The sequence below is a fragment of the Pelophylax lessonae genome (assembly GCF_965119305.1).
Source record: "Pelophylax lessonae genome assembly, chromosome: 12".
NCBI lineage: Eukaryota > Metazoa > Chordata > Amphibia > Anura > Ranidae > Pelophylax > Pelophylax lessonae.
Window position 1 is genome coordinate 197,629,364 of NC_138779.1, and position 72,089 is coordinate 197,701,452.

The 72,089-nt window shown below is 41.9% G+C and overlaps 1 protein-coding gene across 1 annotated transcript; it reads left to right on the plus strand.

Moving 5' to 3' along the window:
• The first annotated feature begins 331 nt into the window (after positions 1–331).
• LOC309568421 (urokinase plasminogen activator surface receptor-like) lies at positions 332–20,600 on the plus strand. The gene is made up of 7 exons (XM_082274089.1): positions 332–453; positions 6,949–7,062; positions 10,187–10,336; positions 15,522–15,659; positions 15,752–15,895; positions 18,015–18,140; positions 20,269–20,600. The coding sequence occupies exons 1-7, from the start codon at positions 399–401 to the stop codon at positions 20,505–20,507; spliced, it is 966 nt and encodes a 321-aa protein (XP_082130215.1). The 5' UTR covers positions 332–398; the 3' UTR covers positions 20,508–20,600.
• The last annotated feature ends 51,489 nt before the right edge of the window (positions 20,601–72,089 follow it).

A 72,089-nucleotide genomic window follows, 5' to 3' on the forward strand; every position in this document is an offset into this window, starting at 1 on the left:
TCGATCCTTTTACTAATATAAAGCTAAAGTGAATTCTGGGATTTAAAAAAAATGACCCTTCCATGTGAAATAAAAGCTCAGAATTTGGCTCATCTCCTATTTAGAATTTTAAAAGCCAGAATCTCTACTTTGCCTTTTATTTTTTCTCCAAGTTTGAAAGCTTTACTAGCTGTTCTTTCTCTGTTGAACACAGCATAACTCATACTTCTTCTCGCTGTCTCTGTATTGCAACAAAAGACAAAGTAAAATATGCAGACGGGTCAGAAAATCTGAAAATGTTAGCAGGGAGGGGAAGGTAAGAGGGAGGGAGGCAGAAGGGAGGGACAGGTAAAGCCGGGCAGACCAGGTCTATCAGGGACAGACAAGTGAATCAAAGAAACGAAAAATAAGGAGAATTCATGAAAATGAGCAAGTTACTGATACTTCATCTCCTCTTCGCTCTTCTACCGGCCGGTGAGTACAATATAGATTTATTTATGTATACATTTGGAAGTAAGATCAATCTTCATTTCTTCCGAGGTGGAGGAATAGGAAGTCCTAGAAGACGGTATAAGTTTACACTTGGTTAGAGTCTGTCTTTACCAGTGGTCCTCGACCTTTTCGAGACCAGGGTCTGTTAACCACTTAAGCCCCGGAAGATTTTACCCCCTTCCTGACCAGGGTTTTTTTTGCGATTTTTTACTGTGTGACTTTAACAGACAATTGCGCGGTCGTGCGACGCTGTACCTAAATGAATTTGATGTCCTTTTTTTTCCCACAAACAGAGCTTTCTTTTGGTGGTATTTGATCACCTGTGCGATTTTTTGATCATGCGCTATAAACAAAAAAAGAGCATACATTTTGCAAAAATAACAATATTTTCACATTTTTTTATATGAAATTCCCCCCAAAAAAAATGTAAAAATCAAAATTTTTTAACATTTTCGGCCAATTTGTTTTATGCTACATATGTTTGGTAAAAAAGAAATCGCAAAAAGTGTATTTTGATTGGTTTGCGCAAAATTTATCGCGTTTACTAACAAAGGGAAAGATTTTTGTCATTTTTGTTGTTTTTTTTTTTAACGCGTAATGGCAGCGATCTGCGATTTTTTTGCGGGACTGCGACATTGCGGCGGACAGATCGGACCCCTGACTGACATTTTTGACACTTTTGGGGTTACCAGTGACATTACTTCAGTAATCAGTGCTATACATATGCACTGTTACTGTAAAAATGACACTGGCAGGGAAGGGGTTAACTGTATTGGAAAGGGAGGGGTTAAGTGTGTCCTAGGGGCTGGCTTCTAACTGTGATTGGCTGTGGCTACTACTGTAAAAACAGAGATCAACGGTCCTACATAGTAGAACCGTCTGATCTCCATTTTTACACAGGGGAGAATGACAGGCGGCTTGTTTACATTAGCCACCCTCCTTTCTCCCTCTCTACTGACGATCGTAGTGTGACTGGCGGACATCGGGTCCGCCGGTCCCACGCACGGACTCCTTAGTGAACGAGCCGGGGCCCGCTATTGGCTCACAAGCCGTTGACAGGCTAGTGACGTATACATACGTCACTTTGCCTGGCCGGGGCTGACCGCTGCAGTATATGTACTTGTGGCAGTCAGCAAGCGGTTAAATTCTTCCAAACCTTCCATGTCCCAACAGTATAAAAAGTTATATACTCATACTATAAAAGTATGGGAATACAAAACATGTACTGAATGGCTGAAAAGCTCTGGATGGGGTTAGGTGTCACTCATGGGGGGAATTGGGTTCTGGAGGGGGATAGGGGACTCTACAGCAGACTTGGTAGATTCTAGAAACCGGGGGGCTCTGCAGGGGTACTGTGGGAGACTGGAGGGCACAGTAGGGGCTAGGTGGGTCTGTGGAAGGTTGGTAGTCACTATGGGAAACTGTTGGAAGTTGGGGGACACAATGGGGGGCTGGGGCTGTGAAGCAGGTTGGGGGCACTGTAGGGGGTTGCAGGGCACTGCAGTCAATTATGGGAGGCTGGGGGCATTATTGGAGCTGGGAGGCACAGTGGTAGGTTAGTGGTAGGTTAGTGGTTCTGGAGGGGGATAGAGGCAAACTTGGTAGCCCTGTAGGAGATTAGGTTTCTAGAAGGATATGAGGGTCTTTTCAGAAACCTGAGGGCTCTGCAGGAGTACTGTGGGAGTCTGGAGGGCACTGTAGGGGCTAGGTGGGTCTGTGGGAGGTAGGGAGTCACTGTGGGAAACTGTTGGAAGTTGGGGGCACAATGTGGGGCTGTGCAGCAGGTTGGGGGCACTGTAGGGGGTTGCAGGGCACTGCAGGCAATTATGGGAGGCTGGGGGCACTATTGGAGCTGGGAGGCACAGTGGTAGGTTAGTGTATCTTCGGCTGGAGGCGGTAGGCAATGGCCCAGTGCTTCAGAACCACTTTTCTACACCATCTGAGCACAAAACCTACCTAGAAATAACAGTATTGAAATGCTGGAAAACTCTGGATGGGGCTAGGTGTCACTGTTGGGGGGGGGGGGGGGAAGGGGGTTCTGGATGGGGTTGGGGGAGTCTGCAGCAGACTCAGTAGCACTGTAAGAGATTTGGTTTCTGGAAGGGGATGGGGGTCTTTTCATAAAGCAGGGGGCTTTGCAGGGGTAATGTGGGGGACTGGAGGGCACTGCAGAGGCTAGGAGGCTCTGTGGGAGGTTGGGGGGCAATGTGGAGGGCAATGCAGGGGCTAGAAAAATCTGTGGATGGTTTGGAGGCTCTGTGGGGCACTGTTGAAGATTGGGGGCACAATGGGGTGTTAGGGCTCTGCAGCAGGCTGGGGGCATCATAGGGGTTTGCAGGGAACTGTAGGCAATTATGGGAGGTTGGGGGCACTATTGCAGCTGGGAGGCACTGTGGTAGGTTAGGGGATCGGTGGCTGGAGGCCCAGGAGGAGGGAGGCCACAGCCTGGCTACTGGGCAACGGCCCAGTGGTTGAGAACCACTGATCTATGCCATCTGAGTGCTAAACATGCCTAGAAGTAACATTTGCAGTACAGCATATCTAAAGCCATAACTTTTTTTTAATCTTGGATAGAGGGGCGATGGGTTAGAACCCCTAGTTAGCTTTTATTGCTGTTGTCTGTATCCCCGTTGGGGAGGTTTACGCTCTCTGTTCACCCTTGTGGCCAATATCACTGACACTAAAAAAAAGAGAAATCCAAAAGTTGTCATTAGAACAGGAAGTGAGGAGAAGCTTTCCAAAGGGGACACTTACACATGTACTCAGAATTCCACAGTAGAGCAATTCAAAGGAAACCGTATTTATACCCCCAATTCCTTATCTGATTCATCAGTAAAGTAAATCAGTGCTCCCAAAGGTGTATGTCAAAAATTCCCACTGGCACCATCATCATGACAGCCCTATTGGGGCAGAGGGATATCCTATTACCCTGCAAGATCCTGAGCATGTGCATTGAAACCTGTGGATGGTCTGGTCATGGAAAGTTTACTCCTGCTTTTTTTGGCAACTCAAATTTTTGGAATAACAATAATCATCAAGACAAATAGAAGGGGTTGAATCTGCAGCAGTAAAAATCTGATTGTGGTTCTAACCACATGGTCTTGCATTATACACGAGGATGCAGAGGGCCCATCCACATCCCAGAAGAAGAGCTGGTTGGCAAACGAGGAATGGGGTATTAGAGGAAAACGGGAAGCATTACTGCTTTTTCCCCTACCCCTGGGCAAAATAAGCATTTACAAAGAGCAAATGACTCCTGCGCTTGAGGGGTGGCCTTGCGGCTGGTATCCTGAAAATGCGATTCAGGTCAAATTGTAGTGAATTCAGGCTGTGCTGCCACTCTCAACGGGTCGTGGTAACCCAAAGCAGATACTGGAAAAGAGAAATGGACAGAGGGCGCACCAGCCTAGCGCATTATCTTTAAAACAATTTATTGTAATAGACATGTATACACATTATACTCAAAAAACGATTATGAAACACGAGCAATGAGCAATGAGGGACCACCAGGGGTCTCCACTGGGCATCCTCCGCTGCCGCAGGCCGTGGAAGGATGTAGACCTCCAAAAAAACGCTTACGTGTTTTGTGGGTGTTCCCCCTTCATCAGAGCTCTATGCTAAGCTGGTGCGCCCTCTGTCCATTCTCTTTTCCAAAATAAGCATGTACCTCTTGCAATGGACCTACAAGGATACATTTACACTTACCCAGAAATCAGCTTTAAATTGCACCCCATAACCTCTGATGTAAGTTAAAGCCACCTCCAACAAATACTTGTTTTTAGGTTTTAGACAGGGTGGGGGAGAAGTTCCCTTCAGGACAGAAAGCGACGGGTGATTTCTGAAGTGGGGGTACACAACAAAATACTTTAAGGGAAATGAGGAAGGGTTAGAAAACCTTGTCTGGTTGTTATTACTTTTTTTAGAGTCCTTTTGACCAAAGCCTCTGGGAGTCTAAAATCTTAAATATTGGTCTTCATTCATAGGAAGACATGAAACATTAAATGTGTTTTAGGGTTTCAAAGACCTCACCCTCTTCTTTAGGCTAGATTTACAATAAAGAAATTAACAAGCAGGTATAATATTCCACAAAGAAATGATCATCATATGTACAGTAAACCCCCGCTCCATCTCATTTCAGTTTTTTGCGGTCCCGGTTTATTGCGTTTTTTTCTGTGTTATTTTACTATATAAATCATTGAAAATTTTAAAATGTTGTGTTTTCCATAGTTCTTGCTCTGTCTCTCAGTATCTTTTATGTGTTTAAATCAGTTTCTATTGTTTTAAAAGTGTGTTTAACCGCTTGCCGACCGCCGCACGACTATTTACTGCGGCGGTCAGCCCCTCACAGGCAAAGCAACGTAGTACTACGTCGCTAGCCTGTGAGGGTCTAGGGAGCGAGCGCGCGCCGCCGGAGGCGCGCTCCCGCCCGGTCACGGACCCCCCCGCACGTGTGACCGGCAGACCCGATGTCCGCCGGTCACTAACGATCGTCCGTTAGAGCGGGAGAAAGGCAGGCGGCTGATGTAAACAAGCCGCCTATCATTCTCCCCTGTGTAAGAATAGTGATCATTCGGTTCTACTATGTAGGACCGTTGATCACTGTTCCTACACCTCAAGCCACAGCCAATCACAGTTAGAATCACGCCCCTAGGGACACACATAACCCCGCCCTCTCAAAAAAGTTAACCCCTTCACTGCCAGTGTCATTCTACAGTAACAGTGCATATGTATAGCACTGATTACTGTAGTAATGTCAATGGTAACCCCAAAAGTGTCAAAAATGTCAGTCAAGGGTCCGATCTGTCCGCCGCAATGTCGCAGTAGCGCAAAAAAAATCGCAGATTGCAGCCATTACACGTTAAAAAAAAAATTACAAAAATCTTTCCCTTTGTTAGTAAACGCTTTTTGCGATTTTTTTTACCAAACATTTGTAGCATAAAACAAATTGGCCAGAAAATGTTAAAAAATGTTGATTTTTATATTTTTTTTGGGGGAATTTCATAAAAAAATGTGAAAAATATTGTTATTTTTGCAAAATTGACGGTCTTTTTTTGTTTATAGCGCATGATCAAAAAATCGCACAGGTGATCAAATACCACCAAAAGAAAGCTCTGTTTGTGGGAAAAATAGGACGTTAAAATTGTTTAGGTACGGCGTCACACGACCGCGCAATCGTCCGTTAAAGTCACGCAGTACCGAATCGCAAAATAGGCCCTGGTCAGGAAGGGGGTAAAATCTTCTGGGGCTTAAGTGGTTAAAGACCTTAAAATGCTTTTAAAAGTACAGTGACAGTAAAAAAAACATGCCTACAATGCATTTTAATAGGGTTTTTCTATTTCGCGGATTTTCACTTTTAGCGGGTTGGTCCGGAACGTAACCCCCGCGATGGAGGGGAATTTACTGTATATAAATATGCCTAATATATGTTGATCCTCTCTTTGTGGAATATTATATCTGCTTGTTAATTATATTTTGATATCTGTAGTGGTATTAATTCTTCATATTTGGATCCTGAGGAAGCCCTACTGGGCGAAAAGCGTTGATCCTGAATTACCCACATCGCATGTACCTGATTCTGCTCAGTCGAATACACTATTTGTATAGGGAATCACATTATTGTCATTTCTTTGATTTTAATATTTGAAAGTATCAATAAATTATTCTGATTTTTATATTTGTGTTTTTGTGTAAGGCTCCAGAAAATCCCCTTTTTTCTCCTGCCTTTTTCTCCTACTGGGGGAAGGGTGGGGGGTTTTCTCCTCTCTAGTTCTAAATTGGGGGAAAGTGCCGTGGATTTAATAGGATATCTACTTTGTCCATACAGAATCCCCCCCCCCCCACCTCCCTGTATTACAGTGATCTTGCAATCAAAAGAACCGCAGAGCTCAGAGTGGAGGGGCAGGATTGAGAGCCAATCAGATTTGCTGCATACAAATGTGTCAAGGAAGGAACAAGCTGATAGGAGGAGAGAACAGAGTGAGCAGAAAGTTGGCATCTTCAGTCTCCTGCTGCTCTTTCTTTGTGCAACCAGCAAGCTGGAGGGGTGGAGGGAGGACACCACTATAACCCCCATAAATATTATTACTGTATTTTGTCACATGGACTGGATGAACATAAAATTAAAAATTATTTTGGCAAAAAAAAAACATTTCTTTAAATGTTCCCCTGCAGTTCAGCTTTAATAGCCTAGGGCAGTGATGGCGAACCTCGACACCCCAGATGTTTTGGAACTACATTTCCCATGATGCTCCACTACACTGCAGAGTGCAGGAGCATCATGGGAAATGTAGTTCCAAAACATCTGGGGTGCCAAGGTTCGCCATCACTGCCCTAGGGTGACTCCTTTTTTTTTTCTATTGGTAAAATGCCAGAAACAAGCAATTCTTTGAAAAGCAGATGCCAGTCATCATATTATTAAAGACAGTACATACAATTATATTATATTTTGTGCTAATCTCATACTTGATTCTCTCCCAGGTCTTTCCTTGAGATGCACCCAGTGTACAGGATTACCATATTACTGTCCCGAGTCTACACAGCAATGTATCCTCAACCAGACCAGCTGCATGTCACAGTCCTTCACTGTTGTAGGTATGGTATAAAGGGTTAAATTTACATTTAGGACGAATTATGAATTTGGAATAATATCTAACAAGGACACAGTTTATTGCATACCTCCCAACTGTCCCTGATTTGGAGGGACTGTTCTCATTTGGAACCAAATCCCTCTCTCCCTCTTCCTGGTACCTACCTCTCCAATAAATACCTCCAATAAATACCTACCTCTCCAAAAAAAAAAACTATTTATTAAAAAAAAAAAAAAAAAAAAAAAAATTGTACAGAGCTTATTCATCCTGTGAAGCTGCATGTACATTCATTCTGTGCGAATGGGGAAAAATCAAATGTTATTGGGCTGTTTTCTCTCCAGGTCGAATATTAATCATTCACAGGGAATAGAGCATAGGTGTGCGCAGCCCATTACATTAGGGTGTGCTCCCCAAATCTCAAGCACACATGCATGTGTGTGTCTACATGTATGGCCCGGGTGCATTCATCTCCCTGCTGGCACAATGAAAGAGAAGTGCTTAAGCACTTCTCTTATGGCTGAGCTGGTAAGAGTGAGATCTTTCCCATCTCCCCGCTGGCACACAGAGCAATAATGCTAATGTGCACTAGGTGATTAGGGTGTGCCCAGGCACACCCGGCACACCCTGTGCACACGCCTATGGAATAGAGTGAAGCCAGGAAATAATAATAACGTTTGACCTGGAGATCAAAAATAGCCGACCAACACTAACTACTTGCTTGCTGGGCACTTTTACCCCCCTTCCTGGCCAGGCCAGTTTTCAGCTTTTAGCGTCGTCACTCTTTGAATGACAATTGCACAATCATGCAACACTGTACCCATATGAAGTTTTTATAATTTTTTTTTTTTTCACACAAACAGAGCTTTCTTTTGGTGGTATTTAATCACTGCTGGGGTTTTTATGTTTTGCCAAATAAACAAAAAAAGACTAAAAATTAAAAAAAAAAAAAAAAAAAAGTTTTCAGTTTTCTTAGTTTGTTATAAAATTTTGCAATCAGGTCATTTTTCTCCTTCCTCTCCTGAGATTATTCTCCCACTATACAAGACTCTGGTCCGGCCACAGCTGGAGTATTCCGTCCAGTTCTGGGCACCAGTCCTCAGGAAGGATGTGCTGGAACTGGAGAAAGTCCAGAGAAGGGCAACAAAAATAATTAGGAGAATGGAGGATCTCAGCTATGAGGAAAGACTACAAGCACTGAACTTATTCTCTCTGGAGAAGAGACGATTGAGGGGGGATATGATATCAATGTACAAATATTGTACTGGTGACCCTAGCATAAGGAACAAACTATTCAGAGAAAGGAGGTACAATAAGACACGTGGCCACTCACTAAAACTAGAGGAAAGGCGGTTTAACCTTAAAATACGCAGGGGGTTCTTCACTGTAAGAGCAGTAAGGATGTGGAATTCTCTTCCACAAGCAGTGGTATCAGCAGGGAGCATCGATAGTTTCAAAAAACTATTAGATGGGCACCTTAAAGACCACAACATACAGGGATATACAATGTACGGTTAACAGCAAACACACACACACATCATAGGTTGAACTGGATGGACTGATGTCTTTTTTCAACCTCACTAACTATGTAACTATGATGAGGCTGCACTGATGGGCAGTGATAGGCTGCACTGATGGGCACTATTAGGTGGCACTGATGTACACTGATGAGGCTGCACTGATGGGCACTCATAATGTGGCTCTGATGGGCACTGATGAGGCGGCACTAATGAGGTGGAACTGGTGGGCACTGACCAGGAGGCACTGATGAGGCTGCACTGATGGGTGGCACTGATGGGCACTGATATGTGGCACTGGTAGGCGGCACTGATAGGTGGCACTGATAGGCAGCACTGATAGTTGGCACAGATGATAAGGCACTCATTGGCAACACTGGTGGGCACTGGTGGGCACTAATGAGGCGGCAGTGACTCTTCATGTGCGGGACCGCAAGCAGCGGGAGTATGGAAGGACGTACATGGGTGCCGTCTTTTGGCTATAGCGAGGGTGCGAAGAGGTTAAATCATCCCTTAATTCACACGAATTCAAAACGAATGTTTTGCCTGAACAAATAGTTCTGTAAATTTTCTATAAATACACCATAATGTATCTACCCAAAGCACTATTTATTTTATTTATTTATTTATTTCAGGTCCTCATATAACGTTGTCAATTTACGCAGCGCTTTACATATACATTGTACATTCACATCAGTCCCTGCCCTCAAGGAGCTTACAATCTAAGGTCTCTAACTCACATACATACAAAGTAGGGACAATTTTTAATTTTTTTTTTTTTGAGCCTAATGGAATCTTCACATCCCAGCTGAGGATTGTACATTTCAAATGCCATTCATTTTATTGGCACCTAAAAAACGCAGTGCAGTTCTGCCGCATTTATCGCCCGATATATCGTGCTGCAATAATCGCAGCACACTGCGTCGCTCGAAGCTTTTCGCCCCCAAAAAGTTCAGTAGCTACTTCTGAGTGCCAAGCTTCATGCGATGCGGTTTGTCACAATTGCAGCGCGATTTATCATGTGACAATTGCGGCAGAACCGCGCAGCATTTTTAGGTGCCATTAAAATTAATGGCATCTGAAACGCACGTTTTGGAATTTTTTTTGTTTACAGCGCAAAAAAATAAAAATTGCACAGGGGATCAAATACCACAAAAAGAAAGCTCTATTTGTGAGGAAAAAAGGACATTCATTTTATTTGTATACAGCGTCGTAGGACCGCGCAATTGTCGGTTAAAATAATGCGGAATTGCAAAAAATGGCCTGGTCATTAAGGGGGAAAAACCTTCCAGTCCAGAAGTGGTTAACATTGCACTGACACCCGCTGAAAAACGCAAGGGCAGTGCAGTTTGAATGAGGCGCGGGTTGCCCGTAACGTATTCTAGTTTGAACGGGCCCTGAATATCCAATATTCTTTAAGGGGATGGGGGGTAAAGGACTTTGTGAAAGTTTCATTTTTTGTTAATTGCTACAAAAAAGAAGCAATGTATAAATTAAGCACAGCATGTTCTATAGTATTTTTGTTATTTGTTGTTTTGTGTAAAAATGTAACAAATGACATGAAATGGAAGCTGTTGATCCTAAAACTGAACTAACGGGATTGTATTCTTGCAGCGGACGGCAACATCACCGAGTGGACATACAAGGGCTGTTCTCAGGGACTGAGGTGTAACCAGTCGGTGTATATGGACTTGGGGGTTAAGAAGACATATATAAGTTCTTCTTGCTGCGAAACAGATATGTGTAACAACGCTACGTACTATGGTAAGGAACAAAGTGTATAGTTCCAGAAGCTTGATAATCCCCACATCTAATACAAAGTCTCATATATGGTGGAGGCATTGTGATATGGCGCCATTTCCCAGTCATGGCAGTTCCAAGTCATTGACTTGAGAAGGCTATTGGGTCATCAGGGATTATTCACCCCAACACAGATTGGGATGGTGTGGGGATATAAGGAATATCAAATGAAGATGTCCCACTGTCCAACATTCCCAGGCAAATACGACTCTGGAAGCAACATTGTGAATCACTTGACAGCTGTAATGGACACCTAGAAATATATCCAAAAGTCCAAGAAGAGTGCCAGACCAATGAACTGAAAGTCCAGATACGTTAAATATTGATGTTCATACAACAAGACAGTATAAAAAGCCAACTCTTTCTGGGGTCCACAGGCCTACCCCTTTTTCAGGGTTCAGGTATTGTATCTACCCCTAATTGTCAAAAGTATTGGGACGCAATGCACTTTAATGGCATCCCAGTCTTAAGCCCCGTACACACGCACCGATTATCGGCCAACCGATCGTCCGTCTTTTGTCCAGAGTGGTGTTTTGTTGGTTGGAATGTGCTCTAGACTGCACACGAATTTTCTCGCTCAACAAAATCCTACTTCAGAAGTGATGCCATGTGTTGGATTGCTTTCTTTGTGTTCTTTCTTCTCTGAGCATGCCCAGACTTGCTCATAAGGTTTTTCCCTGTCGAAATCTGTACTGACTGCACGAAAATCGGCCGTGTTTTGACGGCAGACAAACATTTTATAGCCTGCACACCAGATTTTTTTCAGCCGAAAAGTCGGAGTTGGTTGTCGGAAACATCATACTAACAAGCCGAAAATCGGCAGATCGGTCGTCGGACGAAAATTTCCGGCCGAATTTCGATGCGTGTGTACGGGGCTTTAGTCGTACACACACATGAACTTTAATGGCATCCCAGTCTTAGTCCATAGGGTTCACTATTGAGTTGGTCCACACTTTGCAGCTATAACAGCTTCAACTCTTCTGGGAAGGCTGTCCACAAGGTTTAGGAGTGTGACTATGGGAATGTTTGACCATTCTTCCAGAAGTGCATTTGTGAGGTAAGGTACTGATATTGGACGAGAAGGCCTGGCTCACATTTTCCTCTCAAATTCATCCCAAAGGTGTTCTTTTTTTTTTTTACTTTGCTTTTTTTTTTTTTTTTTTATACACTGTTCCTTTTAAAAAAATGTTTTTGATCACTTTTTTCCTATTACAAGGAATGTAAACATCCCTTGTAATAGAAATAAGCATGACAGTGAGATCTGGGGTCAAAAAGACCTCACATCTCACATCTACACTAAAAAGCAATAAAAAAAAAATGTAATTTTTTTTAAATCCAAAAAATAAATAAAAATAGGCCGTTGGCAGGAAGTGAGGTATGACATCGCTCCGGTCCTCCAAGGCCATAGAGTCGAGTGGGGGCCATCTTGCCCTCACTTGACTTCGTTCCTAGGACCTAAAAGGACCGGATCGTTTTCCCCACTACCGACGGCTCCGGTAAGCTGGGAAAACGACTGGGAAGAGGCGGGAGGGGGAGGGGCACCACTCATAAAAGTGATCCTGCAGGGAACTTGCCGCTGGGATCACTTTTATGTGAAAGAGGACCGCCAGCCGTGTAAAAAAATAATGGGTTTATGGCAGCAATCTGCTGCCATAACTCCAGTATTTAATATCAAAATAGCGATGTAAATACGCGGTGGGTGGTCCGGAAGTGGTTAAACAAGCTGAAGTTAGAAGCTGATTAGCTACCATGCACAGCTGCACCAGATTCTGAGTGCTCCAGTTTTAGTAAATCCCTATAGTGTCCATAAAGGGGTTTATTTACTAAATGCGAATGGACTGTGCACTTTGCAGTTGCTCCAGAGCTTAGTAAATGGGCAGAAGATCTGCTGACTCCCATCATCCAATCATGTGCAAGCAAAAAAGCTGTTTTTTTTAATTTTCCTTGCATGTGATTGGGTATTCTTTGCAAAGTGAAACTTTACCTCATTTACGAAGCTCTGGAGCAACTGCACTTGCAGAGTGCACAGTATATTTGTATGTAATATAAATTGGGTGGAGAGTGAGTATCTGTCTATAAAATACTGGCACGATCCCCTGAGATAGAATAATCTAGAAGTGGACCAAGTCTGACAGGGAAGGGGAGATGGTAGGGGTAAGGAAAACCCCCCAAAAAGGGGTGGGGGAGGGGGAAGGAAGGGGGATAGGGACAATTCCCAGCAGACCAGGAAAACGGGGATTTTAATGTGCCCAAATATGAAGGAAAAACAAGTCATAAAAAATATACAAATTTATTGAAAACAGTATAGTAAAATCAGACATAGAAGTACAACATATCAGTGGTGTGTCCACATAGCCCAGGGGTGTCCAAACTATGGCCCTCCAGCTGTTCAGGAACTACAATTCCCATCATGCCTAGTTATGTCTGTGAATGTCAGAGATTTACAATGCCTCACGGGATGTGTAGATAGCCTAACACATCCTACGATGCAGTGGATCGACGCGTTTCACCCACAACATGGGCTTCCTCAGGATCCGGGTGTGTTTATTGGATTTTCAAAATATACACCCTGAATAAAAACAAATAAATATCTCAAACTCTATGCAAAGAGATCTTGAATAATGAGCTGGAAATTAGCTGTTTGGTCTAGGCAGGGAAACCATGGAAGAATAGTGCCATTAAACCTTGAGCAAAAGTAAACTCAGAAGCCAAAGACATATATTTTTTAAACACCACATGGACCAAAGGTCCATATCCAATGTAAGAAAATCCCGTATCAGAAGATAATCAATCCTCCCTCTGCCCATGCTGCAACAGACCGTCCTGCTGCGGCATGGGCAGATGGAGAATTAATTAGTTTCTGGGCGCATTAAAATCCCCATTTTCCGCTGGGAATTACCCCTATCCCCCCCTTTTTTTGGGGGGGTTTTTCCTTCCCCTACCGTCCCCCCTTCCCTGTCAGACTTGATCCACTTCTAGATTGCAAAGTATATTTGCCTTAAGTCCCAGTTCACACTGTTGCGATGCGGGAAACCCTGCGAATCAGTGCCGGTTTCCGCATCGCACCAGAATCACACAGCGGTTCACACTGAGATCTGTGAATCGCTGGGGTTGTCAATGTAAAGTGAATGACACCCCCAGATTGGTTCGCAGATCGCAAACAGTGAAATGGTGCAGGAATCAGATCGCATAGGTGTGAACACCCGTGCAATCCGATTCCAGTGCGAACCAAAAAAGGGTCCTGCACCATTCTGGTGCAAATGCAATGCGATTTCAGCCATACATTTTGTAGTTTGTATGGCTGAAATCGTATCGCACAGACATCGCATGCGATCTGCACAGCAATGCGGTGTGAATCACATGCGATGTCTGCCATCACACTAGTGTGAACCAGCAGTAAATCAACCCCATACTCTATGCAATAGCAAAATAAAGGGCCGGCCCTACCATGGGTCCCACTGGGTCCATTGGACCAAGGCAGCACTTTGAGAGGGGCAGCAAATTGACTCCCAAGATTTTTTCTTCCAGCAGTTTTGTGTGTCAACAGTCTGCGGTGCATTACGGGTGGCATTTCCCCATCTCATGCTGACGCCCGTAGTGCAAACTGATGAGTATGAGGAGGCGGAGCGTCTCCTCCGGGGAACATCCCTCATGTGATCGTGCTGAGCGCAATGACGTCAGACATCAGCGCACTCCATCTCACGCAGGGCAGGCTGGATCTTCTAGGGTGGTGGCAAGACACAGGAGTGACAGGAGGACTGAGGACAGACAGTGGGTGTTTGGTGGACCGATCTGGTGGTGAGTTATGGAAGAAGATAACAGTATAGATAATATTTTCTACATTTCATACTTACCGTATATACTTGAGTATAAACCGACTTTTTCGGCATGTTTTTTTATGCTGAAAAAGCCCCCCTCTGCTTATACCCGAGTCACGGTCTCACATACCTTTTCCTCGGTTAGTGCGCATGCGCCGCTGCCGCTCGGTAAAGCCAGTACACGTTCGGCTATTCCCTGCGCAGTGACGTGTTTGGCCCGGGCGCCGCCTTTTTTAAATGTAAAGTACCTCTTTGAAAGGTAAGTGAGACTCCTCCGCAGCCCCTGCATCTCCTCAGCCGGTACCATGCCCGCAGCACTGCATCTCCTGTACCATGCATGTAACATCTGTGCCATGCCTGTACCATCTCCTGTGCTATGCCTGAACCATCTCCTGTACCATGCCTGAACCATCTCCTGTACCATGCCTGTATCATCTCCTGTGCCATGCCTGTACCATTTCCTGTGCCATGCCTGAACCACCTTCTGTGCCATGCCTGAACCACCTTCTGTGCCATGCCTGTACCATCTCCTGTACCATGCCTGTACCATCTCCTGTACCATGCCTGTACCATCTCCTGTGCCATGCCTGAACCATCTCCTGTACCATGCCTGAACCATTTCCTGTGCCATGCCTGAACCATCTCCTGTGTCATGCCTGAACCATCTCCTGTGCCATGCCTGTACCATCTCCTGTGCCATGCCTGTACCATCTCCTGTGCCATGCCTGTACCATCTCCTGTACCATGCCTGAACCATCTCCTGTGCCATGCCTGAACCATCTCCTGTGTCATGCCTGAACCATCTCCTGTACCATCTCCTGTGCCATGCCTGAACCATCTCCTGTACCATGCCTGTACCATCTCCTGTGCCATGCCTGTACCATCTCCTGTACCATGCCTTAACCATCTCCTGTACCATGCCTGTACCATCTCCTGTACCGTGTCCGCAGCCCATGCACCATGCCCGCAGCCCCTGTTTTGGGTCTCTTGGTGGTCCATTTGGGTCCAGTAGCTGCTGCATTTCCCACCCTAGGCTAATACTCAAGTCAATACGTTTTCCCAGTTTTTTGTGGTAAAATTAGCTGCCTCGGCTTATATTCAGGTCGGCTTATACTTGAGTATATACGGTAGATCAAATAATGGATGTGGGGGCCTTATAGGGGGGCAGCGTTATATTCTTGGACCCAGGCAGCACAATGTCTTGGGCCAGCCCTGGCAAAATAACCCTAAAATATGTTGTTGTTGTTGTCAGCCTTCCTGTAGTTACACCGTAGTCAGTAAACCCACCATAAAATCTGCCACCGTATAATCCTGATTGATCTCGTTTTCAGCTCGTGTGCCCGTGGCTGCGCTCTACTGCCGAAGCTGTCAGGGGAACAGCAACACCTGTGCAAGCTCCAACCTGACCTCCATCCAGTGTGCCGGAGTGCAGGATCGATGTATGACCGTCACCACCGTCTATGTCAATGGTGAGAGACATGGCAGAACATACATGGAGTCCGTGTGTGTATATTTCCCATAGAGACACATGCATTGATGACACTGTTTTCTGCCTCTGCAGTTTCCAGCTCAAATGTGGTGATCAAAGGCTGCGGGACTGGGAATCTCTGCGGACGGAAACTGTATTATAACAGCGGTGGAGTAAAAATGTATTCTGAGATATCATGCTGTGGGTACAGCAACTGCAACCAGGGTGTGAATGCAGGTAAGTTCTTCTCATCTCTGATGCATACACTGGGGTTGATTTAATAATGAAGTAGAGACTATTCACTTACCAAGTGTGTTACCTTACATTCCTGGTGCCCAATATGCGGTATAGTCCCAGCCCCATTGGGGGGATAGAGCAGGGTGGGAGTGTGTAATCATCTGACCAATAATGCTGGGGGGGGGGGGTAAATTGTCATTGCTGCTGGACTGATCGCCTGCACTGACCACCAATGACGGGAAGGGGATTAAAAAAAAAAAACATTGCCATTAACCACCAGTAGGGGGTTTAATTAGCACTGCCACTGGCACCAATGCTGGGGATTATTATTATGGTCACTGACACCAATGCTAGGGGTTGTTATTAGGTCACTGAGACTAATGCTCAGGGTTATTCTTACAGTCACTGATATATATGCTGCGAGCAGGGGCAGACTGGCAACTTTAACCCCAGGGGGCAAGTACAAACCAGAGGCCCAGTGTGCAGCAACTAGGCCCCCCTCCCACTCTCCCTCTTTCCATCCTCCTCCTTACCCACATTCCAGGCTGAAGCCCTGCTCCAGGTACTCTCTAATCACCGGCTGAATCCGGGTTCCCTAACTGGCCATCAGCTGGGGGCAGCTGGGACAGCTCAGTTGGGACTGGCCAGGGGAGGAGAGTCTCAAGTGGGGCATGGAACTGGCCTCTGCTCAGACCTCAGACACAGTTTACACCGTCCATGCGCTCTGTCCTTGTCTTCATCCTACACTCAGTATGTCAGTGGCAGAGACTTTTTATTTCTCTTTACCAGGAATCCTTTAGGCATGTCTGAGGCAGAAGTGGGGCAGCCTTTTCACAGGATATCAGAGCGGCCCAGGGGGCAATTGCCCCCCTTCCCCCTGGCCCAGTCCTCCCCTGGCTGCGAGTTATTATTGAGGTCACTGACACCTATGCTGGGAGTTATTATTGTGGTCACTGACACCTATGCTGGTATTTATTATTGTGGTCACTGACACCTATGCTGGGAGTTATTATTGTGGTCACTGACACCTATGCTGGGATTGATTATTGTGGTCACTGACACCTATGCTGGGGGTTAATATTGTGGTCACTGACACCTATGCTGGTATTTAGTATTGTGGTCACTGACACCTATGCTGGGATTTATTATTGTGGTCACTGACACCTATGCTGGGATTGATTATTGTGGTCACTGACATCTATGCTGGGAGTTATTATTGTGGTCACCGATACCTATGCTGGGGGTTATTATTGTGGTCACCGATACCTATGCTGGGGGTTATTATTGTGGTCACTGACACCTATGCTGGTAGTTATTATTGTGGTCACTGACACCTATGCTGGTGGTTATTATTGTGGTCTCTGACACCTATGCTGGGGGTTATTATTGTGGTCACTGACACCTATGCTGGGAGTTATTATTGTGGTCACTGACACCTATGCTGGGAGTTATTATTGTGGTCACTGACACCAATGCTGGGAGTTATTATTGTGGTCACTGACACCTATGCTGGGGGTTATTATTGTGGTCACTGACACCTATGCTGGGATTGATTATTGTTGTCACTGACACCTGAGCTGGGAGTTATTATTGTGGTCACTGACACCAGTGCTGGGGGTTATTATTGTAGTCACTGACACCAGTACAGGGGCTTATTATTGTGGTTACTGACACCAACGCTCTGGGTTATTATTGCAGTCACTGACACCAGTACAGGGACTTATTATTGTGGTTACTGACACCAGTGCTGGGGGTTATTATTATGGTCACTGATACCAATGCTGGGGGTTATTTTTTTGTTCCAAGCTGGACCAATGTAACTGAAAAAAGTGACATACTTAAACTTCAGCTTTAAGTGTCAAGGCGAGGTTAAGCGTTAGGTGTTGACTGTTAGGCAGAGTATTAATTTGGAGGATGTTAAGCTATAGGAGAAGGGTTGTGATTATAAAGTAGACTAAAGATCCAGTTAAGGTTAGGTGTCAGGGGGTGTGGGAGACACATTTTCACATTTGATTTTAGTGAATGAGAACCTGTAAGTATAAATTGTTCTGTCTCCTGTAGGGAGATGTTCCCCATTACTGGATGCATTAAATGGAATGATTATGTTTGTCTCCTCCAGTGACGGTGAACGAGACTCTGAATGGTCTACAGTGCTACGCGTGCAATGAGACAGGCCAGGGGGAATGCACTACACCTTCTGTTACATCATGTACCGGAAACATGACCTCATGTGTGGATGCAGTAGGTAATGTACCTTCTCAGTTATTGTCCTTCTATGAAGTTGCAGGGGAGATGCATACTGTATTTCTATCAGTAACTTTGGAGGTTCTTCCTCAGCAGGTTCTGACCAGGTTCTCTGGAGTGAAATGATCCACAACCACCAATCAGATTTCAGTTTCTATTGCAGATTCTAACTGGAATCGGTAGATTAATATTCTCAGACATTATGCCTCATACTGAGAGAACCTTGATCTACCTTCTATTGTAGAACGAGGAGCATGCATCTCCATATGTACCTAGACAATGGCAGCGCTTGCCCCCCACCAAAGATCCAATCAGCATGGTTTTCGATCATGTGATTTCTGTGACAACCAGTCTTGGTATTTTCATAAGGTTTGTTTATACACAAACCTGCTTATTCCAGCAGTTATTGTGCTATGAATGGGGAATTATATCATTTTGGCAATGGTATCAAGGCATGGATCAGAATGGCATCATTTCAGCACAAGGATCAGAATGATGTCATTCAGGAACTGTTATCAATGAAAGAATTAAAATTATGTCATTCAGACAGTGGAACAAAGACATGGATCAGAATAGTGTTATTAAAGTTCTGGTACTAAGGTATGGATCAAAATTGTGGCATTTAGATACTGCCATCAAGACATGGATCAGAATAGTGTAATTTAGGTATTGGTACCATACCAAGACTTGGATCGGAATGGTTTCTATCAGAAACTGCTAGCAAGCATAAATCAGAATAGTATCATTCAGGTATAAGTACCATGACCTGGATCAGAATGGTATAATTCAGGTAATAATGATAATTAAAGACAAAGATCAAAATGGAATCAATAATGGAATGGTACCAAGGCATTGGTCAGAATTATGTAATTTTGGTATTGGTACCAAGGGACACAATGGTATAACTAAGGTACTGGTATTTGGACATGGATCAAATTGGTGTCATTCAGGTGCTTGGGTGAAGACATGGATTAGAATGGTGTCATTCAGGTACTGGTACCAAGGCACGCATGGATCTGAATGACATCCTTAAAGGACTGATACCAAGGATCAGAATGATGTAATTCAGGCACTGGTACCAAGACATGGATCAGAAGGTGTCCGTCAGGTACTAGTACCAAAACATTGATTATAATAGTGTCATTAAGGTACCAAGACCTAAATAGGAATGTGTCCATAAGAAACTGGTACCATTAGATTAGAATGGTATATTTCAGGTACTAGTACCAAGGCATGGATCAGAAGGGCATCAAAAAGCTACGGGTTTCAAGTCATAGGTCAGAATGATGTAATTATAGCTACTGGTACCAACAATCACAATTGTATCATTAAGATACTGTTACCAAGACATGGATCGGAATGGTGTCATTCAGGTATTGGTACGAAGACATGAATCAGAATGATATCATTCTAGCAGAGGTACCAAGGATCAGAATGGTTCCATTCAGGCACTGGTATCAAGGCATTGATCAGAATGGCATCATTCAGATACTGGTACCAAAACATGGATCAAAATATTGTCATTCAGGAACTGGTAAAAAGGCATGGATCAGAATGGCGTTATTGAAGCACTGGTACCAAGTTCAGAATGGTGATATTCAGGCACAGGTACCGAAACATGGGTTAGAATGGTGTCAGTCAGCTACTGGCAGAGGTGGGGGACTTGAGTCACATGACTTGACTTAAGTCAGACTTAAGTCACCAGTTTGAGGACTTGAGACTTGCTTGACTAAAATTAATAAAAGACTCGACTTGACTTTGACTTGGTATTCATGACTTGAGACTTGACTTTGACTTGAGACATATGACTCGAAATTACTTTGACTTGCTTGACCTCTAGCAGGGACTCGACTTGACTTGCTTGCTTTTCGCCACAGTAATTTGGGACTTGCTTGAGACTTGAAGGTTAAGACTTGAGACTTGCTTGTGACTTGCACATGTGTGACTTACTCCCATGTCTGGCTACCTATACCAAGGCTCAGAATGCTGTTATTGACAAGAGGTGCCTATCATATACCACCTTCTAGAATGCACTTTTAAAAATGATGACAAAGAATGGACTCTTATTTACAATAAGTATTTTGATGGTTTCATAATCTTCTCATCCTGACCTGCTTGTGTTTGCCCAGGCTTTCCCCGGGGGAACACTCTGCTGCGGGGGTGCTGCTCTGCGGACGTGTGTTACGGTTTATCAGCTTCCATGTCCCTCCAGGCCAGTCAGAAGTTGTACTGCTGTACCGGCAACCTGTGTAACAATGGAAACCTTGCATCCTATTTCACGTCTGCATCAACCATGGCACGCAGCAGTTTCTACATTGTAGTGGTCACTTTGATGGCACTTTTGGAACTTCTTTGGACATTACTATGAACAATCAAGATGATAAAGGCCAATATGGTGATAAAATGTGTAAAGATGGTCTAACTTTGTAACAGAACACAAAACAGTGGAAGCAAATAGGAAGACAGCTTTTGATTGGGCTGGTACTAAAAGCTGATTTCTGATGTCCACATTTATCTTATGAATTCTGACCATCAGTGGTGGAAAGTATCTGAAGGAAAATATTTTATTATGGTATGCCGGGGATGTCAAACTCTTATTTTTAGGTTCAGACATTTTAAAAAAAAATCATCAATTATTTTCTGGTTAAAATATACTGTAAATGTAATTATAATTCAGAGAAATCTTTGACAAAACTCAGACTTGGATCAATTGGCTTATGAAGGCCTTATGTGGACCCTTTTCTTATCAAGAGGCCTATTGTGTTAATTCAACAAACCAGGGATTCACAAATCATTCACCAAACTGCTTTTTCAATTTCGTAAATAAATGAAATATTTAATCTGAAAATTGTTTCTGTTAATTAATTTTATAAAAAAAAAAAAAAAAAAAACACATTTTTGAAAATGTACAACTAATATTTGTAGATAAGGGGGCTTTGAGGACCTTTTGGAATAATTGTACTGTATAGGCTTATTTAAATCTAGTAGTTGGCCTGCACTCACTTTATTATGGTATGCCAGGGATGTCAGACTCTTATTTTTAGGTTCAGACATTTTTTTAAAAAATCATCAATTATTTTCTGGTTAAAATATACTGTAAATGCAATTATAATTCAGACCAATCTTTGACAAAACTCAGACTTGGATCAATTAGCTTATCCCAGCCTATAATGGCCTTAAGTGGACCCTTTTCTTATCAAGAGGCCTATTGTGTTAATTCAACAAACCAGGGATTCACAAATCATTCACCAAACTGCTTTTTCAATTTTGTAAATAAATGAAAAATTTAATCTGAAAATTGTTTCTGTTAATTAATTTTATAAAAAAAAAATCAAATTTTTGAAAATTTACAACTAATATTTGTAGATAAGGGGGCTTTGAGGACCTTTTGGAATAATTGTACTGTATAGGCTTATTTAAATCTAGTAGTTGGCCTGCACTCACTTTATTATGGTATGCTGGGGATGTCAAACTCTTATTTTTAGGTTCAGACATTTTTTTAAAAAATCATCAATTATTTTCTGGTTAAAATATTCTGTAAATGCAATTATAATTCAGACCAATCTTTGACAAAACTCAGACTTGGATCAATTAGCTTATCCCAGCCTATAAAGGCCTTATGTGGACCCTTTTCTTATCAAGAGGCCTATTGTGTTAATTCAACAAACCAGGGATTCACAAATCATTCACCAAACTGCTTTTTCAATTTTGTAAATAAATGAAAAATGTAATCTGAAAATTGTTTCTATTAATTAATTTTATAAAAAAAAAATCAAATTTTTGAAAATTTACAACTAATATTTGTAGATAAGGGGGCTTTGAGGACCTTTTGGAATAATTGTACTGTATAGGCTTATTTAAATCTAACAGTTGGCCTGCACTCACTTTATTATGGTATGCTGGGGATGTCAAACTCTTATTTTTAGGTTCAGACATTTTTTAAAAAAATCATCAATTAGTTTCTGGTTAAAATATACTGTAAATGTAATTATAATTCAGACCAATCTTTGACAAAACTCAGACTTGGATCAATTAGCTTATCCCAGCCTATAAAGGCCTGATGCGGACCCTTTTCTTATCAAGAGGCCTATTGTGTCAATTCAACAAATCAGGGATTCACAAATCATTCATCAAACTGCTTTTTCAATTTCGTAAATAAATGAAATATTTCATCTGAAAATTGTTTCTGTTAATTTATTTTATAAAAAAAAATTTAATTTTGCAATTTTCTGAAAATAAAAGACTCTCTCGTATTGCTTTGTTTCTAGAGGCAATTCAGTATTTGAATATGGGATTTTTTCGGCACATCCAAGTACTTCATGTGCTTGTTAGCCTAGGCAGACCTCTCTGTGAGTCACCCCGGCTCTCACACAAGTCATAACTAAAAATAATAAAAAGCTTGTGAGAGAAATTCTTTGATGACGGTGCCTGGAGGGGTTGTCTTACCTAAAACTCTTCTGCTTTTAACCTCTTTGTTTCTCAGTCATGTGATCATGTATTTTGTTTAAAAATATTCTTGAAATAAATTTAAGATCATTTATTTTCTTAATAGAAGAATTCTTTAACATTTAAAAGCAGAATTCTATTTCAAAGAGTTAACCCATGCAAAATGTAATTTTAGAGGTAAAGCTAGAGGTAAAGTCTTTTGTGCTTCCTTTATTTCCCAGGGATCTCTGGGGTGAGAATTTGCAATTGGGATTTTGTCTTTGAAGTAACTAGTGTATATCCTATTATTGTTTTCCTTGGTGGTCTATAAATCAGGTGATTTAATTTGTTTCCTAAAGAGGCCCTGTCACCACCTTAAAAAAATCCAGATAAATGCACAGAATTCTAATTATAATAACAACTTTGAACAAATGTACAAATTATAATTTATTCACCTGCCTTTGTTGATTGACATATTATTGGCTTTATATGACCACTCATTGGTACTTTCTAGGAATTATGACATATGGTATTTCAATTTTTAAGTGCTTTGAATTGTGGGTTAGGGTTTTTTTGATACAAACATCCGAGTAAAGGTATTTTTTGATACATTAATATTATCTTTGATTTTCTTTTTTTTTTTTAAATTTGGTTTGAGAACAGTTGAAGTTCTTTGTATACTGTTGCACTAATTATGTTTTTTGGAGTCAATGTGGTTCCCACTGTTTTTTCCTCCCTAATTTCTGAGAGGTGTGGTGCGCTCTTTTAATTTTTAGATTTGGTATGGATTTTTCTGTAGGGCTAATTTTCTCCCTGTTTTGTAGTGTCTAACTACTGCCTTTGCTTGCCCACCTCCTCTGTCCCTCCCCTCACCTGTCTACATAACCTTTTATGTACCTGTCAGGGGAGGATTGGAAGGATACTATAGAATAGCCATTCTCAAGCAGGGTTTTGAGGAACCCTAGAGTTTCTCCAGAGGTTGCAAGGGGTTTCCTGAGCTGTGGCTTATTGACCCCCAATTTAATGGTGCCTGCATAATTCCAGGGTCAATACCACTTTGCAGAGGAAGCTACATGACACCGATGATCTTTTGTTTGTAAGGGGGGCATTCTAACCACCTAGGGAGGGGCATGCTCTCCCGTCAACCCCCAATTAATTGGTTTTACAGGGGTTTCCTGAAGCCTGAAAATTATTTTTAGGATCTCTTTGAGGTAAAATGTTTGGGAAAAGTTGTTATAGAATGTCACTCAAGTGACTGTGTCACATCCAAGGTGGCGGCACCCTACAGTAGAGCTTTTGGATGTCTTCACAAGGGAGGCTTCTACAGGTATATAACAGCTTGAACCCTTGACTGCCCAGTCAATTGGACCCAGGAGAACAATTTCCTGGTTTTAATGAGGCTCTTCTTTAAGATGAGTTGATAAGAGTCACTCCTCCGTAACAGCAACATTTTGAAAAGCACATATTGATCATTTGAAAAAAAAAACGAAATCAGCTTGGTCTGGCATGATTTATTGGAGAATGCACAAGGGGAAATAAAAACTGTGGTTATAATGGATTACAAGAAGGATTACATCACAGCACATAAGAGTGCACTATTTCTTTTTATGTTGGGTTATTTTGACTTAACGTTTGCACTAAAAGTTACATTTTCATGACAAGTTTGGACATTAGAAGAAGGGTGTAAACACCTCAAAAGCTTGTCCCAACAAAGTAACTTTTGGTACAAATAAAAAAAAGTACTCACCCCAAACTGGCTCATTCATGTCTTAATGGACCTTGCTTTGTGCACTGGTGTGCAGTCATGTTGGAACAGGAAGGGGCCATCCCCAAACTCTTCCCACAAAGCTGAGAGCATGAAATTGTCCAAAATGTCTTGGTATGCTGACGCCTTAAGGGCTCTTTCACACGGTCCGCCTCCGTATGCGGATCCGTGTTGCTCAGCGGGGATCGATCCGCGATCCCCGCTGAGCCGGCGGATGACAGCTCCATCTCCGCTTGCAGAGCGGAGAGGGAGGTGTCTCAGCCCCCGCTGCCCTCTATGGGGGATCGGATGAGAGCGGACCGCCTGTCCGCTCTCATCAGATCCGATCCGATTACTGAACGGATGGAAAAATAGGGTTTCCATCCGTCCAGATTTCACGGACAGAATCGGATACGGATGGCAGCGGGTGTCAGCGGAGGTGCCCCATAGAGCTGCATGGAGGATCCGATCAGATCCACCTAAAAAACTGACAGGCGGATCTGATCGGATCGCCCGTGTGAAAGAGCCCTATGAGTTCCCTTCACTGGAACTAAGGACCAAGCTCAACCCCTGAAAAACAACCCCACACCATAATCCCTCCTCTACCAAATGATTTGGACCAGTGCAGAAAGCAAGGTCCATAAAGACATGGATGAGGGAGTTTGGGATGGAGGAACATTACTGGCCTGCACAGAAACCTGACCTCAACCCGACAGAACACCTTTGGGATGAATAAGAGCTGAGACTGCGAGCCAGGCCTCCTTATCCAACATCAGTGCCTGACCTCACAAATGCGCTTCTGGAAGAATGGTCAAACATTCCCATAGACACACTCCTAAACCTTGTGGACAGCCTTCCCAGAAGAGTCAAAGCTGTTATAGCTGCAAAGGGTGGGCCAACTCATTATTGAACCCTACAGACTAAGACTGGGATGCCATTAAAGTTCATGTGCGAGTAAAGGCAGGCGTCCCAATACTTATGGTAATATATGTAGTGTGGGTGCTGCCGAAAACTGATGGCATGAATAAGGTGTGATTGTGAAGAGTGGGATATTTTTTTCTGGGAAGATAAAACTTATAAAAGTCCAGTAAAGAGACAATGTCAAATTTTACTTTGACTGCAAGTGTTCGCTAAGTATTAACACATTTTTTAAAAAGAATCCCCCCTAAAAATAAACATTTTAAAGTAAGTTTACAATTTTGTGTTGGGCCACATTCATAGTCGTCTTGGGGCACAGGTTGAACACCCCTGCAGTAAAGCTTTCTTTAACCACTTAAGGACCGCCCGCCGCAGTTATACTGCGGCAGGCAGCCCCTCCTGCGCAAACCAACATAGGTATACGTCAGTCACGCGCCTGCGGTGGCGCGCTCCTGCCTCACTCTGCAGCAGGGACTCGGATGCACGGGGCAGGCGGCTCCGATTGCCGCCTGACACCCACGATCGCTCCCCGCTGAGAGAGAAGAACAGTCAGCTGTTGTAAACACAGCTGACCGTTCTTCTCCCTGGAATGATCACGGAGTGCCTGTGATCCTTCTATACAGGAACACAGGTCTCTGTGATCATTCCATAAGCCCCGCCCCCCCCACAGTTAGAATCACTCCCCTAGGCTCACATTTAACCCCTTGATTACCCACAGTGTTAACCCCTTCCCTGCCAGTGTAATTTTTACAGTATAGCACTGATTACTGTAGTAATGTCACTGGTACTCCCAAAAGTGTCAAAAATGTCAGTTAGGGGTCCGATCTGTCCACCACAATGCTGCAGTCCCGCTAAAAATCGCAGATCGCCGCCATTACTAGTAAAAAAAAAAAAAAAAAAACAATAAAAATTACATAAATATTTCCCGTAGTTAGTAGACGCGATAACTTTTGCGCAAACCAAAATACGCTTATTGCGATTTTTTTTTACCAAAAATATGTAGCAGAAAACAAATTGGCCTAAAATGTTCAAAAATTTTGATTTTTAATTTTTTTTTTTTGGGAATGTCCTATAGCAGAATGTGAAAAATATATATATTTTTTTCACAATTCTCGCTCTTTTTTTGTTTATAGCGCAAAAAATAAAAATCACACAGGTGATCAAATACCACCAAAAGAAAGCTCTGTTTGTGGGAAAAAAAGGACGTAAATTTAGTTTGGGTACAGTGTCGCACGACCGCGCAATTGTCCATAATGTGCCATACACACCATAAGATTTTCTGAAGACTTTTTCTTTAGATTTACCAAAACCATATAATATGAGATCAAACCTAAACATTTTCAATTTGTATGCAATCCGGCAGGCCCTTGCACTACATAGAAAAGGTAAATCTGAAGGAAAAAGTCTTCAGAAAAATCTTATAGTGTGTATGGCCCTTTAAAGTAATGCAGTGCCAATCGCAAAATAGGGCTTGGTCATTAAGGGGACAAATCCTTCCGGTCCAGAAGTGGTTAATTGAACAAGTTGAAGTTAGAAGGTGATTGGCTCCCATGCAGAGCTGCACCAGTGTTAAAGTAATGCAGTGCTGAATCGCAAAAGAGTGCCTGGTCAGGAAGGGGGGTAAAACCTTCCGGGGCTGAAGTGGTAAAGTAAGTTTACAATTTTGTTTTGGGCCACATTCATCGTCGTCTTGGGCCACAGGTTGGACAACCCTGCAGTAAAGCTTTCTTTAACAAATAGCATTCATCTATGTACAGTGCCATATACTCAGTGTTGGGGGTAACGAGTTACAAAGTAACTGATTACAGTAACTACATTACTTTTTTGGTAACGAAGTAACGTAACTAGTTACAATACTAATATTGGTAACTCTACTACTTTACTAGGCTATAGGAGGTAACTACACTACTTTACTAGGCTATAGGAGGTAACTACACTACTTTACTAGGCTATAGGAGGTAACTACACTACTTTACTAGGCTATAGAAGGTAACTACACTACTTTACTAGGCTATAGGAGGTAACTACACTACTTTACTAGGCTATAGAAGGTAACTACACTACTTTACTAGGCTATAGGAGGTAACTACACTACTTTACTAGGCTATAGGAGGTAACTACACTACTTTACTAGACTATAGGAGGTAACTACACTACTTTACTAGGCTATAGGAGGTGACTACACTACTTTACTAGGCTATAGAAGGTAACTACACTACTTTACTAGGCTATAGGAGGTAACTACACTACTTTACTAGGCTATAGGAGGTAACTACACTACTTTACTAGGCTATAGGAGGTGACTACACTACTTTACTAGGCTATAGGAGGTAACAACACTACTTTACTAGGCTATAGGAGGTAACTACACTACTTTACTAGGCTATAGGAGGTAACTTCACTACTTTACTAGACTATAGGAGGTAACTACACTACTTTACTAGACTATAGGAGGTAACAACACTACTTTACTAGGCTATAGGAGGTAACTACACTACTTTACTAGGCTATAGGAGGTAACAACACTACTTTACTAGGCTATAGGAGGTAACTACACTACTTTACTAGGCTATAGGAGGTAACTTCACTACTTTACTAGACTATAGAAGGTAACTACACTACTTTACTAGGCTATAGAAGGTAACTACACTACTTTACTAGGCTATAGGAGGTAACTACACTACTTTACTAGGCTATAGGAACGCGCTTTCCTGTGTTACCCAAGCCGTGCGATACAATCGTTATTTCGAAGAATAGAGAGGGATGAAGTTTATGACTTTTTGTTGCACTTTATGTTTTATTCTGTTTTTTCAGGTTTTGTTCTCATGTTTCCCAAAGCCGGTGTTTATACAATAAACTCTATGCAGAAAGAGTGTCATGTATCTTCTTCTACACGGTCAATTAAGAAAGAGGAAAGTAAAGTAATAAGTGGTGAAGTTACTTTTCAAATGCAGTAACTAGTAAAGTAATCTCATTACAATTTACAGAAGTACCTAGTAACTAATTACATTTTTTGAGTAACTACCCCAACACTGCATATACTGTATGATTTTTCCCATCCTTCTGCCTAATGCTGAGTCAACATAGCCCAGTAAAGGGGTTATCATGGCTCCATACACCATGTACATGCTTTTGTTGTTGACGTATCAAGAACACATTGTTGAGTTGTTGAACCATGGCTGAACTTCAGAAAAAAAAAAAAAAGACACCCAGTCTAGCCAGGATAGCCATTATCTTTACAGACATTAACAGAAAAGGAACAAAGGCTGGTGACATCAGAATTGTCACATGTGGATAAGTCTTGCCTTCCATTATAACTGCAAGGGCTACACTCTTGTATACACAAATTGCAGTGTGCTAAAACACGAGCGCAACATCTCCATAATAAAAATATTGCATCAGGGGGGCCAGAGAAATCAAAAACAATGCACCCCCTGTGCTGTCTTCCTGTCCTCCACATTGACAGACCTGTAGAGGGGCACAGTGCTGCAGTGCTGCAGTGACCACTGTAAGGCAAATGGAGACATTTGGCCCATTCTGGATCCGAAAACTCTCAACTTGTTCTTGTGGGTTCAAAAGTTTCTCATGGATTTAGGCCAGATTTCCATACGCCAAAAAAGGGACACACAGCGCAAATCGGAATATATAAAGTGACTGGTGCCAAAATTCTTCTGTAGGTGGGTGAAAACTGTGCAATATTGCAAATAAATAAATGAATGGTAAATAAAGTGGAGTTCCATCCATTTTAGTAACTTTAGATGTATGTAGTCCCCTTTAAAAATGACTTTTACCAATGGAAACTTTTTTTTTTTGCTAGTAAATACCTTATTTTCTCTTTATTCATCCTCTCCTCACTTCCGGGTCCAGTCGGCGATTACGTCATTCGGCGATTCGCAGGGGGTGCTGGGGTGTTTTTCCTGGCATGAAATCTCGCATTATTACCCAGGAGCTGATCTGTACTGTTAGTATTGAGGCCGTACTCTGCCGTACTCTGCCCCGCCTCCTCTCAGTGAGCTCAGTGAGGATATAATGCTTTCAGTCCTCGCTCACTGAGAGGAGGCGGGGCAGAGGCGGGGCAGAGCACGGCCTCAATACAATACATACAGTACAGCTCACTGAGAGGAGGCGGGCGGAGGCGGGGCGGAGTACGTCCTCAATACAAACAGTACAGATCAGCTCCTGTGTAATAATGCGAGATTTCATGCCAGGAAAAACATCCCAGCACCCCCTGCGAATCGCTGTATGAGGTAATCGCCGACCGGACCCAGAAGTGAGAAGAGGATTAATAAAGAAGAAAATAAGGTATTTATTGGTTGTGGAGGGGGAGAGGTTGGCTTTATTAGCCATTCAAAATTAAATAGCACCTTCCCCAATGTGCAAATTGTAGAAAGAAAAGGGGGGGGGGGGTTACCAACCCTGTCCCAAGAAAAGGGCAGAGGTGGAACCAAAGGGGATTTAAATGTGCCACAGATGTCAAAGAAAAATAAATAAAACAATAATTTTTCTCACAGCACTGTATGATTCAGATTAGGATGAATTATTTAATTTATCAAAGTGGAGTTCCACCCATTTTTAATAACTTGGATTACATAGATGTATGTAATCCCCTTTAAAACGACTTTTACCAATGGAAACTTTTTTTTTTTGCTAGTAAATACCTTATTTTAGAAAGAAAAGGGGGGGGGGGGTTACCAACCCTGTCCCAAGAAAAGGGCAGAGGTGGAACCAAAGGGGATTTAAATGTGCCACAGATGTCAAAGAAAAATAAATAAAACAATAATTTTTCTCTCCAAATTCAGTCCTTATTTAAAAGTTGATAAAATAATTTTTATTGAAAATACATCATAACAAATAAACATACATGTTCATTACAATATTTATATAGATATAATATACATCCGACATAATACTTCAATTCAGAAAAGCCCATATAGGGACCACATAAAGATACAAGAGGTTGCTGGAACTACGCGTTTAACTATAAGTGCTTCCTCAGGCTCCAGCTATTCCAGAGTATTCTCTAATATGTTTCAAAAAATCCTTATTTATAATCTTGATCAATTCAATCGGGTTGTTTAGATGTATATAGATTTGTACCGATAAAGATCGATGAAAAAGACAGCGGACAAATACACCCAGAGGGAGCTTTTAATTGGCGTGAATATAGAGTGTGATTATAGAAGATGAAAGAGAACGATCTGGTTGCATTCAAGTATGTGTGTACATACATTTAAAAAAGATAGGAATGCACCAACCAATAGTGAGTAATTTAGGGGATATTCAGGGGCTCCACTAGTTTTTAGAGAATATCAAGATCGATCTCACACAGATCAGTGTCCATTGTTGATTAAGAGGGATAGAACCATCCCTGTCCCCAGTGATAGTGAGAATAGCCAATAATACAAGAAGAGGGTCCTCCGGGACCGTTGTGCCCTGAATGAGCGGTACATGTATTTGTCCGCTGTCTTTTTCATCGATCTTTATCGCTACAAATCTATATACATCTAAACAACCCGATTGAATTGATCAAGATTATAAATAAGGATTTTTTGAAACCTATTAGAGAATACTCTGAAATAGCTGGAGCCTGAGGAAGCACTTATAGTGAAACGCGTAGTTCCAGCAACCTCTTGTATCTTTATGTGGTCCCTATATGAGCTTTTCTGAATTGAAGTATTATGTCGGATGTATATTATATCTATATAAATATTGTAATAAACATGTATGTTTATTTGTTATGATGTATTTTCAATAAAAATTCTTTTATCAACTTTTAAATAAGGACTGAATTTGGAGAGAAAAATTATTGTTTTATTTATTTTTCTTTGACATCTGTGGCACATTTAAATCCCCTTTGGTTCCACCTCTGCCCTTTTCTTGGGACAGGGTTGGTAACCCCCCCTTTTCTTTCTAAAATAAGGTATTTACTAGCAAAAAAAAAAAGTTTCCATTGGTAAAAGTCGTTTTAAAGGGGATTACATACATCTATGTAATCCAAGTTATTAAAAATGGGTGGAACTCCACTTTAATAAATTAAATAATTCATCCTAATCTGAATCATACAGTGCTGTGAAATCAAGTGCAAATACATATGCGTGATAGAAAGAAAGCAAATCAATATACCATACAATGGTGCATAAATAATTTAAATATGAATAAATGAATAAATAAATAAATAAAGTTCCAAAAAAAGTCCCAAAAAAGTCCTTAAGCAAGTAGCCAGTGAAGGTGCAATGTGCTTAAGTGCTCTTTATTGTACAAACTGGTGACAATCCGTGCCAAAAAGATAAGGTGCAATGGTGAGGGGGTCCACTCCCCGTGGATACTTCCACTTACCAGACTGCCAGGACCCCTTAGCAATATTGCATGTGGGTCGAACGCACTTAGTCCGGTGTGGGTCTTTTCTTTTCCGTTGAGACTAGTCTTGTGGACTCCAATACCCAATCTTTCCTCAATAAGCCTAAGAATGTGGGACCATAGGAGGGAAAAACTCAAGATAGTGTAATCCCGTTTCATAAGCTTTATTAAATAATGCAGAAAAAAAACTCACATTTCAGGAGTGATAACAAGCCTTCAGTGAAGATACAATCTCCTATGCAGAAAGGACTTCCAGACTTGCGGTGACTGCATGGGTTGCGGTGGACCCGGCTAGCGTTCCACCGAGACCAGAAGTGACGTAAGCTTCAAACGTGACGCGTTTCGCCCTCCTCGCAGATTTCCATATGCGCTTAATTGAGGCTACGGTTCCACACAGGGAGACTCTCTGCATTGGCTAATTTCGCTCTTCAGGACTGATAAGGACCTAGACACCAGTAGCTACATGCGCTATTGCTGTCTTATAATTTGGACAGCAACTAGCTCTGATGAGTGTGCACTTTATATATACAGTGGAGGACATCGTTCACGAGTGACAGTACTTATTTTGTTCTTCACACTGGGATACTTTCTCTTGTATTTAATTTATAATTTTTTGGACTCACATCGGACTTTTTCACTATATGTTTTATTGATTTTGAGCCCTGCAATTGTTTTATATTGATGCCCGAAATCTGACTTGTATCTTAGTGTAGACTTCTGGGAAAATTGGTGAGCCAAACACAAAAGCAGGAAATTAAGTTTCTGGGGGTATGATCAGTATGCATTCTGTGTACAGAACAGCTCAAGGTGGCCATATTGCATTGCATTTTCAGAAAATTACAACAGCTGCAGATTAAAAAGGAAAAGTAATTTTTAATAACAGTCAATTACAATATGATTTTTGTCGCAGTTATATACGCAATATTGTTTTCTTTATTTGCTGATTCTTTCGCCACAAAAGTGGAGTTACTCTTTAAGTTTGTTCATTTTTTTGTATTATATGTTACATAATTAGTCTGGCTAAAAAAAAAAAAAAAAGACACAAGTATATCTAGTTCAACCAACTGAAATGTTGCTAAGTGAGTCTCAGTGACATATAATACTTTTGTGCTAGAAGCAACCTACAGCTGAACTTTGGTGAGCTTTCATGTTTCATTCATCTATTAGGACTTTAAGGGCAACCAAATTATCAAAATAACTGATTTATATAAAAAAAATAAAAAATGTATTTATAATTAGTTAAAATACCATTGAAACACAATAAGAATATAAACATTGTTATAGCTTGGCAAGACAATTTAGATATATGCACGGTGCTTACTGGGTGGTACTCCCAACACCATTCTTTGTTGCATGCCCAAGATGTTCCTAGATGCAGCTGACTTGAAATGGGATGGGATATCCCATGGGTAACCCATTGGATATCCCATTAGAATATCTTTGGTCAGCTTACAAAAATCACATTTGTGCCCCCTATATATTACGGGTCTAATGCCTATTTAGTCTAGGCCGACGTTTTCAACCAGGTTTCCATGGAACCCTAGGGTTCCTCTAAAGGTGGCTAGAGGTTCTGTGAGCTGTGGTAACTGACCTCCCATGTGATGGTGCCTGCATAGTTCCAGGTCCAAAACCCGTTGGCAGAGGCTAGACCGTAAAGGTGGCACTCTGACACCCTCTGTAAGGGGAGCATTCTTCCCACTGACTACCGCAAGGGTTTCCCTGAGACCTGAAAATTATTGCAAGGGTTCCTTTGAGGTAAAAAGGCTGAGAAAGGCTGGTCCAGGGGGCAAGGAATAGAGACAATTACTTACCCTATTTTACAGTCCTGTAGCCTTTCTACCCACCAATTCCAGTCTAATGGCGCACCTCTTCTTGAGTGATGCGGCCACCCTCAACCCGGTGTTATCACATACAATGCAGGACCAGTGGCTCTGCATTGTATGTAATGACTTTAGGGACCTTAGATCTATTCTGTAATCCAGTGCCATCTTAAGAGCATTAAAGGGCCCCCGGGAATGCCGTGCACTGGGGCCCCGCCTACACAATTACCCACAAGAATAACAATGCAAATTATCGATTACAGCAGTGCCAGACTAATGACAGCTTCCAAGTTTGGGGGCTGTGTCCGGTGAACACACACACACAGACTGGAGTCAGACTCAACTGTCCTGTGTGCACCTGTTCCCATGGAGGCAGACAGGCATTCCTGCAGTTGTGGGCTCCCCCTCCACGGCCCAAGTGGCCTGACAGCCACGCAGGGCCGACAGGCATTGTCACCTGCTAAGTTTGGCAGCGGGATGCACATGGGAATCAGGACTAATGCTTGGCTGGGGCTGGGTCACTGGGCAGGTGGGGCCCTCCCAGCAAGTGGGGCCCCCGGGGCAAACTGACCAGCGTGCCCATTCGGTAAGATGGCCCTGCTGCAATCCCTCCACATTATGGGACGGACATTTTGGACTTATTTTCCTTCTAATTTTCCAACTCACTAATATGATTTCTGAGAGTCGCAGGACAATTTCCCCTTCTGACTTCGTCACGTCAAAAATAGATGAAGAATTGTAAAAATGTAGGTAGAAAAGCATTCCACGGAAGTACAAACACAAAAAGACAGCTTGGTATATGGAATGTCGAAAGAACCTGTTTAAATAGCTGAAGTATATATTTGGAATCTCTAAAGTATAACTAAAGGCAAAACTTTTTTTAGTTTTGGATAGAGTAGAGAGGGATTAGAACACCTGACAGGTTATTATTGTGGTCTGTGCCCCCGTAGGGTGATTTTCCCTCTCTATTTGTCCTGTTTACCATTATTATTGAGAGTAAAAAAAGAAAAATCCCAAAATTTTGGGTTGTCCCCAGACGGTAAAAGAGGGGAAATCTTCCAATGGGGACACTAGTTCTGATGACCAGGGGGGCTCCAATTGATTCCCTTAATTTGCAGAGATTTCTTTTCACTTCCTGTTTTGGCTATGGGATAGTAAGTGAAGGGAAATCTTACTAATAGGACTCAGATGGCAAAAAAAAAAAAATAAAAAAACTGACAGAGGTTACAACCAACCCTTACTCTTTCCAAAATTAACAAAGTTTTGCCTTTAGCGCTGCATTAAAGCTCATTCTTTCTCAGAACTACAAACACAATTGAGCAAAAGTAATAAAAAAAAACACTTTAAAAAGCATGTGTCAGGGGATATAACCTATTCAGCTCCTCTACCCTGGGATTAAAGAACAAAGATGAAACAAAATGGTAGAATATTCTTTGATGTCAGGTACTTTCCTTTAGTAAGACAATCACCTCGAGCATAAGACATTCTAAATTGTTCTAAGGTCAACTTTCCAGTGCCAAAGTGCTTCAAAATGTTTTCATCTATAAATGTAAACTAAAAAAAAACGAAAGCGGAGCGCATCTAAGAGTATCGGCAGTTGAACTGGAAAATCAATCAAAGGAACCCCTTAGCGAGTGGCCATAAAAACATAAATTGGTGTCCCGGGCTAACGAGCTTACATAGCAGGTGATCCCCGGTTGACTTCCAAGACGTCTTCAACATCACATCCCAAGGTTAGGTGTACTCTGCTCAATACCAATGCTGTTGGGTGTTGGGAGTTCACACAGTGCAGAGTAAAAAGATAAATCACAATAGCAATAAATAAAGTCCCAAATGTATTAAAATCAATAAAACGCAACATATTTCGGAGCATGCATTGCCCCCTCTTCAGGAGTTGATAGATTGTAAAACAAAACATGAACTATTACATCCAAAACTATTAAAATTACACACCCCACTGTGAACACCTAATAATTACCCCAGTTATTCCAAAACACATTGGGGTATACATCCAGCCAATCTCCAAACCCTATGGTTATCAAACATGTTTGAGATCGGAGCGCATCTAAGAGTATCTGCAGATGAACAGGAAAATCAATTAAAGGAACCCCTTAGCGAGTGGCCATAAAAACATACATTTGTGTCCCGGGCTAACGAGCTTACATAGCAGGTGATCCACGGTTGACTTCCAAGACGTCTTCAACATCACATCCCAAGGTTGGGTGTACTCTGCTCAATACCAGTGCTGTTGGGTGTTGGGAGTTCACACAGTGCAGAGTAAAAAGATAAATCACAATAGCAATAAATAAAGTCCCAAATGTATTAAAATCAATAAAACGCAACATATTTCGGAGCATGCACTGCCCCCTCTTCAGGAGTTGATACATCGTAAAACAAGACATTAACTATTACATCCAAAACTATTAAAATGACACACGCCACTGTAAACACCTAATAATTATCCCAGTTATTCCAAAACACATTGGGGTATACATCCAGCCAATCCCAACCCCTATCGTTATCAAACATATTTGAGATCGGAGCACATCTAAGAGTATCGGCAGATGAACAGGAAAATCAATTAAAGTAACCCCTTGGCGGGTGGCCATAAAAAATAAAAAAAATTGGTGTCCCGGGCTAACGAGCTTACATAGCGGGTGATCCACGGTTGACTTCCAAGATGTCTTCAACACCCCACTGTGAACATCTAATAATTACCCCAGTTATTCCAAAACACATTGGGGTATACATCCAGCCAATCGCCAAACCCAATCGTTATTAGGGATGATCGAACTTTTCAAAAGTTCGGTTCGACCAGAACACCCGAACTTCCCGAAAGTTCGGCCGGATTTCAGAACCCCATTGAAATCAATGGGACCCGAATTTCGGTAATCAAAAGACACAATTTTGAAACCCTAAAACCCAACAAATGCCCCTAAAAAGTGCCTAGGGTTCTGGGTCATGCCCCAGGGACTATTAATCACACAAAAAAAGTTCTTAAAAATTGTCATTTTTGATAGAGAGCCAATTATTGAAAAAATTATTGAAAAAAAAAATGAGATTTCTTTGGATTTAGTGTCTGTGGGGGTCTAAAAGTGTACCTGTGAAGTTTCAGCTCTGTAGCATGTCCAGAACCAGAAAAAAAGTTTGTTTAATTAGAATTGCAATATAACAGGATAGTGGCTCCGCTATTTTCACACCTTGCCGGTTTGTAGCAGGCGTTTTTTTGGGCATTTTTTGGGGGTCTTTGGAGGCAGGCATAACATCAGAACTTCTGTGTAGGGGTATATATATATATACACACACATGTATGTATATATACACATATATAGGTGTGAAAGTAGCAGAACACTATGCTTGCGCTAATGAAATAATTAACACCCATATGGCTTCTCTCCTTTCACACCTATATGTGTGTATGTGTATAAATACATATAAGTGTGTGTGTATATATACCCCTATACAGAATTTCAGATGTTTTGCCTGCCTCCAAAGAACCCCAAAAAATGCCCAAAAAAACGCCTGCGCCAAAAAAAAACGCCCAGGTGTGTTGTTGCAGGCGTTTTTTTTGGGCATTAAATACATACATGTGTGTGTGTATATATACCCCTACACAGAAGTTCAGATGTCATGCCTGTCCTAAAAAAAGCCCTATAAACGCCTGCAACAAAAAGCAGGGTGACAGGGGCGATTCTAAGAGAAACAATCTTTTTTCTGTAGCGGTCACACTGACATGAAAGGGTTCTGTCACCCTGCCATAGCAGTCAGAGTCAGTTTACCCTACACTACACTACGGTCACCCTGGCACTTAACACTTTCCCTACAGAAACTAGATTTTTTAATCTAACTATAGTGGAAAATAGTACCCTAACTACACTAGATATCCCTTTCCTCACACTAATAATTGCTAAATGACACTTTGAGAGCAGAAGTAACAGAACTGCTTCCACTCTCTTCCACAGCCCTGTATTAAAATGGTAGAGATTTGGCGGGGCTATCTTATATACTGGGGGGCGTATTCACTAATGATTGGCCTCTGGACCCCCTAGTCACTCCAATCACATTCCTAGCATTCTCCTGCCCCCTCAATTGGCTTTTACTGATGGTTCTGGTCCAATCACAGGCTTTTAAAGCCCAGTTCCTGTCCCATTGCATTTTGGTCAGTTCTGGTTGCCGAATTCCGAACTTTTTCAGCAAAAAGTTCTAAATTCGGCCGAACCTGAACAGTCAATGTTCGGGTCGAACCGTTCGATCATCCCTAATCGTTATCAAACATGTTTGAGATCGGCTGTAATTACATCAAAAGTAATCCACTAAACACCCACAAAATAAATAAAAAATGTATAAATTGGCAGCTTGGTGAACTAATCACACAGACACCCAGCTGCTATTATAACACCACTTGATATATAGATCTGAACCTAGTAAAACTGCAAACCCCACTGTGATGGAAATACCGAAGAATTCCTGGAAATAACCCTAGTTTTTCTCAGCAGCTGTTATGCCAAAACTCCAACTTGCCGAGATCTCCAACAACGTTACTTCCGGTAAGTGTACGCCAGGAATAATTGGAGATTTCCATCCCTTGGGGTTTTCACAAAACACAAGCAGCCTAGATTAGTGTAGATTGTTAGTCTGCCCGCTAGTTGTTGCCGCCTAGGAGGCGGCCATGTTTTTGGTTACCCTATCACAGTCTCCTCCATCCTTGCACATTAAAGCCCTCTCCTCTTCTAGTAATGTCTAATTATTTTCTGTGCTGGGCCAGCTGGCCTTGGCGTACCCATTAGTGATGAGCCAAACTCCCAGAGGAAAAGGAACTGCTCATGATCCAAAGCATACCACCTCATCAGTGAAGCATGGTGGTGGTAGTGTCATGGCGTGGGCATGTATGGTTGACAATGGAACAGATTCTCTTGTATTTATTGATGTGACTGCTGACAAAAGCAGCAGGATGAATTCTGAAGTGTTTCGGGCAATATTATCTGCTCATATTCAGCCAAATGCTTCAGAACTCATTGGACGGCGCTTCACAGTGCAGATGGACAATGACCCGAAGCATACTGCGAAAGCAACCAAAGAGTTTTTTAAGGGAAAGAAGTGGAATGTTATGCAATGGCCAAGTCAATTACCTGACCTGAATCCGATTGAGCATGCATTTCACTTGCTGAAGACAAAACAAATGCCCCAAGAACAAGCAGGAACTGAAGACAGTTGCAGTAGAGGCCTGGCAGAGCATCACCAGGGATGAAACCCAGCGTCTGGTGATGTCTATGCGTTCCAGACTTCAGGCTGTAATTGACTGCAAAGGATTTGCAACCAAGTATTAAAAAGTGAAAGTTTGATTTATGATTGTTAATCTGTCCCATTACTTTTGGTCCCTTAAAAAATGGGATGCACATATCCAAACTGTTGTAATTCCTACACCGTTCACCTGATTTGGATGTAAATACCCTCAAATTAAAGCTAAAAGTCTGCAGTTAATGCACATCTTGTTTCATTTCAAATCCATTTTGGTGGTGTAAAGACTAGAGCCAAAAAGTTTAGAATTGTGTAGATGTCCCAATATTTATGGACCTGACTGTATATATTTAATTTTTTATGGGCCACAATTATTATTTTATTTTTTTTATCTGAACTGAAAGGACCGGTTGTAGAAAACATCCCACACACACACACACACGTGGACACTGATATTTAATGTTAGGTTTCCTCAGAACTAGAGAATGGAATCCACATTCTCAGCATCATTTTTTCATGACATACTTGCCGAGGGAACTTAGTGAACACCACCGGATAATTTACTGAACTAACACAACACAACATGCTCAAGAAGGTGGCGATGTGGGTCTTAGTCCGGGATCAGACTGCTCCATCTACAACATCAATACAATAAAAAAATGCATTAAAACATATACAATAAACATTTATATTTAGCTATAAAATTGTTTCAGATGAAAAATTAAGGTACTTTGGCAGCCATTTAGATGAACTGACTGTCTTAATGCAATGCACCCTGGTATGTGACATAATGGCATAGGTGTCAACTTTCCTTGATTCGCTAGGAGAGTCTTGCACGTTGGACCCCAGGCCTGATGATGCTGTGTGCCAAGATGTATCCTGGGATCACAGGAGCCCCCCGTTTAGTGCTAGTTAGTTCATTCCTAGCTCCATTTCTTACAGGTTCTCTCAGCCAGTGTACTTTATAGACAGGGATTAGGAAAAGTCCTTCGGGTTGATTTACTAAAACTTGAGAGTGCAGAATCTGGTGCAGCTGTGCGTGGGAGCCAATCACCTTCTAACTTCAGCTTGTTCAATTAACCACTCCTGGACCGGAAGGATTTGCCCCCTTAATGACCAGGCCATTTTTTGCGATTCGGCACTGCGTTATTTTAATGGACAATTGCGCGGTCGTGCAAAATTGACGTCCTTTTTTCCCCACAAATAGAGCTTTATTTTGGTGGTATTTGATCACCTGTGCGATTTTTATTTTTTGCGCTATAAACAAAAAAAGAGCGACAATTCTGAAAGCAAAAAAAAACCAATATTTTTCACATTCTGCTATATAACATTCCCCAAAAAAAAAAAAATAAATAAATAAAAATCAAAATTTTTCATCCTTTCAGGCCAATTTGTATTCTACTACAAATTTTTGGTAAAAAAAAAATCCCAAAAAGCGTTTTTTGATAGGTTTGCGCAAAAGTTATCGCGTCTAAAAACTAGGGAAAAGATGTATATCATTTTTATTTTTATTTTTACTAGTAACGGAGGTGATCTGCGATTTTTAGCGGCATTGCGGCGGACAGATCGGACCCCTAACTGACATTTTTGACACTTGGGGGGACCAGTGACTTTACTACAGTAATCAGTGCTAAAAATATGCACTGTTACTGTAATAATGACACTGCCAGGGGAGGGGTTAACCCAGGGGTGATCAAAGGGTTAAGTTTAAGCCTAGGGGAGTGTTTTCCAACTGTATGGGGGAGGGGCTTGTGAAATGATCATAGAGACCTGTGATCCTATATAGAAGGATCGCTCTGTGATCATTTCAGAGAAAAGAACGGTCTGCTGTGTTTACAACAGCTGAGCGTTCTTCTTTCTCAGCAGGGAGCGATCACGGGTGCCCGGTGGCAATCGCAGCCGCTGGCCCCGTGCATCGGAGTCCCTGCTGCCTAGTGGGGGCGGGAGCGCACTTGCCCCTCCCCCCCAGCGCCACGCACGCGACTGATGGAGAGCTACGTCATTTTGCGCAGCTGAGCCAGCCTGCCACAGTAAAACTGCGGCGGGTGGTTGGCAAGTGGTTAAGCTTTGACAATAAAACATGGAAGCTAATTGGTTTCAATGCAGAGTTGCACCAGATTTTAAACTGTTCTGTTTTAGTAAATCAATCTCACAGTGTCATCCTTATTTAAAGTTAATGCCTATGAGTAGCAACCCAGAAAGGTATTAATGTACAGTAAATGGAGGAAGTGTGTGGGCAGTTCCCACATAGAGGCAGAATTTGGGTGGGCCACTCCAAAAGGTAGGTGTTCTGTTTCAAATGTCACGTTAAAAACTGACATACCCAGTCTGTCCCGACACTATAGTCACCTGCTGACTTGGCACTTTCCATAGGCAGCTTAACTCTCAATAAGACAGAGAGAGGTTGAATCAAATGCAATTTAATTCAGCTAATTGCAGCACAGGGGATGCTTTTCCGGTCTTTTGTAAGAAATTTAATGTAAAGAAATGTAAGAAGACAATGGGCTTGATTTACTAAAACTGGAGAGTGCAAAATCTGGTGCAGCTCTGCATAGTGGCCAATCAGCTTCCAGGTTTCTTTTGTCAAAGCTTAAATGAACAAGCTGAAGTTAGAATCTTATTGGCTACCATGCATAGCTGCACCAGATTTTGCACTCTATGGTTTTAGTAAATCAACCCTAAGGACTTTTCCTAAGCCCCGTCGCTATGAAAAACACTGACTGAGGGAACCTGTAAGAAATGGGGCTAGAACTGAACTAACTAGCTACCGAACAATATTAACCTGATTCAGCTTAATCCAATACAGGTAAAATACATATAAGTGGGTCTGGGCAGGACTAGCTGGTGGAGGACTGCCTAATGAAATGAATAAAATTAGCTAAAGCAACCAATTAGCTTCTGCCTTCCTTTGGTCTACTGTAGTCTGGACAATGAAATTAGGTTTCTGATTGGTTGTGATATGATAGATCACTGCTTAGTGCACATTGTTCCTACACCACCAAAGCCCATCTTTCTCCCCATCTTTCTCCATTGGTCCTGTTTCAAGCTCCATCTATTGTTGGTTTAGGGCTAAACAGACAAATATAAGAGCGTCGTATTCATCTTTGGTAATATGTTTCACCCATAAGTATCATAACTGTAAATTTGACTATTTTCTCTGCATATTTGGAAGGGAACAATCATTTGAAAAAAAAAAAAAAGTGAGGAGTGTCACTTTTATCGCCAAACCAGTTCTGAGATATGTCCTCGATGCTGTAGAGCTCGTCATTCAGCTGGGAGTTGAGTAATACAGGAAGCTCTCCCCTACAGACCGTCAAACCTTGGTTTGGGGGAGATAGCCCCAGGGCTGAGGCTGGACACGAGGCTATGATGGCTCTTGTCTGGAGACTTCTGCTGCCCTAGGTCAACTTTGCACAAGGTAAGAGATGACCTCGCTCAGCCTTGGATTGTCCAATACAGAAGCTGAGGGTCATTGAGGTCTATTTTCCATCCTAAACACCTAAAAAGTGCAGCACTTCAAAAATCCAAATGAAAATTTAGAGACACATGATATTAAACATGATACATAATAATAATAACTAAGTGAGAAAAGAGTAAAGCAAATGTGACAATCACAAATAGTCCATAGTGAATGAAGAAATGTGAGTCTTCCAAATGCAAATCCAAGTGATAATTGCTAGTAGTATGAGGAACCTGTGAAGGAGTCAGCCACCACCAACATCTAAGGGGCTTACCAGAAATGGTGGACCCAGTTTAGCTTATGCCTAGTGGGTCAATTCAAGCAGTGGTGTATCTACACCCAGTATGAGAAAGGAAAATGACGTTTCCAATATATGGCATCACTTTCCACTCTTCTAACAACACCGTAAAGTATTTCACCATAAATCACATTAGGCAATGAGTGTATCTTCTCCAGTGAAACTTAATAGATGGATACCTTGAGAAAAAAGCAAAAACAGCCTTCCAATAGTGTAAAACCGTATGGAAAAAGTGTTTATTAAAGGATTAAAACACTTACAGTATAGTAGATAAAATCAGGCCTTTCATCAATAATAATCCTGTAACAATCATGGAACACAATGGCATAGATGGAGCTAGAGTGGAATACTCAATGGCATAGATGGAGTGAGAGTGGACTACTCAATGGCATAGATGGAGCTAGAGTGGAATACTCAATGGCATAGATGTAGCTGGAGTGGAATACTCAATGGCATAGATAGGGCTAGAGTGGAATACTCAATGGCATAGACAGAGCTAGAGTGGAATACTCAATGGCATAGATGGAGCTAGAGTGTAATACTCAATGGCATAGATAGGGCTAGAGTGGAATACTCAATGGCATAGACAGAGCTAGAGTGGAATACTCAATGGCATAGATGGAGCTAGAGTGTAATACTCAATGGCATAGATGGAGCTAGAGTGGAATACTCAATGGCATAGATGGAGCTAGAGTGGAATACTCAATGGCATAGATGGAGCTAGAGTGGAATACTCAATGGTATAGATGGAGCTAGAGTGGAATACTCAATGGCAGAGATGGAGCTAGAGTGAAATACTCAATGGCATAGATGGAGCTAGAGTGGAATACTCAATGGTATAGATGGAGCTAGAGTGGAATATTCAATGGCATAGATGGTGCTAGAGTGAAATACTCAATGGCATAGATGGAGCTAGAGTAGAATACTCAATGGCATAGATGGAGCTAGAGTGAAATACTCAATGGCATAGATAGAGCTAGAGTGGAATACCCAATTGCATAGATGGAGCTAGAGTGGAATACGCAATGGCATAGATGGAGCTAGAATGGAATACTCAATTGCATAGATGGAGCTAGAGTGGAATACTCAATGGCAAAGATAGAGCTAGAGTTGAATACCCAATTGCATAGATGGAGCTAGAGTGTAATACTCAATGGTATAGATGGTGCTAGAGTGGAATACTCAAAGGCATAAATGAAGCTAGAGCGGAATACTCAATGGTATAGATGGAGCTAGAGTGGAATACTCAATGGCATAGATGGTGCTAGAGTGAAATACTCAATGGCATAGATGGAGCTAGAGTGGAATACTCAATGGCAGACATGGTGCTAGAGTGAAATACTCAATGGCATAGATGGAGCTAGAGTAGAATACTCAATGGCATAGATGGTGCTAGAGTGAAATACTCAATGGCATAGATGGAGCTAGAGTGGAATACTCAATTGCATAGATGGAGCTAGAGTGGAATACACAATGGCAAAGAAGGAGATAGAGAAGAATACTCAATGGTATAGATGGAGCTAGAGTAGAATACTCAACTGCATAGATGGAGCTAGAGTGGAATACTCAATGGCATAGATGGTGCTAGAGTGGAATACTCAATGGTATAAATGAAGCTAGAGTGGAATACTCAATGGTATAGATGGAGCTAGAGTGGAATACTCAATGGCATAGATGGTGCTAGAGTGAAATACTCAATGGCATAGATGGAGCTAGAGTGGAATACTCAATGGCATAGATGGAGCTAGAGTGGAATACTCAATGGCATAGATGGTGCTAGAGTGGAATACTCAATGGCATAAATGAAGCTAGAGTGGAATACTCAATGGTATAGATGGAGCTAGAGTGGAATACTCAATGGCATAGATGGTGCTAGAGTGAAATACTCAATGGCATAGATGGAGCTAGAGTGGAATACTCAATGGCATAAATGGAGCTAGAGTGGAATACTCAATGACATAGATGGTGCTAGAGTGGAATACCTAATGGCATAGATGGAGCTACAGTGGAATACTCAATGGCATAAATGAAGCTAGAGTGGAATACTCAATGGAATAGATGGAGCTAGAGTGGAATACTCAATGGTATAGATGGAGCTAGAGTAGAATACTCAATGGCATAGATGGAGCTAGAGTAGAATACTCAATTGCATAGATGGAGCTAGAGTGGAATACTCAATGGCATAAATGAAACTAGAGTGTAATACTCAATGGTATAGATGAAGCTAGAGTGGAATACTCAATGGCATAGATGGTGCTAGAGTGAAATACTCAATGGCATAGATGGAGCTAGAGTGGATTATTCAATGGCATAGATGGAGCTAGAATGGAATACTCAATGGCATAGATGGAGCTATAGTGGAAATGGGCTCGGTCCAGAAGTGGTTAACTGATAATTGCGCCGTCGTGCGACGCTGTACCCAAATAAAATTGGGTACCTGCAGAGGGGCTGCAGGTAAATCTATATTGCTCTCTGCCTATCAGAGAGCAGGATCTGTTAGTGAGGTCTTCTCATTGTGCTCAGTATGCGATTCATTCAGTCTGAAGAGTATTTCACGCTGGTCCAATAGGGAGGCATGTTGGACAGTGGGAGGAAACCTGATGAATGGATGCATAGGCTTCGATACAGTCCTGGTGATTGGCAGAGGGCAGGTCGCCTCGGTGCATTCTGGGATACTGTTTAAAAGCCAGGAGCACATGTGCTGCGGGGTCTTTGGCTGGAGAGCAGAGTCCCGGAGGGAGGGGGCGGCTGACTCCTCCTCTGTAGGGGTGTCATGCGATGGAAGGAGGTCGTCCTGAGGACCAGAGGAGCGGTTGAGGGGAGCTGAACCTTGAGGTCCAGGGAAGCTGACTGAGAGGGGAGACATTGGAGACCCTGGTACTGCAGTATTGTGAGTACAGGGACTCGTGTCAAGGGGCCTGACCTGAGGGGGGCCACCCCTGCTCATAGGATAGTCAGTGGATGGGTGTCAGCAGAGGAAGAGAAAGAGGATATTGGGGAGAGTGTCCTGAAGATAATTGTTTGTTCACAGAGTCATTTTAGGAAAAAGAGACTCAATCCAAATTCATCCAAAGTGGCAGGGTGACTCAACAGCCTGGCTGTATCCGAAGATATCAATCCTCAACATTGTCTATAGTTAAATTGGAGTATCCCCCTATTTCCTTCTCCTATCCCCATTTTCCAATAAACCACAAAACCACCAAATACCCCTGGACTGATTATTGGAGTGAACCGAGTGAAGGAATTAAGGACTTGTATCTGTCATGACTATGTGCTGGTAACCCAGGGGGACCCGTAGAGTGAATAACTGGCAGTCCTTACAGGGGGCAGTGCTACACTTACCTATTCCTCCAATCCTCCCTACACAAAAGACTGGCTCCTGCCGAGACCCCCCCCCCCCTTGTGATGTGTACTGTTCCTGACGGCATTGCGCCCCTTGGACCTGCTATGGACGTGAGGACGTCAGGAACAGTCCACCACTGGATTGCGGAGGAGCGCCGTTAACTGGTGAAGCAGAGAATCAGGTGAGTATACAGCTTTCTCCTCTCCCCTGGTCAAAAAAGCAATCGACCCATGCAGTGCAGGCACAACCCTGCTGCATGGGAAAACTTTTCTTCTGTCCGGAGTTGAGATTTATTGTAGCAGCTCTTAGGGGTCTATTTATAAAAGAAATCTCAGCATTCGCACAGCTATAATAGCCTCTATGTCTAGTATGTTTATTTTCTATGTCAACTCCATCTAGTGAACCTAATATTTTATATTCCTGATTGAGGTATTTCAGGAAAATACCGCATTAAAGCCACTAGATGGAGCCGATGATCAAAGGAAATAAACCTAGACATTACATTCAGCAAATTATTTATAAATTCACCTCTAAGTAATGCGTTATTTTATCTTACTAATCTAGTGGTCTCATTTTTTTTTCCAAAAAATACATATAGGGAGTGTTAGATATTCAGCTGGAATTGTTGAACAGCTGCACATGACTGTCATTTACAAGGGCTTAGGGCTTTTTTTGTCAGCTTTGACCTCCCAGCAGTACTGGATTTTCCTGAAGTGTGCTGCAATCTACCGCTGACACTTGTGATCTCCGCTAAGAAAACAATTCCTATTCAGAAGCACAAGGTATCAATCTTTGGAGGATATTTACTATGAGATGTCATTTACCGGTTGGCTAACAATCTGAGGCATGTAGGGTTGGGTAGACATTAAATAAAGTCAGTAACATAGTGGGGCATTTTTAGAATGTGTCCTATTGTTCCGTAAAAGCTTTCCTTTGTACCGCCCTCTCCTGTCTGTCACCTAAAAAAACTTAGCAGACACATGTCACCACCATAGCTCCCAATTGTCCCTGATTTCGAGGGAGTGTCCCTCATTCAGAACAATGTCCCTCTGTCCCTCTTTCCTCCTCATTTGTCCCTCATTTTGGTCTGATCGATATAGTTGTATTCCATTTTTATTTTATTTTTTATTCAATTTCTAAATTGCTGCATTCGTAAATTCCAAAGGCCAATATAAAGGAATAGTAGTAGTAAAAAAAAAAAGTACTTGTGGGTTTAACCAAACTCTTTTTTGCACAGTTCTCCTTTAAGGGGGTGTATCCTATGCCTACATACTTATGCTAATAGGTGTCCCGCATTCCCATCTCAGAAAGTTGGAAGGTATGGTCACCACCCTGGGGCCCTGGGCTCACCCAAGACTATACAAGAGGAAGAACATTTCCAGACAAACAAAATACTGTATTTTACCTAAAAAATGTATCTACCCCTTTAGGAGCCACTGGTTGGATCAGGTTCTTCTGTCTTCCAGAGGTTCATGCTCTTGACTGTTGACATTCTCTGACACATCTTGAGGGTTATTATGAAGACTCAATAGGTTCCAAAAATTAAAGGCAATGCCACAATAATTCAACAACATTGAGGTAAAGATAAACAGTTATAAACATCAAATAACACACTTATTAAAGTAAATTGTACGGTCTAAATAAAATAGCACAGTGATCTCCAAACTGCGGCCCAGGGGCCAGATGTGGCCCTTTGCTTGCCTTCATCCAGCCGTATTCCTTCCACTGACACCAAAGACAGGGCACTATTCCTCTCACTGACACCAAAAATAGGGTACTCTTCCTCCCACTGACATGAGGGATAGGGAACTAAGGTACATACATATTAGCCAGCACACCATGGATCTTGCAAAAGCAGTCCAAAAGCTTTATTGCAAAAAAAGATCACATAAAAAAAAAAAAAACAGTGCAACGTTTCGGAGCCACGCAGGACCCCTTCGTCAGACATGTGATAGGGAACTAATTACCCCACTTACACCAACAATGGGGTACTATGCCTCCCCCTGACACCAGGAATTGGGAACTATGTCTCCCACTGACACCAATAATGGGGCACTATTCCTGCCGCTGACACCAAAGACAGGGCACTATACCTCCAACAGATACCAAAAATGGGGCACTATTCCTCCCACTGACACCAGGAATGGGGAACTAATTCTCCCACTGACATCAAAAATGAGGCACTATATTTTTGTTTGTTTTTAATTATTCATTTATAGAATTTTTTATTTTTTTTTACACTGTTGCTTTACATTTTTTTTTCTGTTAACTTTTATTGCTGTCACAAGGTATGTAAACATCCTTGTGACAGCAATTGGCACGTGACAGGTACTCTTTATGGAGGGATCTGGGGTCTATAAGACCCCAAATCCCTCCTTTGCACTTGAAAACATTTAAAACACCATTATTTAGTTGTACTACCTGCCTGTCAAAGCAGGAAAAGATTTACCTATCTAGGGGTGTTTGGTCTCCAAACTGTGTTTATTTTTTGTGGGAGCTTCTACTGTCCTGTGCTCCAGGGCTTCCCAAAATGTGATAGGTAGTCAAGAAATTGGATGCCTACCTTATGACCTTAGAATGACAAAAGGTGCTCCTTGAATTTTGGGTCCCTCTATGTAGTTAGGATGCAAGAAAGTCCACATACAATATGTGAAATAATCATTACTCAGGAGTAGTAACAAAATTTGTTTTGGGGTGTCGTCGTATGTAAACATCCTTGTGACAGCAATTGGCACATGACAGGTACTCTTTATGGCGGGATCTGCGGTCTATAAGACCCCAAATCCCTCCTTTGCACTTGAAAACATTTAAAACACCATCATTTAGTTGTGCTACCTGCCTGTCAAAGCAGGAAAACATCTACCTATTTAGGGGTGTTTGGTCTCCAAACTGTGTTTTCTTTTTCTGGGAGCTTCTACTGTCCTGTGCTCCATAGCTTCCCAAAATGTGATAGGTAGTCAAGAAATTGGATGCCCACCTTATGCCCTTAGAATGACAAAAGGTGTTCCTTGAATTTTGGGTCCCTCTATGTAGTTAGGATGCAAAGTCCACATACAATATGTGAAATAATAATACTCAGGAGTAGTAGCAGAATTTGTTTTGGGGTGTAATTCTTGGTATGCCCAAAATGCGTGTTAGGAATATCTTATCAGTTGACCATTTTGCTTGGCTTTCTTCATTTTCCAGAAATATGGGGCAAAAAATGAATGCTTCAAAAGACTCACTATGCCTCTTAAAAATACTTGGATGTTTGCTTTCCAAAAAGTGGTCAGTTTGTGGGTGTTTCTATTGTCCTGGTGCTCCAAGCTTTCCAGAATGTGATAGGAAGTCCGGAAATCAGATGCCTAGTATATGCCCCTTGCAAGACTGAAGCTGCTCGTTTGATTTTGGGTCCCTCTTCGTGTGTATATATACAGTATATATATTTTGTAGGCTATCAGACCTAATGCAGGGACACGCTCACAGTTTCTTTAGAAAAAACTCCATATTTAATCCATAGGAAAACCGAAAAGAAAAAGGCTCCTTGCCATAAAACAGGGGTGGGGAACCTTTTTTCTGCCAAGGGCCATTTGGGTATTTATAAAACCATTCGGGGGCCGTACAAAATTATCACCTTAAAAATTAGCCTGTTATATTTGGTCAAACATTTAATTAACTCATCCCTAATGTGATGGCTGCAACTACTTCTCTTTGGTGAGGTGTGTGAGGTTAGCTGTTATTTATGATGTTGCTACTCGCAACAGGTTTCCCAGGTTTGCATCGGTCAGTCTGGAGCGCAGTCGACTATTTTGTGGTGGTAAGTTTTGAAAAGAACTGCTGGTAGGTACTGCTGGTGGGTACTGCTGGCTCAGACTGGTACTGCTGGCTTGTACTGTGCTGCACCTGCGAGTACTGCTGGATGGTACTGCTGGCTCAGGCTGATACTGCTGACTGGTACTGCTGTGGGTACTGCTGACTAAGGCTGGTACTGCTGGCTGGTACAGCTGTGGGTACTGCTGGCTCAGGCTGGTACTGATGGCTGGTACTGTGCTGTGGGTACTGCTGGCTGGTACTGCTGGCTCAGGGGGGTACTGCTGTGGGTATTGCTGGCTCAGGCTGGTACTGCTGGCATGTACTGCTGGCTGGTACTGTGCTGTAGGTACTGCTGGCTGGTACTGTTGTAGGTACTGCTGGTTCTGCTGTGTGTACTGCTGGTTCTGGCTGGTACTGCTGTGTGTACTGCTGGCTCTGGCTGGTACTGCTGGCTCTGGCTGGTACTGCTGGCTAGGAGAAGTGTAGCAGCGCCACGCTGGAGGAAGAGGTGATGTTTCCTGTATTGGTCACAGGCGGAGTGCATTTGATATCACTCCGCCTGTGACTCACTCAGACTGTAATAACAGAGCAGGAACTATATAGGAAGCATCGGCTCCATTCTGACAGATCAGCTGAGAGACACAGACTCAGCTGCATGGGGGGCCGGACCAGATGACTTCGGGGGCCGCATACGGCCCCCGAAACGTAGGTTCCCCACCCCTGCCATAAAACAAACAAAAGTAAACTTCTGCTCTGCTGAGCCTTACTCTGATAAAGTCCTTGTTCTAAAGTAAGTGTCCTTTACAGAGCAAACATTTGTATCCAAGTTTCAGGGATAAGCAGCCATGCTCCCAGATGCTTCCTCACATGGAGACATCCACACTCTCCCTAAGATATAGGACCAGCTGCCTTGATCAAGACCTAGGCAGAAACCAATAAACTGTGATCCACTTAATTGGGAATCTGTGCCAGCCAGAGCCCTATCAGACTCCCAGTAAAACCAGCCCCAGAACGGACTTTACTAATAAAGGGTAAAGAACTATCTGTCTTTACCATAACGTTTTTTTGCTGGTATTACCTTAGATTGCAAATCTAAGGCCTCTTTCACACGGGCTTTCCGATCCGGGGATCGTTCAGCGATCCTGTCAGTTTTTCAGGAGGACCTCTTCGGATGCTCCATGCAGCCTTATGGAACAGCGAATATCAGCGGAGACATCTCTGCTGACACCCGCTACTGTCCGATCCAATCCTGTCCGTGAAATCTGGATGAATGGAAATCCCTATTTTCCATCCGTCTGGAGGATCGGATCGGATAAGATCGGATGAAAATGGACAGGCGGTCCGTTCTCATCCAATCTCCCATAGAGGAGAGCGGGGCTCTGACAGCTTCATCTCTGCACACAGAGTGGAGACGAACCTGTCATTCGCTTGCTCAGCGGGGATTGGCAGATCGATCCCCACTGAGGAAAACGGAGTGAAACCGCCCAGGTGAAAGGGGTAAAGTATAGTATATTATTAGCAGTGGTGGGATTCAAAAATTTTAGTAACCAGTTCCGACTTTCACAGCAGAATGACCAGCGTGCCCCCTTTCAAAGCACAGTGACCAGCGTGCCCCCTTTCAATGCACAGTGACCAGCGTGCCCCCTTTCAACGCACAGTGACCAGCGTGCCCCCTTTCAATGCAGAGAGACCAGCATGCCCCCTTTCAATGCACAGTGACCACAGCATTGCCCCCAATCATTGCAGAGTGCCAAAGCATTGCCCCCAATCATTGCAGAGTGCCAGCCACAGCATTGCCCCCAATCATTGCAGAGTGCCAGCCACAGCATTGCCCCCAATCATTGCAGAGTTCCACAGCATTGCCCCCAATCATTGCAGAGTGCAAGCCACAGCATTGCCCCCAATGATTGCAGAGTGCCAGCCACAGCATTGCCCCTAATGATTGCAGAGTGCCAGCCACAGCATTGCCCCCAATGATTGCAGAGTGCCAGCCACAGCATTGACCCCAATGATTGCAGAGTGCCAGCCACAGCATTGCCCCCAATGATTGCAGAGTGCCAGCCACAGCATTGCCCTCAATGATTGCAGAGTGCCAGCCACAGCATTGCCCCTAATGATTGCAGAGTGCAAGCCACAGCATTGCCCCCAATGATTGCAGAGTGCCAGCCACAGCATTGCCCCCAATGCCCAATGATTGCAGAGTGCCAGCCACAGCATTGCCCCTAATGATTGCAGAGTGCCAGCCACAGCATTGCCCCCAATGATTGCAGAGTTCCAGCGACCTCCCCGCACTTACCTCACGGACGGTCTCGCAGCTTCTCTTCAGTCCCCGGCTCCCCACGTCTCCGAGTCTTCAGTCCTCCCGCGGCGCCTCCTCCTCGTCCAATGGCACGGTGTTTGCCTTTGGACAAGGAGTGCACGCTGGTCACTGTGCTTTGAAAGGGGGCACGCCGGAGGACCCGCTCCCTGATTGGCCAGGAGGAGGATCCGTGTGACAATAGCGAATTCTCATTCACTATTGTCACAGAATGGGCGGGTCGGGCCGCACTGCTCCGCTCCCTGGCCGCCACGTCTGCGGCTGCGCGGTCCGAGCGCGGGACATTCAATTGTACTGTGCTCGGACGCGCAGAGGGATTCAGCCGGTTCTGCGAACTTGCAGAAAGTTAGTAACTGGTTCTATGGAACCGGTGCAAACCGGCTGAATCCCACCACTGATTATTAGTATTATTATAGTAATTGTTATTCAAAGTATTACAGTGCTAAAATTGTATCAGTTAAGAAAAGTTGAGACAACCCATTTTCCATTGACAGGAGAGCTTATAATAATTAACTTTTATATATTTATGTAAAACCTTTATCACAAAAAAAAAAAAAATGTTGCAGTAAGTGCTTGTGTAACTGTAGTGCGAGCTGGAGTTTGGCTTCCATTTTTTATTAAATTTGTTATCTAATGATGCATCTAAATCTACTAGTACATCTAACATTCCCCTCCCCCAGACTAACAATGCTGCTGTCTGCTGTGCCCTCTGTGCTTCTTCATCCAGAGTGAGGGCACTCTAATATAGAAGGTTTGTTACTAGCTAGATCACCAGGCAAGAACAGAGGGAAAAAGCCTGAAAAGAAAATAACGCAGCCACCACATCTAATAATTGATAAGCTGCAATATATTTTATTTTTGGTTTTTGGTTTAATATTGGCTTAATGTTCACAGAGATTATTTATATAGGAACTTATAAGCACAGGGGCTGCTACTGCTGCTTTATTTTCTTTCCAAAAGACCAGAACCAAAGACTATTAGGCAAGTATTCTTCTGTTCTAATAGTTCAGTGGTCTCCAAACTGTGGCCCTGGGGCTGGATGAAGCCCTTTGTTTGCCTTTATCTGGCTCTTGAGGCATTATTCCTGCCACTGACACCAACAGTGGTGCATAATTCCTGCCACTTACACCAAAAATGGGGCACTATTCCATCCACTGACACCAATGATGGGGCATAATTTCTTTTGACTGACAACAAAAATGGGGTACTAACCCTCCCACTAACACCAACTATTTCTCCCCCTAATACCAAAGATCGGGCGTTGTTTTCTCCCACTGGGCACAGACCAGCCCCGCTAAAATCTGAAGGACAATCAACTGGCCATTTCGTTTTTAAAGTTTGGAGACCCTTGTAATAGTTGAACTGCAGCTTCCAATAGCTTCTTGTGCCTATTGTTATTATCCCACATGCACAGTGCCAGATGGCTAGGTCTGTGCTACTGTATGTGTGTAGTGGGCACCTTTTAGTATATTAATCAGTGAACCTGGTTTATTGCAATATAGTTTAAATGCAGCTCTTGTTATTTTAGTTAACTCTGTCCCTTCTGGTCTGGGATTCTATAGCTAATTTTAGCTCAGGGATTAATAACCAGCAAAGGCAAGGCATCTTAGAGATAAGACTATAATCCTTCCACTTTATAAAACTCTGGTCCGGCCACATCTGGAGTATTCTGTCCAGTTCTGGTCGCCACTCGCCAGTCCTCACGAGGGATGTGTTGGAGCTGGAGAGAGTCCAGAAAAGGGCAACTAAACTAATTAGGGGATTGGAGGACCTTAATTATGAAGAGCGTCTGCAATCGCTTAATTTATTCTCCCTGGAGAAGAGACGCCTGAGAGGGGACATGATAGCAATTTATAAATATCTCAATGGTGACCTCAGCATAGAAAAAAAGCTATTCAGTCGAAAGGATTGCATGAGGACTCGAGGGCATACAATGCGATTAGAGGAGAAGCGTTTTAACCTCAGGCAACGTGGGGGGTTCTTTACTGTTAGGGCTACAAGATTGTGGAATTCTCTACCACAAGAGTTGGTTTCTGCGGGGAGTATGGTGGCTTTCAAAAGACTCTTAGACGTACATCTCAAGGAGAAGAACATTCAGGAGTATGAGAGATGATTACGGCCACACACACCTACACAGGTTAAACTGGATGGACTATTGTCTTCATTCAACCTCACCTACTATGTAACTATGTAACTAAATCTTCTGGTAGTTAGAGATCCAGTTGCATGACAGATTAGAAACAACTAGCAACGAAGCACAGAGTACATAGTCTGATTCTGAGTTCCAGTGCCATACCACTGTTCGGTTGGTGAAAAGCTGCATTCCTTGCTGGTTGGACAACTGCTGGGGGTCTCCTCATCAATGCAGATATTGTCTTCAGGTTTCTGGCACAAACACTGCATTGTGTGTTAGCTGTATCTGGCGTTAGCTGTATCATTTATCTAGAGGCATCTATGTTAACAGCAAAATATACCCAGGTATGCATGTACAATTCCAACAGGACTCCAACTGGGCCCTTTGCTGATGATATCAATTTGTAAATTGGAAGCATGTACTGTTATTAACCACCCCTCGCTTCCTTTAGTATTAAAATATTAAACAAGGAAAATAGAGTAGGCGTATAAACAAATTTGACTTCCTAGAACTTCAGTCTCGGTTGCCAATCCTGAAGTATCAATCCATACTTTCTATATTTTCTCAAATCCCCCCCCCCTTCTCATGTAGGCACATTTTCCCTTAATATTGTTTTGTTAACCCTGCCCAGCCAGTTCATAACAGATGGTGGCTTAACATTTATCCACCTACCTGTGATTGTTTTTCTAGCCTGGTAAAGACATCTCAATACTGCTATAGGTTTAGCCCCCAAATATATACAAATTTCAGTGTATCTTCACCATCAGCACTTTCTCTTCTATGCCAAGTAAATGACTCTACATTTCCCCTATTTTATCTAAAAAACAAAACCTCCACTACCACCCCCCCCCCCATTTCCCAACCCTGTTGTGGAAATTTTGGTTGTGGACATTTCTTTAGTTAAATAGTCATAATGTCTCCCAGTGTCGAGTTTTACCGATAATCGCTATTTACAGTGATTATCGCTTTAACTGTCATTGCAGGAAAGACTTGTTAGTGAAAACCTTCCATTGGATGAGATGGCACAATACTAGTAGCAAAAAGAGTCCATCGCACGGATCTATGTCTGCAGTTCGGGGCCCTGTACTGCTGAGATATGTTTGTGATATGGAAATTCTTATCATTTTACCAAGATTAATAGATAGCACCTTTTAGTCACATTCGATCGGTGTGACTGAGGGGCTGCTGCTATTATCTTATGCAGATAAAACCTCATCAACTGGAACAAATAGAATGGTCACTATCAAATATGCTTTATATGTGAATCATGTTTGATGAAGACCCACTAACAGGTAATGGATCCATGTTTATGGATTGACATGAATGAACAATGAAAAGCCATGTGCCCCTTGTGGCAGTTGAGCCCTTTGTTCGCTCGTGTCCATTCATGGGCATGTACTCCACAGTTTCTATTGTGTTTTTTGAATGTATACATGTTCTGTGATTGGTGGTCTTGAAGCCACTCCCTGTAACTCCCTTTTTGTTAAATAAACCTGATGTGTCCTGGAGGAAGCAGTTGCTCAGAGGAACCCTCCAGAGAGCATCGAATTGACTACAGCAAGCTTGTCTGTTCATTTCTTTGCTGCCAGCTCTAGGAAACTTTATACGAAAGAGCGGTACAATTGTACTTTTCAGTACAAGCTATTAATAGTGTTTGGTGCGTATTAATCTTCCGCGCACTAAGCGGGTTTCTATGCTCCAAGCCCTATTAATTTCCACGACAACCCCCTCCCACCCAAACCCCTCTGGTGGCTTTAATTGAATAATAATAAATAAATCAAACAATTATTTCCTACAAAAAAAAAAAATTCCTGTGTCCGTGTTCAAACACTTGAGACTCTCTAAACAGTTATATACTGTCCACACACACCTGCACAGGTTGAACTGGATGGACTGTTGTCTTTATTCAACCTCAACTACCAAGTAACCATGTAACAAGGGGCTGAAAATTAAAAAAAATTAACTATTCAAGAGGAAATTGAGGATTCACAAATCATTTACCAAACTGATTTTCAAGTTTGTAAATAAATTACATATTTATCCTGAAAAGAGTTTCTGTTAATTCATTTAATAAAAAAAAAATATTAAATTTTTTTTTAATCATTTGATTTATTTGATAATAAAGGTCTCTCATGTATTGGTTTTTCTGTTAATTCATTTAATAAAAAAATATTTAATTTTATGATTATTTGATTTATTCGATAATAAAAGGTCTCTCAGGTATTGGTTTGTGTGTAGAGGTGATTCAGTATTGGAATATGGGATTTTTCGGCACATCCAAGTACTTCATGTGCTTGTTAGTCGAGGCAGAGCTCTTCGTAAATCACCGCGGCTCTCACACAAGTTATAACTAAAAATAATAAAAAGCTTGTGAGAGAAGTTCTTTGATGATAGGGCCTGGAGGGGTTGGCTTACCTAGAACTTTTCTGTTTTTCCTCTCCGCGTTTCTCAGTCATGTGACCATGTTTTGTGTCTAAAAATATCCTTCAGTTAAATTTAGCTTAGAATTAGAGCATTATTATGCAAAGCAAATTTAATAAGATTTTTTTTTTCTTTATAGAAGAAGACGTTAACATTTAAAAGCTAAGTTCTGTTTTAAAGGGTTACCCACCTAAAATGTAATATTTTTGCTAGAGGTGAAGTCTGGTGAGCTGAGTCACATACCAGCTTCCTGTATATTTTGGGGACTTCGGTGGCGAGAATTTGCAGTTGGAATTTTGTCTTCTTTGCAATTTCTATTGTACATGGCATTTATTGTGTTCCTTGGTGATCTGTAAACCAGGTGATTGAACGTGTTTCCTAAAGAGAACCTGTCATCAACTTAAACAATTGCCGGTAAATGCACAGGAAAATCAAGTAAATGCCTCTTTGTGGTGTTTTTTCTTTCCAGTTATAACAAGCTATAACACATTTACAAATTAGACTTTATTCACTTGCCTTTGAATTTTGCTAGAAAATGTAACTGGTCCAGGAAAGTCAATTCCCTATCACAGCCCCCTCCCTAAATGTTCTTTTATAGAATGAATTAGCGTCAGTGTCCATCAATGCAGCCTGATGGCAGCTCAGCAGGTCCTTGCATGACCTCCTGAGGGGGGTGATGCTCCTGGTCCTGGGGTCAAGTTGTTGCAGCCAGCGCCCAGCCCCATAGCCCGAGCCAGTCAGGTGCTTCTGACCACCAAGAGCTTGAGCGTGAACTACAACTCCAGGAATGCAACAGCTAGCCCCTGGCCCAGCCATTTTGAACTTACGTTAGGGTGGCTTGGGGGGAAGATGCCACCCTGCTCCCCGACCCAGCCCACCCCTGCACATGATATTCTTGTAATACAATATTAGATATACGTCCTCCATATCTCCCCATCAAATATAATTGGCACCCATGCTGATCACTTCTATTATGATGACACTTTAAGGTCTATTGTGTGTTGGCTTTCATAATTATGGTTAAACCTTGAGGTTAGCTTGTTGGGAAGGCACTCTACAGGATTCATAGACCAAAGGTCTACTTCTTCAGGTGAAGCCTTGGAGGTAAGTATTAGAATAGTATTGTAAGAATCAAAGACCATAGTTAAAACTGTGTCAGCATTCACATATGTGATAGCCTGAACCTCCTAGGAACTCATCTTTAGTGTAGCCTATCCCATATTAAAAGATAGGATACTCCCTTTATTTGTCCAACTTGCACTAGGATAAGATACTTGACCTCTCAATGGTACCCTCAATCACACATATACAGTGATACTTAAGGTTGACCATACATTAAACATTTTTTTTTGCACAATTTTCCTTTATATTTGTCAAAAACATATAATATGAGGTCAAACCTAAACACTTTCATTTTTTATGCAATCAGGCAGGGCCTTGCACTACAAAGTTGAAGGTAAATCGAAAGGAAATTGAACCAGAAAATTGTATATTTTATGCCCATTTTAAATATCTTTTTCATCTAGCCAAGATCGCCGTTGCATTTACAGACAATAACACAAAAGTAAAGCCGGCCATAGATGGTTGAATCGCGGATGGTTCAGAAGGACATGCTGATTGTGCAAAAGTTGATCTATCAGTGGACTTGGGTGCAACCAGCCTGTCGAATTTTGTGGCATGCAATTTTTGCCAGCAGCCATAGCCACTGGCAATAATCATGCAATTCTCCCGTTAGGGGGCGTCTCTCTGCGCTCCAACGCCCAGAAGAACACAATGGCTCCACAGTTAGTGCTGATGGGGGAATTTAGCAATTTTTTTTCTTGTAACCATGGGATGAGTGTCTGCAGGTGAAACATGGTGTAGGTTCCATGCAAGTATGGGGCTGCATTTCTACAAATGAAGTTGGAGATTTGTTCAGGATCAATGGTGACCTAAATGCTGAGAAATACAAGCAGATACTTATCCATCATGCCATACCATCAGAGTGGCATGTGATTAGCCCCAAACATTGAGCGAGTTTTGGGGTGGAGTCCTGACCTCAACCTGAGAACACCTTTGGGATGAATTAGACTGGAGACTGCGAGCCAGACCTTCCCATCCAATATCAGTGCCTGACCTCACAAATGCGCTTCTGGAAGAATGGTCAAACATTCCTAAACCTCGTGGACAGGCTTCCCAGAAGGGTTTAAACTGTTATAGCTGCAAAGGGTGGGCCAACTCAAGATTGAACTCTACGGAGTAGGACTGGGATGCCATTAAAGTTCATGTGCGTGTAACAATATAGTGTATCGATATTGGAGAGCTACACCTGTGTCTTGTCTAAGTAGCAGAATCACTCGTAAAAACTGGATCTACTTGTACCTTCTATCTGCCACAAATTTCAGTACCAAAATACACTATTGTTATATTTATTGTATTCTTACTGTATGTTTCTTTCTATTTGTTTCCAGTTTAACCTCACCCTGTTCATTTCAATAAAGCCTCAGAAATTGTTTACACAGTCTGGTTTATTTGAAGAATAGGAAAGTTTAGCCGCGTGTTGAGCTACACACTGGGCACCGTGTAAGGAGGACAGAACAGTGATGCCTGCAAAGTTCCAGGTCTAATACCACTTGGCAAATGTAAGAGGGGCAATCTGACCACCACTGAAAGGAAAGCATTCTTCCCATTGATCACCACCAATGTAAGTGTAGCCATGTGCTGGGCTACAACAATATGGAGAAGGAGAAATTGTCTTTTATTCTTCTCTCGTTCTTTACTGAGATACTGATGTTATGCTGCACAATTCTCCTCCAGCCAGCAAGGGGAGAGCTAAAGCCAAGCAAGCCCAAAGATTTCAATGTAGAGAGCTGAGACTCCTGGGAGTTGTAGTTTGAAATGGCAGTCATACAATGGGAAGAATAGACTCCTTACACTACAGATCCTAGTAGGTACTGTGCAGTAGGAGGAGTGGAAAAATGATTTTTTTATTAAACTGCCTGGGTAGACGCTTCCTCTTGGCACTGAGAAAGTTAGAGAGAGCACCTCTGTCTGAATATATGCCTGCCGGTGGGAGACCATACCAATGTTATAAAGGTATTTTTATTAATTTAAATAGTAGCAAAAACAATACCGTACATTCCAACGTATAAGGCGACTGGGTGTATAAGACGACCCCTGTAACTTTCCAGTTAAAACATAAGTTTTGGGCTGTATTTGCCATATTAAACTACCCCCTTACGAGGCAACACCATTATAAAACATCTGTTTTGTTTACACCCACTGATCTGTCAGTCCGCTGGATGTGCATTACATAGTTACATAGTTAGTGAGGTTGAAAAAAGACATCAGTCCATCCAGTTCAACCTTTGATGTGTGTGTGTGTTTGATGTTAACCTTACATTGTATACCCACTGTATGTTGTGGTCTTTAAGGTGCCCCTCTAATCATTTTTTTAAACTATTGACGCTCCCCGTTGATACCACTGCTTGTGGAAGAGAATTCCAAATCCCCACTGCTCTGACAGTAAAGAACCCCCTACGTATTTTAAGGTTAAACCGTTTTTTCCTCTAGTTTTAGTGAATGGCCACGTGTCTTATTGTATTCCCTTTCTCTGAAAAGTTTGTTCCTTATACTAGGGTCACCAGTACATTATTTGTACATTGATATCATATCCTCTCTCAAGCGTCTCTTCTCCAGAGAGAATAAGTTCAATGCTTGTAGTCTTTCCTCATAGCTTAGATCCTCCTTTCCCCTAATTATTTTTGTTGCGCTTCTCTGGACTTTCTCCAGTTCCAGCACATCCTTCCTGAGGTCCGGTGCCCAGAACTGGACAGCATACTCCAGATGTGGCGGGACCAGAGTCTTGTAAAGTGGGAGAATAATCTCTTTATTTCTGGAGTGAATCCCCTTTTTTATACATGCCAGTATTCTGTTGGCTTTGCTTGCAGCGGCTTGGCATTGGATGCCACTGCCAAGTCTGTTGTCCACTAGGACCCTTAGGTCCTTTTCCATCCTAGATTCCCCCAGAGGTTACCCCTCCCCCCCCCCCCAGTGAGTAGCTTGTGTTCGTGTTTCTGACGCCAAAGTGAATTACCTTACATTTTTCAACATTAAACCTCATCTGCCATGAAGTTTCCCACCCCATTATTTTGTTCAGGTCTGCTTGTAGGGTTTCCACATCCTGCATAGAAGTTATTGCCCTACTTAGTTTAGTATCATCCGCAGATACCGAGATTGTGCTAGATATCCCCTCCTCTAGATCATTTATGAATACAGTAAACAGGATTGGTCCCAGGACAGATCCTTGGGGGACCCCACTTTCCACACCCGCCCAATCCGAGTACTCCCCATTTATCACCACCCTCTGGACTCTCCCCTGGAGCCAGTTCTCTATCCAGGTACTCACCCTATAGTCCATAAATAGTTTGTACAGTAAGCGTTTGTGTCAAATGCCTTTGCAAAGTCCAGATACACCACATCCACAGGCTTACCTTTATCTAGATGGCAACTCACCTCATCGTAGAAGGTTAATAGATTGGTCTGGCAAGAACGATTTTTCATGAATCCATACTGATTACAACTAATAATATCGTTTTCATTACTAAAGTCTTGTATATAGTCCCTTATCATCCCCTCCAAAATCTTGCAGACTACTGATGTTAGGCTGACAGGTCTATAGTTACCCGGGATATATCTGTTAATGTAGAATCGGCTACATACAGTATACCGTGCTGAACCAATCATGACGAGCAATGTATTCTATTAATAAATAAAAAGCCAGCTCGGATTGGCTGAGTCAGAGGTTGTAACATCATCAGTCCACTTCTCTGCCAATCCAAGCAGGCTTTGTATTTATTAATAGAATACATAGCTCGCTGTGATTGTCTCGGTATACTGTATGTAGTCGAAGCTACAGCACATACAGTATTACCGCACATCCAGCATGCTGGCAGATTAGGGAAGTTCATTTTAGGCCAGCTTGGCCAAAATCAATTGTAAATGTAATGTACTCCTAAACCTGGAGTTTTCTTAATGTTCACATTTTAAACTTCGCGTATAGGACGACACCCCCATAATCTTAAACACCGGCATATACAGTACATCCCAATCAAAAACCCAGACAACATTTGTAAAATAAGCAGAAAAACAACAGAAAACCATATATGTTTCGTAGGCACCACATCATGGATATAGTTACAAACATATAATGAAAGGTGTACCCTCTAGAACCTTATCCTTACAACCAAATATATCATATTTCTTCCTCCAGAAAGTAGACAAGAGACATGTAAAAGGTGGAGGCATCCCTCATTCATCAGCAGATATTCTTTGTGATCTTTCTCCCATATACTGTATAGTCTTGGGGTTACCAGGCTTCTCTGCCTAATCCCTGCTCCCTGCATCCCCACCACCCCCCATCTCCTTTCCTCCAACCCCCTCAACCACCCCTCACTATCCTGTGTTGGTAATGTAAACCAAACCAATAGATCTCAGAGCCTCTTAAAAGGGCCCCAACGATAGCCGAGAGAAAAACATTTTAAAGGACTGCCCCTCCCATAATAACTATTCTACAAGCCCCCTTTGTTCCCCTGTCCCCCTCCACTACCTTCATTATTTTTCTTTTGGACAGCGCATGCCCAGTAAGTTTAGGACTATCATGGCCGCCATAACAGCGTTCTGGCAGTATAGATCCAGCACTCAGTAGATTAAACTTTACTATTACTCACTGCTGCACTTGAGGTGATCTTGCTACTGTTTATGCTGATCTTGACGCCAAATGTCATCTTATGTCTAGTCCTTACTGGTAATACTTTGTATACTAAATTGTGTTATTATCATTGTTAATCCATTTTATGCTTGCCTAGTTAATAACCATATTGGGTGACAATATATAATAAGTTTGCCCTTTCTACCTTGTATGGTGCCTGTTTTCTTTGATATAGCACTACCATTGGGTACTAAGTATTACTTTCATTGAACTCCTGTAATATTGTACCTTTGTTCGCTCAACCTGGTGTGTCTGTGGGGCTGAAGTTCTTGAGAAGGTCAAGACAAAGAACAGAGGACCCATCCTATCCAGCGGCTCCTAAGGGGGCAGCACTACATAAGGGTAATTTTCCCAATGACCACCAACAGACTAATCCTAGCAAGTTTTTTTCTGAGACCTAAAAATCATTGCAAGGGTTTCCTTGGGGTAAAAAGGTTAACGAAGTTCCAGGGGACAAATTGCTTTCCATAATTTACAGTCCCATAGACTTTCTCCCAATCAGTTCCAGTATACAATTGCTCCTCTTCTTTGGTGTTGCCAAGGGACCTTTCATTGCATGGAAGGACATTAAAGACCTTAGGTCTGTTCTACAATAAATCCATATCATGGAGCTTGAATTTTGGACTTATCTTCCTTCTTACTTTGCTACTCACAAATACAACTTGTACAATTCATGGGACAATTTCCCCCTCAGGCCAAAAATCTCCATCCCCACCCAGGCAGGACCAAAGTGTCAACAATCACAACTTGCAAACACGTCAAGGATGAAGAATTGTAAAACTGCAGGTACCACTCTGGGGATGTACAAACACAAAGAGACAGCTCGGTATACAGAACCTGTTTAAATAGCTGGAGTATATATTTGGAATCTTTAAAAGATCATTCTTTCTTAGAACTACAAACACGGTTAAGTAAAAGAAGAAAAAACACTTTGAAAAGAAACATGTGTCGGGGGATATAAACCATTCAGCTCCTTTACTCTGAGATTAAAGAGCACAGATGGAACAAAATGGCAGAATATTCTTTGATGTCACATACTTTGCTTTGCTAAGAACTTCTAAACTGTTCTAAGGCCAGCCTTCTAGTGCCGAATCGCTTCAAAATGATTCCATCTATGAATATAACCAAGAAAAACAATGTTTGCGTTTCTTGAAGAGACCCTGTCACTGACTTAAAAATTGCAGGTAAAAACACAGAAAAATTAAGTATTTTAATAGTTTACTTGTAATGTTTATTTCCATTATTTTTTTTTTTTTTTATTGGACATTAAAAAATTTGACAAGTCCAGGAGAATCAATTTTGTATCACAGTAGCCCCTTCCCTCACCTTCAGCATCATAGCCCTCTAAACGTCTAACTATAAATAGCAAAGTAAACTTGCGCTTAGACCAGGCATGTCCAACCTGCGGCCCAAGGGGCCGCATGCGGCCCAGAACTGCAGGCAATGCGGCCCACTGACCCCTGACAATTTTATTTTTTGCTGTGGAGGAAGGAAGTCGGGTCGGGGGCATGGCCACAACGGCTTCCAACTAACGGTAGGCAGACGCTGCCTCGGATGGGAGGGGGGGGGGGAGGCGAGCATGTGCAGTGTTTCTGACTCCTACCACCATGACCACTTCAAATCACTGAAGTGGTCATGGTGGTTAGAGTGTTCCTTTAATATCTCTCAGAACAAGTAAACCTCTGTATACTGATTCCATTTCATTTCATCATCCTCTAGTTGTGTTAAATTAGTGCGGGAGGCGCGGTGGCATTTTATTACTTATGTACCTTAACTATAGTATATATTTTATATGCGGCCCAAAAAAATTTCTCTACACTCAATGTGGCCCAGAGAAGCCAAAAGGTTGGACACCCATGGCTTAGACCATGGGTGTCCAACCTTTTGGCTTCTCTGGGCCACATTGAGTGTAGAGAAATTTTCTCGGGCCACATATAAAATATATACTACAGTTAAAGTATATAAGTAATAAAATGCGGCCGCGCCCTTCCCGTGCAGCCGCACCCCCCCCCCCGCACTAATTTAACACAACTAGAGGACGATCAAATTAAATGGAATTAGTATACAGAGGTTTACTTCTTCTGAGAGATATTAAAGGAACACTCTACTCACCATGACCACTTCAGTGATTTGAAGTGGTCATGGTGGTAGGAGTCAGAAACACTGCACATGCTCACACATCCCCCCCCCCTCCCCTCCGAGGCAGCCTCTGCCTACTGTTAGTTGGAAGCCGCTGTGGCCATGCAACGACCCGACTTCCTTCCTCCCCAGCAAAAAAAAAATTGTCAGGGGGCAGTGGGCCGCATTGCCTGGGGTTCCGGGCCGCATGTGGCCCCCGGGCCGCAGGTTGGACATGAATGTCTTAGACCCTCCAGAATAGCAGCACCAATCTAGTCTCATGGACTTCATAATTAAACTTAAATAAAACAGGTGCGCTTATCTCTTTAAATCAAAATTTCATATATGTGAACTTAAAACCAATTCATATATGAAAATTAAAATTAATAAAAAGGCAACTTTAAAGTCTTGATGAGGTGGTACTTCACCCCAACTAGACTCCACAGATGCTTTCCTGACACCTCGGACCGATGCTGGCGGTGCCGGAGGGATGAAGGAACCTTGTTACACATTTTGTGGACCTGTCCTAAACTCACCTATTTCTAGTCAGAGGTTCGTAGGATAACGCAAAAATTTACGGAACGCATCATACCAAATGACCCCGCTTTCTCTCTGTTATATTTATCAGACATTCCGACATTGCAATATAAAAAGTCAATTGTCAGACATCTACTGAATGCTGGGAAATCCTGTATACCCCTCTACTGGAAAAAACCCTCGCCCCCGACTTTGGCACACTGGTTACAGAAAGTGGAAGAGAGAAATAGGATAAAAGACCTTGTCCTCACAGTCCAACACAAATGGGAACAATACTCCAAGACATGGGATCTGTGGAATCTGTTTATCCTTTCATCAGAAGGCATGGTCCTTCTTGGAACATAACCCCCACCACATGAGTCCAGCCAGATAAGCTAACTTATAGGCTCTCCCCTCCCCCCCCTTTTTTCCCCTTCTCCTTATTCTTTCCCCTCTCTCCACCCTTTCCCCTCTCCTCTCTTCTCCCACTTCTTGGAGTGTTGGCGCTCTGTTGCTCTGCCCTCCTCTCTTGGATATTATTATTATTATTATACAGGATTTATATAGCGCCAACAGTTTGCGCAGCGCTTTACAGCGTGGGGGAAGACAATACAGTTACAGTACAAGTCAAAACAGGAGGATCAGAGGGCCCTGCTCGTTAGAGCTTACAATCTAGAAGGGAGGGTCAAGTGAAACAAAAGACAGTAACCGAAGGGGATGTGCAGATGGAGAAAATGGACGTAGAGTTGTTAGGTGTGGGTAGGATAGGCTTCTCTGAAAATGAGGGTTTTCAGAGATCGCCTAAAAGCTAATAGAGTAGGAGATAATCGGACAGATAAGGGTAAGGAGTTCCATAGGATTGGAGAGGCTCTGGTAAAGTCCTGGAGGCGAGCATGGGAGGAGGTGACGAGGGAGTTAGAGAGCAGGAGGTTTTGAGAGGAACGAAGAGAGCGATTTGGTTGGTATTTTGAGACTGGGCTAGTGACGTAGTTGGGGGCTACGCTGTGGATGGCTTTGTAAGATGTTGTTAGTATTTTGAATTTAATTTGTTGGGTGAGCGGAAGCCAGTGGAGGGCTTGACAGAGAGGAGCGGCGGACATTGAGCGATTGGTAAGGTGGATGAGTCTGGTGGCAGCATTCAGATAAAGATAAAATGGTACGAGGTGATGGTCGCTTAGACACGGTCTAGCTTTTGCCGGACCATACGTTAAGCCATATACAGTACGTATTATGAGGAAATCTGCTACTCTACTTATACTAATGTTGTATGTTTCTTGGTTGTACCCACTTCGTGCTTTAATAAAGTTTATATATGAGAAAAAAAGTACTAGTCCGTTTAAATAATCTGAAAAGTTGATACATTAACTAAAAATGGATACATATGCATGCAAGCTAATATTCAGCAATACATGTGGAAGAAAGTTTCATAATCTAAAATTCATATATTAAAAATAAATAAAATACAAATGAAAATAGAATCAATAATGTCTGAGATCAATAATCCATTTCAAACAATAAACAAATAAAAAACAACTCAGTCCAAATGTGCAAATGAATAAATCCAAATTGTATCGAAGATCACACCTCCAGCAACGGTGATAAAGTACTTGCAGTGCAAAAAAAAAAACAGCAAAGTGCTCCAGTGCAATAGGCTAGGCTAATAGGCAAGGGATTGTCAAATAATGGCATGGGGACTGGGCACTACCCTGGGAAGCATGAACCAAAGCAAAAAAAAAAAAAAAAAAAACAAAATGAATCCCCTGCTGTGCCATAGGCTCAGTTTGGCTGAACAACCATTAGTTTGGCCATTTGCTGAACCTCCCAAATGGCCGAAATTCGATGCCAGCCAGGGTTTTGAAACCAACAGCTCATCCTTACTATCCACATAACCATTTATGTATCAGCCAGAAGAGGAGTGAAGGGGATTACTATAGAGTGTCACTTAAATCACAAGACTGAGTCTGCTGGGACTGCTGGCATTGCATCCAAGATGGCGGCACCCAACAGCAGTCTCAGGCCTTTAGGATGACTTCAATTGGTTGTACCGGAATGATATGCTGCTGCTTTTTAGAACCGATGGTCGGCTCTCTTGTAATAGCAATCGGAGTGGCTAACTAGCCTCTTGATTGCTATTACAAGCAGCAGGAGGGGACGTCCCCCCCCCCGCTGACTTCCGCGGCCTGTCTCAGGGCTCTCCCATCCCACCAGAATAGTTCTAGCTGGCACGTCGGATACCCATAATGGCTTTCATCAGATCTTCACTATGGTAACCTGAAAGCAATGACATGACATCACTTCCAGTTTACGTGGATGTCAACGGCACCATTTTTTGAAAATCAAAAGTATTCAAAAAAGCCAATTATGGTCAAAGGAGGGATTTGGGGGCTTATTGACCCCAGATCACTACATAAAGAGTACCTGTCACTGCCTATTACTGTCAAAAGGATGTAACATTTCTTGTGTCAGCAATAAATGTGATAAAAAAAAAAAGAAGCAAAGCAACAGTGTAAAAATAAAAAAAATAAATCAATTAAAAATAATTAAAAAAAGAGCCCCCCCCTTCCCCCTGTGTTAGCGTGCGAAGGCGAACACGCTCGTCAGTCCTGCATGCACGTAGATAGCGATTGTCCCCCCACATGTGAGGTATTGCCATGAACATCAGATCATGGGCAGTAATTCTAGCACTGGATTTTCTCTGTAGATATATGCGGTAACCTGTAAAGGCTTTTTAAAGCCTATGGATAATAAAATGTACATCGTTTGTCGCTGTTGTGCGGGCATGCGCAATTTTAAAGCGTGACATGTTTGGCATCTATTTACTCGGCGTGACATCATCTTTTATATTTTAAGTTTTGTATTTTTATGTTTTGTATTTTTTATGTTTTGTATTTTATGTTTTTTTTATTTTATGTTTTGTATTTTTTTGCATTTAAGTTTAAAAAAGTGTACTTTTTACGAAGAGTTGCACTTGAAAAACCACTGCGAAAATACTGTGTGGCATAAAAAATATTATAAAACCCACCAGTTTATTCTCTCTAGGGCCTCTGCTTTAAAAAAAATAAAAATGTATATATATATATATATATATATATATATATATATATATATATATACAGTAAATATATTGTTTGAGGGTTCTATTTAATTTCCTAGCAAAAAAAAAAAAGATTTTCACGTGTATTCAAAAAGTGCAAGAAAATGCATGGACTTCAAGTGGTTAAATGAACATATAACTCTACCTCTTGTCCCAGAGACTCAATATGAAGTGAGAGAAATTCCCCCCTGTGACTTAGACCAGGCGCCCCCATTGGAGAAAAAAGTGGTAAAAAAGGGAAATCCAAAAATTTAGAGTAACCCCAGAACAAGAGGTACAGTAAGGGTAAATCTTCCAATGGGACATCAAGAGGAATTCCTGAGGACATCAACGTAGTTACGGTGACAACTGTTAAATTATGGATTTTCTGTCACTTTTCTGTAGGAGTAAATCTCCCAAAATAAGGGGAAATCCTCCTGATGTCTTCAGGAATTCCTATTGGTGTCCCATTGGAAGATTTACCCTTACCTCTTGTTCTGGGGTTACTCTAAAATTTTGGACTTCCCTTTTTTACAACTTTTTTCTTGGTGATAATGGTGTAACATTTCCTCATTCTATCCAAAATGTAAAAAACAAGTTTTACCTAGAGATACACTTAAAAAATGAATTACATGTTTTGAGGGGTTGATACTACCTGAGCACTTTCCCTTAGAGATGGGAAAGAGTTGGGGTTGTGTGCATTGCACCAAGAAAGTTTTGACTTTCCAAAAGTTAAAGCTTGCTGCGTCGGTTTGGAGAGGTAAGGGATGTGGTAAAAGGAAAGTAGAGATTTGTGGAGTCTGTAATCAAGGTCACTTTGTTTAATCTATGAAACATACAGATTCAATTAAAATTACTTATTTTTTTTATAATACTTATATTTTGGGGATAAATGAATTTAAGAGCTTTAATTTCCCCCAAAATTTTATTTAAAAAATTGTTTGGTGCTTTTCCAGAATACAACAGACTTTTATTGGCTCCTGGGAGGTATGGGAGCTGCTTTGAACAATTTTTTTAAATTATTATTATTTTTATTATTATTTTTATTATTATTATTTGCAATATTTTTTTATTATTATTTGCAACATTTTACTTTTATTTTCTCAAAAAAGAAGAAAAAAAAACATTAGCTTAATATTTGACAGTAGTATTATTATATGCATTATTTTACATTTTTTCACAGAAAGAAAACAATCAGACATCAAAAAGGAGAAAATAAGGTATACTATATGTATCCTGGAGTAATTGACATGTGTGTGTGTGGGGGGGGGGGGGGGGTGGCATTTCACTGGTCAAGGGTCTTTCACCTGAATGAGTGACTTAAACACTGGCAACATTAATGAGCCTACTATTGTACTGTTATTTTTCTTTCTTTGTTTTTAGTTTTTAGTTTTGCATTTTGTATGCTTGTTACCTAGGAGCTTGTATGCTGTATTTTTTTTGTATACCTTTAAAATTTCAATAAATACAAGTTTACAAATAAAAGAAGAAAATAAAAATGTAAAGTGGCAGTATACAAACAATGACCAAGTACACAAAAAAAAAAAAAGGAAAAAAATAAATCAAATCAAAAATAAATCAAATACAAATAAACACTAAATTTAATAAACAAAACTACTTCAAATATATTCAAAAGACGAAAAAAAAAAGAAGAAAAAACACACACACACTAAATATTTCTAGCAATTTTTCTCTAAGCAGATCAATTAATTAAATTTGTACTGAAATGTTTCTCCCACAAAACTGGAAATTTTGTGGCAAAAAATGTATTCTGATGAAAGACAAGCAGAGATTTGTAGAGTCTACAGTCAAGGAAACCTGTCACTTTGCTTAATCTCGGCAACATACAGATACAATTAAATTACTTATTGTTTTAATACTTAGATTGTATTATTATACATACTGTATGGGGATCAATGAACTTAAGAGGTTTCATTTCCCTAAAATGTTAATGAATAGCTTGTGTCTTTTTTTTTATGTAAATAGGGGGGCGCTGATAAATTAAAGCTGCTACCTGAACGGTGCCTAGTAAACAAATTGTTGAAAAATAAGGTGTGCTAAAATAATCAATGTAATATAATTCACAATGTGAATACAAATGCAAAATGATATAAAATCATGCATAAAATGGTGATCCGGTGAAACTCAAATCGGTGAAATGATCAAAAGTCCACAAATCCAGAAGGATTCCACCAAGTGTCACAAGTGATAAACTTATAAACTGTAAACTTGTACGTGCAATAACTCATCAAATGATATGAATTGCAAAGTCCACAAAAATCTTCACCAGATGCTAAAATAGTGAAAAGGTAAAGGTGTATTTCCAGTGCTGTGTGATTGAAGATCCCGCCACCAACACGCTATCCTCCTTACCAAATAAATTAGGATGGAAGGCAGAGAAAACTCTGTTTGTTGGGTTGGGAAGGAGGAGACTTTCAAACTAGCCACCCTGTGATATGGTGCAGTAATGGCCTCTTACCAGATGGTAAATAAACTCAGCACAGGAAATGTTGAATAGATGATGCCTTTTCAATGTATCGAGTGTCAGTGGTGGTATTTCGCTCTCACCATAAGTCCGTACTTCTACTGGCTCTCCAAAGTGAGCATGGGTGTAATAGAAAATAAACGGACTATAGTGTGATATCCCCAAGATAATTTATTGAGTAAAATAAGTAATGCACTTACATATGGGATGGAAACAACTGTGACAGTACAAATGATTCGCCTAGCTCGGCTGCAGACAGGTGTCGCGCCGCCACAGACGTCACGCACAGCTCGGTCTGCAGCCGAGCTAGGCGAATCATTTGTATTGTCGCAGTTGTTTCCATCCCATATGTAAGTGCCGGAGGCGCGCTCCCGCTGTTTTCAGTCACAGTGGGAGTCGGGCCAGGGGAGGAGCAGCGGCGATCGCCGCCGCTCTTCCCCGATCGTCGGGGAATCGAGTGAGGAGATCCGCCCGCCTGTGTAAACAGAGCGGGCGGATCTCCTAAGTGACAGGGAGGGACAGATCGGAGTGTTCAGCATAGCTGAACATCCGATCTGTCCTTCTGTCACATAGTCACCTCCCCCCCCACACGTTAGTAAGCACCAGGCATACATTAACCCCTCCCTCTCCACTAAAATTAACCCCTTCCCTGCCAGTGTCATTTTTACAGTAACAGTGCATATGTATAGCACTGATTACTGTAGTAATGTCACTGGAACCCCCAAAAGTGTCAAAAATGTCAGTCAAGGGTCCGATCTGTCCGCCGCAATGTCGCAGTCCCGCAAAAAAAATCGCAGATCGCCGCCATTACGCGTTAAAAAGAAAAACACCAAAAATTACAGAAATCTTTCCCGTAGTTAGTAAATGCAATAACTTTTGCGCAAACCAATCAAAATACGCTTATCATGATTTTTTTTACCAAACATAGGTAGCAGAAAACAAATTGGCCAAAAATTTTAAAAAAATTTGATTTTTAAATTTTTTTGGGGGGGAATTTCATATAAAAAAATGTTAAAAATATTGTTATTTTTTCAAAATAAACGCTCTTTTTTTGTTTATAGCGCAAAAAGTAAAAAGCGCACAGGTGATCAAATACCACCAAAAGAAAGCTGTTTGTGGGAAAAAAAGGACGTAAATTTTGTTTGGGTACAGCGTCGCATGACCGCGCAATTGTCAGTTAAAGTCGCACAGCGCCGAATCGCAAAAAGTGGCCTGGACGTAAGACAGCAAAATCCTCCGGTGGTAAAGTGGTTAATATTATTATTTGTGCTATTTTACATTTTTTTTAACAGAAAGAAAAAATTCAGACAGCAAAAAGAAAAAAGTCAAATAAAAAATGTAAAAAATGTAAAGTGACAATATACTATAGAAGCAATGACCAAGTACACAAAAAAAAAGGAAAAAAAAAACTAATAAAATACAAGTAAACACTAAATTAAATAAACAAAACGACTTCATTTATATAAACAAAAAAAAAAAAAAAAAAACACAATTTCTAGCATTTATTAAATGTAAATATATCAATGTTATTTGTACTATTATACATTTTTTCACAGAAAGGAAAAAAAAATCAGACAGCAAAAAGAACAATGTCTAATAAAAAACAAAAAGTGACAAAAAAATAAAAAATAAATAAAATACAAATAAAAACACTTAATAAAATAAACCCAAACTGCTTTAAATATATCCAAAAACAGAACAAAACAAAAACAGCTGTACTGAAATATTTCACATAAAGGGAA

Excerpts from the sequence above, each read along its gene's own strand:
- LOC309568421 (XM_082274089.1), top strand. The coding sequence starts at position 399 with ATGAAAATGAGCAAGTTACTGATACTTCATCTCCTCTTCGCTCTTCTA. Across the intron at positions 10,337-15,521 it reads TAACAACGCTACGTACTATG|CTCGTGTGCCCGTGGCTGCG; the intron begins GTAAGGAACAAA and ends TCTCGTTTTCAG. Across the intron at positions 18,141-20,268 it reads CTCATGTGTGGATGCAGTAG|GCTTTCCCCGGGGGAACACT; the intron begins GTAATGTACCTT and ends GTGTTTGCCCAG.